The sequence below is a fragment of the Diadema antillarum genome, unplaced genomic scaffold, assembly GCF_040938485.1.
Source record: "Diadema antillarum isolate AM-2024a unplaced genomic scaffold, OU_Dant_1.0 seq00000300_RagTag, whole genome shotgun sequence".
NCBI lineage: Eukaryota > Metazoa > Echinodermata > Echinoidea > Diadematoida > Diadematidae > Diadema > Diadema antillarum.
The window spans coordinates 237,682-309,770 of record NW_027271323.1 but is presented as its reverse complement, the minus strand read 5'-3'; the positions used below and the strand labels follow the sequence as shown (position 1 = coordinate 309,770).

The window sequence follows — 72,089 nt, the reverse complement described above, 5'->3', positions numbered from 1 at the left end:
GAAACTTCAAAAATTCATAACTTTTGAACGGATTGTCCGATTTTCCTCAAACTCTCATTGATGTGTTCTACTAATATTGCTGCATTCACTCAACCCACATGTCTATGAAGGTGAACTTGTCCTTTAAGGAAATTGATTGGTTGAGACAAAATGGGAAAATAGTTGTCATGAATATGGCCTTTGTACGGTGTAGTTTGAAGTAAAATATGGTAGCCCATATTGTTTTTTAGCATTTCATTGTTTATTACTTTTTTTTCACCTTGTAGATGCTATTATAAGACAGGATTATAATGGATCTATGATGGATCAAGAAGATACCCCCCACCACCAATTCTAGTACTAATTATGGGTGTCTAACAACCTGCTTTTCTGTATTACAGGCTCTGAATGCTATAAGGCAGACCTATCAGCGGAAGCTTCAGCAGCATTTTGAGCAGGGCTTCCCGTACTCCAGTCACCCGGCTGCGCCCGCTGCCAAGCACGCCAAGAAGGGCCTGCCCGCTTCCCGTTCGGCCACGCCCACCAACCTGGCGGCGTGCAACCTCCTCCTGAGCGCACTGCCCACCAGTGGTAACCGCTCGAGGCACTGGATGAGGAGAGTGAGGGGGTTTGTGGTGGACGTTCTGCAGGGCAGCGGCGAGGAGAGGGAGAGGCTGAGTAGGGCAGAACTCCTGCTGCTCATCAGGGTGGTGAAGCAAACGGTGGAGAGTGCAGACAGTTACGAGGGTAAGACTGGAAACTCTGTTTGAAAAGCGAGCAACGCATTTCTGTCCTGTTCGTCCCTTATCGTGTATCAATACACTGAAAATTAATCTTTGTGACATTAAAGAGCACCTTGGAGATACTCTGAATGACCAAGGCATTACACACACACACGCATACTACACATTGTATACGCATACGGTGGATTATGCGGGGTGCTTGAGTGACCAGAGAAAAAATGATCAAACAAAAATATCAATTCTGTGTGACTGGCACCTATCGATAGCCTGTCAACTAATCTAACATTTAGATGCATACACTTTTTAGTGCAGTTTGGAACATTCTTATCGCTTCTTCTTGTAAAGAGTTTCACACTTGTATATTTTCAGAAGACATTATTAGAAGACTGCTCTTCCATGTCAGAAAGTGATTTTCAGGGTATTCATGCACTATAGAAGTGAAAATTGTCCTTATTTTTCAAACCCATTCATCCTTGAAAAGATAGATAGAGAGTAATCCTTGATTGTGATTAAAGTTGTAAAAACCACTCCCAGCAGGTGCAAGTTTTCTGATGTCCAGCATTTTGTCATTTCTTATTTCTCATATGCCAACAGAGAGGAACTTTCTCATCGACGTTCTCTTTGGCTACTACCAGGACGCCTTTCCGCTCTCACAGCAAAAGCTTGTCTCATTGGGGTGCATCTGTGAGCTCTGTGTCGACACAGCCACACCTGATGAGGCGAACCGGTGAGTCATGTTAGTGTAGTATGCTAAGGACTATGGCAGTACAAAGTTTGGGCAGTTCCCCCACTCCTCTCCACCACCTTCCTAAATGAAATAAAACATGTTTAGGCAGTCCACCTCCCCCTTTCCCTTCTGAAAATAAAACTGCAGCAATGTGCATATGAGTGTAAAGAGAAATTTAAATTTGCAAGTTCCATGTGCAAAACTGTGCCAAGGATATGTTAGTATAAAGTGCTACTGTGCCCAGAAATAGCTCCAGTGTTTTGCTGATTCTAGTTTCAATTTTATTAGGCCAGCGGAACAACCAATAATATCAAATGTGTGAACCATCGAATGAAATGTGCACTTTAAGACAATTAGCTGATTATGCCCCTACTATGAGGTCACAATAAGGTGATCAGTTTTTAATCAAAACTGGCTCAAACATCTCACCAACATTTTTATGAGCATTTTTATGCCTCCGCCAACGAAGTGGCCGGAGGCATTATGTTTTCGGGTCGTCCGTCCGTCCGTACGTCCGTACGTAGGTAGGTCCGTTCCGTTTTGTTTTTGTCGATATCTCAAGAACCGTGAGGTGGTTTTGCATCAAACTTGGTATGAGGGTATATCCTGGGGGGATGATACTTTGTTTGGATTTTAGGGTCACAGGGTCAAAGGTCAAAGGTCACAGATTATTTTGTGGGAAAAAAGGTTGAAATTTCATGTTTTTCTCCATATCTCGCAAATGGTTCAAGGTATCTTCATGGAACTTAGTATATATGCATGTACCGATGGGCAGTGATTATCTAGGGAAGTTAGGGGTCACGGGTCAAAGGTCAGGGGTCAAAGCTCAAGGTCAACTCCTCAAAATATCACTACTTTCCTTATATTTATGCAATGCCTGAAGGATTTTTTTTAACTCGATGTATGCATGTATAAACCCAATATATACTCTGTGGGAAGTTTCTTGCCAAAAGGTAAAAGGTCAAAGGTCAAGTGAAAGTGCTAAATTGCACTTCTTCCTCCATATCTCTAAAGTAAGTCAAGGTATTATCATGAAACTTACATATTTATGCATGTTCTACCTAACAGTGATTCTCTTTGGAACTGTGAGGTCAAAGGTCAAAGGCCAGGTTTAGATAATACTATTTTACCATTTGATACTGAAATTGTACTTTTTCTCAATACCTTGAAAATTACTCAATGCATAAACTTATAAAGGGGTCAAAAGTCAAGTAAAAATCATCAGTTCCCCCAAATACCTGCACTCTGACGTTTTAATCATTCATCCAATTGAACCTAGTTCTAGAAAAGTGAACATTCAGCACATTTGTGGCAAACCTGTCATTTTAATATTTTGCCAATTGTGTGAAATTGTCATCACACATTGTCAAGACATTGTACTGTAGACCTATTAGGAGAATCATGCATTATGGCGGAGGCATACACCAGTCGCTGTGCGACATTTCTAGTTCATATTGTCATCTTTTCTATTCCAAACACTGTGGCAATTTAAATTCTTTCTGTTGACCGCTAGAAACATCTATCTATGATTTAAACTGTGTCATCTCTTTGTTAGCGCTATGAAACTGATCGCATTCCACGTGGCAAGCAGGCCATTGTAAAAAAAAAAAAAAAGAATAGAATTGAAATAATGATTTTAAGAAAAGTGATGAACATTGCTTGTTACAAGGACTGTTCTCTTCATCTCTGCCTTGAAAGATCTGACAAGCTAAGAGAATTCTTCCAGAGTGTCGGACGCCTTGTCTGTGAGGCAAGAGATGGGAATATCGGGATCGCCCTCGAGGCCCTGGGCACCCTCTTGAAGGCGGCCTCCAGGGGTTTCTACGATGCCCTGGATTGCATTCAGGAAAACATCGTGGGCTGGATGGGTTAGTCCTTTCTTGTTTGATCCTACCCCCTCTACCAGAGCAGAGTGCTGATGAGTGCCATTATGACATCATCGATCACCCCATCTACATTTCAAAAGTGGTTGTAACATACTTTGTACATAGTATATTTCACCTGTGTTTTTATTTTTATGAATTTTGCAAGTCAACTGATATTCACAGAATGAACAATGCGCAAAATCACTTTTCTCTTGAAAAGGTGAAAATACTTCTTTCTCATTCCATCGATGTAACTTTGTCTTACGAGTCCCGATTCGCAAAACATCATACTAGCTTAAAATATGGTGTATACAGTACAGCTTTGAAATCCCAGCATTTTTGTTTTCTTATTTCAAATTTTGCAGAAACATCTACATTTCTGTTTGTTTGATATACACGTATATCATTCTACTGGTGCAAAATTCCATATAAAGAAGAATTGATTTACAACCTGTCTGTGGTGCTCAGAAAACCTTGCCTTCAAGAAGGGAGAGAATAAAGGTGCTGACATGAAGATTCGCACAATCATTTACCATCAGACAAAATGACATAAAGACATGTAGGAGTTGTACATTGGAGAGTAGAACTGTTGTGTATTATGTTAGGCTTTGGGTAGCTGTATAATTATGTGTGTGAATGTGTTGGTACTTGTGTGCTTTGTAGTGCAGGTGTTGTGGTGCCACCAGATTGTGCAGGAACATGCACTAACAAGCCATGGAGCAATTACTAACATCCTCGCTAGACTGTTAACTTGCAGACTGCAGACTTAGGTGTAGCAGTATCTCTTGAGAAAATGATTGATGCTAGTATCCAAGTGACAAAACAGAGATAACAGACAAACAGACATTAACTGGGCGCCATCCTAAGTGAAATTGCATTAGAAGTATGTGTCTGTGTGTTTGTCTGTCTGTCTGGTTATGAAGTTCTGTGGCAAGAGAATTTACCTGTGGCTTTTTTGTTTTAATGGCCAATTGGTATGCACTGTTTGCAGATCACAAAGATGCCACAGATTCTCCCCAAGCAGCAGACTTTCAGCGGAGGGTCATAGAGTGCCTCTTTTACCTCCCGAGTTTCGACAACCGCCTGCTTGCGAGCCTGACGAATCACTGCTGTAGACCAGATGTCGACGTCAAGGTTCCCATCTACATACTAGTAAACAGGTTGGTTTCACGTTTGCATTCCTTCCAAGATTCCATGCTATGGTAGGATAGTGGTCAGGTAGCTGGGCTTCTTGGTCAGAGGGTCATCAGTTCAAATCCCATAAGATACTTTAGGTATCTTTATTTTTGCATTCTACATAGAAGTTGTGTTGAAACCCGAGAGGGACTGATGTGAAATTATTCGCAACATATACCTGAAAATGGCACAGAATTCTTGCCCATGAGTGAAAATTTGGTACTTTACAGCAGTGAAAATATTAGTTTTTAATGTAAATTAATATTATTCATTCATTTGTTTACTCATTCATTCATTTATTTACATGTTACGTAGCCACTTACATATGTAATAGTAACTTACCTGTTAGTTAGATATTTAGTCTACTACTTTCTTATTCATCCATGCTTACATTTGTTTATCAACAAGTGCGTATGTGATTGATGCCTATTTTTTTTTCTGTATGTCCATAATTTCACACTACATTTTATAATTGCATCATAGTTGATGAAAAGAGAACACCAAATACAGATACCAAGCTTAAAGGCGCATAGTCCCGGTAGTGTAGAGGGTGCTGTTGATGATATTACCAATCACCGTTAGCATTGATACGAAGATTGCCGAAGTTGAGCTGTCATCAAGAGTAAAGCGCGTAGGTGTTGCTAAGTAACGTTGCCTTCGTTGTCTTCTCTGCGCATCACGCAGTACAGTCTGTAGTAATGCCAGGGTGCGTGCATATATGCTTCTTATTATGACATGACAAAAGAAGTTTGCTAAAGCTGTCATCCCCCTCAGCCGAATCATGAGCCGAACTGTGATCGGACCACTGACTATAGTGGATTGGACTTCTTCAGACTCGGGGAAATGGGTCACAGCGTAAGCGCTAAAAAGGAGTCGATTGCGTAGGTCTCTATAGGAAACTTGCGCCGTGCGCCCACATACGCATTTGACTAAACCATTGAGACCATGTGCCTTTAAATACTTCATATGTTTTGATGTAACGTGCAGATATATTGCAGCATGAATGTGAAAATGTGTCAAATACAAGTTGATTAGGAATACAGTAACTTTCAGAAAATCACCTTTTTTTAACAATTGAAGTAAAATCCTCTACATTGCTAATGTCTGTCAAATTTTCCCCATTTGGCAGGTGCTTTGAGAATGTGCTTGGTGCACCGAGACCGCTGCTTTCTCATGCAGATTTGATGGAGCTGCTGTTGTCCGTGTCAATAGGTATGAAATATTAAAGAGTGTTCACTGTTCCATGACTTGTTCCATGACTAGCTTTCTGGTGCTGATACTACTTGGTATTGATTGCTGGTCAAGTGGAGTTATTTGCAAGGTGTTTTGCAAATGGAATGACAAGTACTGGGCAACTAGGCATGCAATACAGCATGGACACTATCAACGGTAGCACTGCAAAGCAGATAATTATATCATAATATTATATCATAAGCAACATGAAATAAAACTTTAAATGAGACGTGACAGTAAAGTATGTGTATGATCAACAACCTGTCAAAAATAAACACTCTTTTCATAATTATGATGGGTACTATTCAAGTTCTGCTTTAAAAAAAAAAAAAAATGAAACTGCGTTAGTAGTTTGGTGAATTGACTATGGGAGATAATTATGTTTTATTAATGGGGAAATGTTAAATTATATTTTTCTTCGGTAATATGATTAAATTTATCTTCGATGTCCTCCCTTCCCCCACTCCCAATGAACTAGGGCATTCACAGGAATCACTAGCTACACTCCAGGCCCAAATGCAGTCGGACCAACCCATCCCCACCCTGGGGAGCTCTTCCAATCTGGGAACTGTCCAACCATCGTATCACGTCGTACTTGATGCTAACAAAGTGGAAGACATGCAGCGTTTTGCAAAGATCAATAAGGTAATGTAACATCAGCCACATACTCTTTCTTAAGTATAACTTTTATTGCACAACTTGTTAAGTGATTGAACGCTATTGTGCAAGATAGTAAATGTTGTACTTACAGGGTGGACACCTATATCTTGTTATACCTTGCATGCTTCAGCAGACTAGCAGTGTAATTCTTTCTTGTCAAAGCTTCCAGAACCACTTACAGTCTACCACAAACTTTTGCTTTAATTTCATTGCTCCTTTGGCTTTGAATTGCTTTCAAGTCGTCATTAACAGCTTGATAGGAATAACAGATCACAAGTTTGGTTTAGGGATGTGCTCCTGAATTCAACGAGAAACTGACGGCATCAAAATTTTGTAATTTATCCCAATAAGCAAGAACACTAGGTAATCATTATCTGTAATGTGATTTTAAATAACTGTTCAATTTAATGTTTATGTTGCATGGCCAAAGTGTTGAAGTACAGTTTGTATCTATATACATGTATGCAGAGCATAACAGTATTTTCACAGCTCTTGATAAGCAAGCCAAGATCTTGTTCTATCAGGGATGCATTAAGCCGTGGGACGTAAGTGCCAGAGTGTAGATATTAAAAGGTTCTTCAGTTACATGATTACCTTAACATACTGTACCGTTTGCAGATGAAACAAAAACCCTGCATTAGGGCTTCAAAATAGTTCTAGAATGTGAGTTAGGGATAGAAGCAACCAATGTAAAAATTTGAATCAGTATAATCGATGTTAATCATTGTTAAATATTCAAAATGTGAACAATAGTTACACTAAAAGTGTTTCCAGACTAAACTGTCTACAGTTATGGTTTAATTATTGAGAAAAATGGTGATATCTCCTTTAATATATTCTAGGCTTTATTGCAAACATTTTATATTGTAAGATGTTTTGTGATACAATTGACCTACACATATGCATCAAATGTGATATCTTGAATGTTTTTTAAATCACTGCTCCCGAAGGTAAACAGGACCTTTAAATTCTCTACCTTCTCTCTCTCTCTCTCTCTCTCTCTCTCTCTCTCTCTCTCTCTCGCGGTCATACAGACCATCATGGCTGTTTACTGGCACTTTCCGAGGCAAGGTTTCGTGTCTGCTGCAGTGACTTCAAGAATAAGTGAAATACTGGTCAGTCTGATGAACACTTAACAAGTCATCATAGTTCAGTTCCACACCATAGACCCAAAATATTGTGTGAAGTAATGACGTCATTGGTTAATCTACATGTGTAACCTACATCGCCACATATTAGATTTTAAAATGTCACAACTTTCTTACTGTATGTCTGATGGATGTAGATGAAACTCTCCCATTCTCTTGATGTGATTTGATGGATAAAGTTTACTGGAATATAGCGTCATATTCCGCTCTGAATGTCTGTTTTAGTTCTGTGAATAGAATCTCTGTTAGCTGTGACTTGGAGAGAGAATGATGATGGTTCAAGTAGAAGAGCAATTTCTTTGTCAAACTGTCTGTGTCAGATTCTTTGCTCTTTGCTTAAAAACTTAGCTTCAAATTGGTGATTCTTAGGTCAAGTTGTTTTATTGCTTTCGATTGTCAAATTACCCTTCATCGACCTAGATATGATCCACCAGTTATTTAGTGTTTAGAGTATTGATTTAGCCATGATGAAATATTTTGCCAAACTTCCCCCCCTCCACCCCCCCCCCCCCCCATGTATGTCCACAATTGCTTGTCACGGTTATTACTGTAAACACTGAATTATTGGTGCTTATTTTGATGTTGATGAAGGGCTATTTGTCAATCAATTGTAATAAAATCTGAATGGTTACATTGAACATTTTGGGGGTTTGTTTGTGCTCTTCGTCAGAGGACCTACTCCTATCTGCCTGTTCAAGCCGTTTGCTCCATCCTGGCGCATGCAGTAATCGCAACGGATACGCAGAGATTACCACCAGTGCAGACATCATCACACACCCCTCCACCACTGGCCAAGAGTGCGGTAGACAGCCTGTTGGGTGGTCTCCTGTTTGTGGCGCTGTGCCGGACGGCGCTGGGCAGGAAGTCGGAGTGCGAGCATGGGGAGGAGACTTTGGAAGGCCATATGTGGCAGCTTGCTGTTGGTACAGTGACCGTTATTGGTGACAGTGTGGTTGATACGTTGCTGCAACAAGCCCACGATGCTTGTAAAGGTGAGCACAATTTAAAGGAAATGCAACTGGCAAATTTTGAATTGTTCCTTTGAGGCCAGATCTGTTACTATGCTGATATTATTTTTTTTTTAAATTCATTCAGCTATAATGCATATCGTTGCTAGGGCAACAAGACCTCGTATCTGAAATTTTGGTGAAAATGACTTTTTGGGATTGATGGTCAGATACTCACTGAAGTGATGTCCTGTCCAAATCATAGCTTTTTTACCCAAAAAAATGAAGCCACCGCGGCATGTCATGGAAAGGCTCTCCCATTTGATATAGTGCTTTGGCTGCCATGTTTTTTTGCTCTCCTGAACATTTGACATTTTGTAGATATGAGGTCTTGTCGCAGCGACGATATGAGCAAGCTGCATGTACTGCACTTTATATCCTCTCAGCTGCACTAAGCAATAAGGACAAAGTGTCTTGCGTAGGGGCATAACCACCAATGCCACCAAGGGAATTGAACCAAAAACATTGCAATTGAGAGTCTGTAGTCCTATCCTCTAAGCTCTTTGCAATTTTAGGTTTATACAAGCATAAACCCAATTTTTCTCCTGCCTTTCTCAAACAATCTTGTGCTCCGTCCTGCTCCTGTCCAAAGTGAATTGCTCAGGGACACTTTTCAGTTTCTTTCATAATGCAATTCAGTGTACTGCTCTATTTTATGCGACGATGATTGTCCTTACAACTGGCCATTCCCTCTGTCTGCCAGATGGCCTACCAGAAGAAGTTGGAGCTTTCCTTGTGGGTCTACTACAGACCGATGGAACCAGGGCAAGGTTACATCACCATGGCAACAGACTGCATACCTTGATACAATCCTTGGAGGTGAGCAGACAGTATGGTGACTGCTGCCTTTACCGTAAAGACTGTTTGTATTCTGTGTCCGCTTGTATTTCATGTTGAATTGCCAAATAAATAATAATGATAATAATAATAATAATAATAATAATAATAATAATAATAATAATAATAATGATAATGATAATGATAATAATAATAATGATAATGATAATGATGATGATAATAATAATAATAATAATAATGATAATGATAATAATAATGATAATAATAATAATAATGATAATAATAATAATAATAATAATGATAATGATAATGATAATAATAATAATAATAATAATAATAATGATAATGATAATAATAATAATAATAATAATAATAATAATAATAATGATAATGATAATAATAATAATAATAATAATAATAATAATGATAATGATAATAATAATAATAATAATAATAATAATAATAATAATGATAATGATAATAATAATAATAGTAATAATAATAATAATAATAATAATGATAATGATAATAATGATAATAATAATAATAATAATAATGATAATGATAATGATGATAATAATAATAATCACATTCTTGCCAGTCTATTTTGCCAGGCTTTTATCTTAATCTCTCGAAATACCAAATTGATTATCAATGATGATTTTTTTTTTTTTTTGTTTCATAAATGTCTTCTGACTCTTTGACATACACATTGTGCATTGTTTAGCTGCCTGTCAGGGGACTTTGATTCCCAGGGAAGAATGGGAGGGCATGCATACATAGATATTTGGAGTGCATAGCTCCTGCTAGGTCTGAATTGTGAAAATGTATCATGGTCTCTAGGAGGCATACAATCCAATGGGTTTTTCTGTAAAAGGATAGCATGTTCCTGATAAAATGTACTTTAAAGTTAATCAAAACTCTCCTATATATTTCATTTCATATGATTACAACAATACATACCAGTAAGTTTATGATTAAAGTGATATGTAAATACCGACACTGGATTTTCTTTCAGTACTCTTTGTGAGTGCAACTTCTGGGGCTATTGTCACAGGAATTATTTCTATGATGTCAGAACAGTGCTAAGTCAAGGAGCAGGAAAATGATAGCAATAATGAAAATATTTGTGAATCTTGCATCTTCTTTTTTGACAAATATTAGCCACTGGGCAGACTTGTGACTGTAGAGTGATGATTCCACTTCATTTCTTTTAATGTTGGTATCATCATTTCAGGAGCAGAGTAGTCCCACTTTGGCCACCCGCCGATTTGCCGAGCTGAAGTACGAAGTCAGTCTCCTGTCCAGGGGAGAACAGACAGTCAAGTGAACGTGGGAATCACATAGTTATAATTATTACCTGAGCATGACAGTGAAGCAAAACAAGAAGCTTTGCAAACTTGCCGCACTGAAGCGCTTCCCGAACAGTAACTCTACATCGGCCATCTGCCATAGCAGCTTGGCTGCCATGTAAGAGGTTATGCAGTACTTAAGTAGTATTGACTGGATTTGATGGGGACACCGGAATGTTTTGCTGAAGCCTGTGAACATATTCCAGTGAGACAATATAAGAGTGCAATATTGTCATGATGAAAGCATCTTAATTTTCTTTTTATTCCCCCTCCCCCCCCCCCCCCCCCCCCAAAAAAAAAAAAAAAAATGGTCAGTTAATATTGCTGGCATTTGGGAGAAATATACCTCAAAATACTTGTTGCACATCATTTGGCTGCTGGAGGCTGTAGTGATGTTAGTAGCAAAATATCCAAACAGTGTGGCAGTGTATTATATGCATGATAGTGTTCTTCATAATTATTATGTGTCACTCCTTGGATTTTCCAGGGAAGTCAATCTAATATTCCGAGCAGTCGTCCAACAGGTGTAAAGTGCTAATTATGATAATTTGATTGCTTGTGTGACTATGACTCAAAATTAGATGATTAGAATTACGTTCACAGCCACTCCACACAGGCATGATATTTTGTAGATTTAAATCTGATTTCCGTCTCTTTTTTCTTCTCAAGTCTTTTCACAGTTTGCTTTTTCCATGTACATTTTACTAAAATCACCAGAAAATATTGATTCCCATTTTTTTTTAAAACTTCAATATCATCCTCATCAACAGTGCCATATTTTAACCCATGGAGGGCGGGCTGATTTTGCTACAACACACATTTCCCATAGACACCTGCCAAAGTATACTCTGGACTTAATTAAGACAAATATTCAAGAAGGAAGGGTAATGCAGCATGGCATGGCCTCTACTTTTGCTACCCAATTAGAGAAGATTGGTAAGCAGATTAGGCATTTGTTTTTCCCTGCTGTATGATGCCTCCTACAAAATTATGTCAATAATTGCAAGCATCAATTAAGCTTTTCTACCTGTAAGTGCTTTGGGGTGTTGTTAACACCATAGTGGATAGCTGGTGCGTTCAGATTTCGACTGTGAACTGCTTATTTGTTGATCTAGAGGCATAAATACGGTGTGGAGAGAGAGAAGGTGGGAGATTACTTGTATGTTCTACTACCGTATACAACATATATTTTGTGAGGTTTTTATTTTTGCAAATTTTGCAAGTCTGGTGCTGTTCTAGTGCTATGCTAATGAAATCCCCTGAAGTGTTTCCAATATTGGCAACTACTGTATACGCCGAATATTTCGTGAGGTTTTCATTTCAGCGAATTTCGCGAGTCAGGTGCTATTCTCGAAATTAAAGACACGCGGAAATATTGACTCTGATCCCAATGTGGGTGTGACATACGCATGTACATTTCTTTTTTCAGTACAGGACTCCACGATCGCAAATTTAACCACTCGCGAAGTCGTCGGGAATTCTCGATACGCAAAAATTTAGACTCCCAAAATATATGGCGTATACAGTAACTTATGTGAATTCTGTTAGCAACGTTCAAGTTTATAAAAACCTACACTAGAGAGAACCTTGTATAAGAACTTTTATAGTAGCAGTGCTTTTATTATTTTTTTAATCTTGTTAGCGTATACCACAACAGACACTCCTTTCCGATAAAAAAGAAAAAATCATTGTCTACCTGAGATTTATCCATTTTAATGTGGAGAAGTCAAATATATGTCAGTTTTATGCAGTAACCTGTATTTTTCAAAGATTCTTTTAGTATTAATTTCCAGCATTGGCATTGGAAAAATCTGCCTTGGTCCAAGACGTCAGTCGCATGCCTCTTCTCTCATCAATTGTGTGTTGATTGTGTGGTAATACACTAAATATGACACAATTTTATTTTAAGTACCTCAATGGTATAGACACACTTCCAAATCTCACAGACAAATAACAGCTGCAAAAGAACTTTGCAAATTGTTATGAATAATTTCTTGTAGTTGTAGATCATGATGTAACTTCGTTATGCAAGTATCATGAGTGAAATTTGGGATTATTTTTTTTTAAGAGTTTGGTAATTGTGGGTCAACAAATTCACATCAATAATTGATCCTTGTTTGACGAATATTATTTGGTGGAAGTAAGAGAATCCAGTTGAATCTTCCAAATTTGCAAAGTGAGAATTGAAAGTAAAGTTTATTTTATACAGAGTATTAAACAAGTGTGTTGATTTGATAAATTTTAGTACTTTTGTTTGACTGTGCAGTTGTTGTTAAACAGGGCATGTACAGTGTGTGAATAATGCATATGTGTGTGTAGTGTCTGTCTGTCTGTTGGAGTGTGTATGATTTACTTCCAGTGTATTTAGGAGGGTAATGAATGTCATTTGCGAATGATAACATGCGAAAAACAAATCGTGTCCTGTGTCTTCGTATGACTTCAATATGACAATTATTATTATTATTAATTTTTTTTGTTTTGCTGAAGCCATATGTGACCCTGCACCTCAAAACAAACAAAAAGTCGCCAGACATGAATTTTTAGTTAAGACCATATTCTCAAAGAGCAGACTTTAAGCTTTAAAATGATATATAACTCAATTCAAATGGACTCTCCTAACCTATCTAGATATTGGAAAGAAAGCACAAACTCAGGAAAAGTGTGAACTGAGAAAAGAGGCTCTGAAGTACAGTGTCTATTCATTAAGCGCTTAATCTTTACCAAACCGTGCTGGCTGTGCGATGAATGGGACAAAAATCAGGAAGTAAACCACCAGAGTAACAACAATGAAGAGATTATCAGATTAAACTGAAATTAAGCATGTCTCATTAACACATTCTGTCCCTAATTAATGCCAACTTTCCAAGCAGTAGCACTATCCTTTCAAAAGTTATTAGAGTTGAAAGTGAAGAGTGTGGACAAGGTTTTTCAGAAATGAAAAAGGGATTATAAAGACACACCTAATCACACTATTCTACCAAAAATGTTCGAGATAATCTGCTAAAAAACCACACTTTCCTGCCCGTTTTATGATACCAAATTTTAGCATAATGTAAAAGAAGACCCGCTCTTTCAGAAAATATGAAAAAGTCAAGTTCGGCTAGGTTGACCCATTTCACTTATTTTCAGTCCTCACGCAAAATCAGTGTGTGCGACTTTGTTCGTTTTGAGGTGCACGGTCACATATCAAACATAATCCTAGCCAATGAATGTACAACTGTATGACCTGTTCCCACATTACCCGAAAGAGTCATGGACATGAAAGGGATGGTACAGTATTGGTTGAGGTGAGAATTCAGCTTCTAACTTTTTGCAAGATACTTAGAAACAACTTCATAAAATGTTACAGAGCATACAATTCCAAGAGGAATTCAAAGTTTATTTGATGAGAATCGGTTTTGAAATAGCTGAGATGTTTAAAAAAAATATAGTAAAACAAAGCAATCCTATTAAAATGTTGGTCCCACCTTTAATTAGGATTGCTTTGTTTTGGATATCTCGGCCACTTCAAAACCACTTTTCATCCAATGAACTTTCAGTTCTTCTTAGAATTATATGCTCTTTCATAATTTCAAGAGGTTTCTCATCATCTCAAGAAACCATCATCAAAAATTGTTGGAAACCTGAAGCCCCATCTCAACCAAAACTGTATACCTTCCCTTTAAAGCTGAGAAAACTGCAAAGTTAGGTGATTTGGCTGCCAATTAAATATTTAATTTTTGCTTTGACTTCTCAACATTTTGAAAATGTATTGTCTTCCTGACCAAATTTTGGGGTCTGATAATGTTATGAACTTTGAATCTGTGCAGTCTTAATGAAGCATCATGTTATGTTTTTGAGAACTATCAACCTTTTAAGTTTGATTACCTCCCCTTCTACATGCTTTGACTCCATCAACACTTTTCCGGTGATTTTGTTTTTGTTTTTGCTTTTTCAGAAAGCGGTGTCGATGTTGTTACAAGCTTTCTCATAAAATCAGAAAAATGTTAGAATAGCAATGTTATAAAATTTATATCCGGAAACTACAATGAGCTTGCACTGTAAAGAGATTGCATATCAGCATTGATTACACATATTCTGATTGTCTCAAAATTCTTCAACAGCCTTTCTTCAAAGTACAGTGCACTCGCATTATAAACAACACAGTTATCACAAAACTTCTGTTGAAATGAAGAAAAAACAAATCAGGTCCCAAAATCATATATTATATATATATATATATATATATATATATATATATATATATATATATATATATATATATATATAATATATATATTGTTATTTGGCTACAACAAAATTTTGATATTATGAAAGCAAACTGCAGGTCCCAAGAACTTTGTCAAAGTGGAAGTCACCATGTACTACTGATTTAAGCATTCTGTGGCTACTAAAGATGAAAAAGAGGAATAATTTGAGATCACTGCAACAATGTAGATTTTAATGGTTTTCAGATTACCTGAAATTTATTTACATCAATCAGACATGCAAAATACCTGGTACATTATTCTTTTTTTTCTATTTTGCAAGAAAATACATACATGTATGACACTTCTTACATTATTTACACAACAGAGTAAATAAAGCCCGTTTTGATGTGAACTTTACAAGCCAGACATAAATCATGGAATCCGCTTCCTACAGGTTATGTCTGTATGTTGTATTAAATACATGTACTAAATTTTAAACATAATTTATAACACAGTGGCCCACTGCATTAGACAGTAGTACATAAAGTGTCACTTAGAGGACCATAGAGGGGAAAAAAATGAAATGAATAGTTTATATAGCGGTAAGTGCAAACCTCCATTTCCAACATAAAGATGAGAACTGTGTAAATGGTGAATTATGTGTGACATTTTCCAATTACCACCAGTTTTGTCAAGTAATATTAAAAAAAAAACCCACAATTCGTTTTTCAAAATCCACATGCAAAGAGAGGATAATACATAACACTGTTCCTCCTGAATTCACAATACAGTACGCAAGTTTGCTTAACAGTGAGCAGCTGTGTATCCACTGTCGTAGAGAACACCAATTTTCCCATTCCAATGTATTTTTAATTGGTATACTGCAGACACGATGTGGTTCAACACACTATGGTTTGTTAATACAGATACTGCTACCACATCCATGGCACATGTGCGTTTGCGGCAGTGCCATTGTGTATATCCACTCGTGATGATTTGTTTCCATACCTAAGGTAGAGTGCTGATGACAGTGTAGGGGGTTGATGATCATTATTCTGAACATTTACTTACTAGTATCCAAAAACGAAAAGAAGGTGCGAACCAACAAACCTTCAAAATTCCGAACCTTCTTTCATTTTCCGATGAACAATTCTTTCCTAATTTTTGGATTGATAAACTCTAGGATTAACGAACCCTATTTCATCTTCAGATTTAAGAGCCTTTGGAATATCAAACTGTAATCCAATGCAGGCATGATTAAATACCATAATATGTAGCTAAACATTTATGGTACTGTAAAAGTGGATATTTTCGCGCGACTAATTTTTCGCGCTTGGCTGGGTGAGAAGAGTTTCGTGTGTTTTTAATTCCGCGGAATCAAGACAGCAACCACTGGAACATGTGGCATGCAAAAATATTTGCGTGCTTTTATTTTCGCGCTAGTTTCTGGTTGCGCGAAATGCGCGAAAATTGCAACATCGCGAAAATTTCCACTTTTACAGTATATTGTAAAGCCCCCGTTCCACTATGCCGTTCTTGCTACGATTTGACAATTTTCTCAGATCGGGAAGGATCGGGTAAAGCCTGAGCCGATCTGGACACAGTACGATGTTAGAACGCTCTAAGTACGCTGCAGTTACGACTACCACATGCTTTCTACGCTCTTACTACGATGATCGGGAATGAGGCATTACGATCTCTGCCACTGCAGCTACGCTTTAGAATGATGTAGCTACGCTGTCAGTGCCATGTTCCCGATGTTATCCGATTGATGCACGCTGTATCTACGCTCTGAACGATCTATACGATCTTATCACGCTGTCACCCCATTCAGAGAGCTGAAAAGTGCCCGATGTGCCCCGATGTACCCCGATTCGACTGTCGATCTGCAGTCAGTCAACTTATTACCATGCAGAATCGAAGAATTATACTGTGGACCTCGAAGAGGCTCCTTAACTCACGGTTCTTTTGCAGCAATGCATTGTTATAAACAAAGACGTGCTGATTTTTCCAAGGCTTTTTCTTAATGTCCTTGCTTTTATAGTCCGTCTTCCTCCAGTTGTAGATGATTTCATATTCTTCAAAATTCTGCTATATCCTCTCCCTCCTCTTTAAGCATCACGTGCAGTCTCTCTTTCTTCGCCTTTTGGGTAGCTGCTTTGCTACTTTCTTCTCTTCTTTTTCTTCATCTCTTCTCCTTCTTCGAAAATTTGAGCTCCATCTTCTTCTTCTTCTTCTTCTTCTTCATGTTCTGCCCTGACAGGTGTAGCGAAAATGCCCTCCTCCTCCTCAACAGTTCTTCCTCTCGATCTTCTTCTGGCAGATATTTTTGTGTAAGTTTTCGTCCCGTTCTTGTGCCGATGTTACTACGCTCAGAAAGACCGTGTTATGCTCATCCCGCTGCGTTTACGCTGTCACTACACTCTCCCCGCTTGCCGTACGATTAAAAATAGGTCAATTTTGATCGGGGAGATCGAAAAGAAATTTTGAACAGGTTCAAAATTTCTTCCCGATCTGAAAAAATGCCCGCTCCAACCCCGACCTCCACACGCTGCTGCTACGATGCTTCCGATCCCGTACGCTTTTGCCGCTCTCTCCCGATCTGCTAGATCGGGACAGATCGGGGTCCAGATCGTGATAGTGGAAAGGGGGCTTAACTTCCTTTTTCCCTAGCTCTCTCTCTCCTTTGCACACAACAGAACACATACAAACTCTTAAGTAGATTAATGGTGGGAAGGATCTCAGTCGTGATTTCTTTTCCACCAGTGTGCACATGAAAACTTTGACTTTCTAGCTTGCATTCTTGTCAATTACGTAATGGCGCCACTTATATTTTCAGGTCTCTAACAATTTAACCTGAATGATATAATTTCTTTTTGAATTCATTTTTTTTAAGGGAAACTTGACTATTTGTGCATGAGCCATTGGAACAATTATAATAAAATTACCTGACCTAATCTAATTTATAATGGGATTTTGACCAATAGTGCTATTTTGTCAAAACATGAAACAGTACAAATTCCATAAATTTTAAAAAAAAAAGTCTAGACTGGTTTGAGTCATTTGTGAAGCATTCTTCGTGTGCCTGGGTGCATGTGAATGGTAGGATCGCAATGGTCTGTGATGAAAAGTGTAAACATGATTTGTGTGCGCTGAGTTGGAGGCAATACTAAATACTCCAGCAGCTAGCAGCACCACATAAAACAGAAACCCCAAATCACTACAGTATTGTTACAAAATTGCAATGACTCCGTTGCATACATATAACATAGTAGTCTAATCTGGGATAAAGTGATGAACAAGAAGAGTGACATTCTAGAACCCAAACTTGCATCCCTAAACTCTTATTTTTCATAATGCAGTAGTCCTACCAATAAATGTAAAAGAGTGTAGGTTTGTTTAGTTGTGTGCCTGGTGTATCAGCACAAACAAACAAGGGAAGGCTGTAATAGTAATTCAGAAAAATGACTCATCATAGCATGTTACACACAACTCGGCAGTTAAGATATTCCTAAAATCATTACGCTATATCTGTACAACCGGCACAACGTTCTTATCCTGACTGACTGGTTGTTTGTTGTGATTCTTGTCCCATGGGCTACCAAATGAGGTTTGTAAAACCAAGCCCCAAGATTTTGCTAACACAGTAGAATCATTAACAGTGCAGTGAGAATCAGGAGTTTCCCTTTGATCAATTTTCCACTCTTTCCCTCCTACCTATGGTATTTCTTCATTGTCACTGCACAGCACACCATCACAGAGCCAGACCACCATCTTGCACATCTTATTCAAATCTTAATGGTAAAAGGTATTTTGGAAGGTTCTCAAAGTAATTATGGTGTGCCCTTTTCCACTCTGAAAAAAAAAAAATATATATATATATATTATATCCATGTATGTTTTGACCAAAATTGTGAAGTCTGGTTCTGGGTTGCCAGTTACAGAAAGTAAAGTGTTATCTGGATTATGGCTTTAAGGCAAAGAGGACACAAGAATGTTTTTACATCTGCTTATCAAGTTTGCACTGGACATTCATGTTAGAATAGCAAATCAGGACTGGTTGTGGGAACCATTATATATGACGAGAGGCAGTTGATGTTTGATTCCATTTGAGGTACACTGATATGCAAAGTGCAAACACTGAAAACGGTCAAAATATCCATGTTGAGACAGGAAACATCTGGAGACCCTCAGTTGAGTTCCTACAGAAATAAGCGTGAAGAAAGATTGACTACAATAACTATATAGCTTTTTTTTTTTTCAAACTGAAAATAGATGAAATGTATGTAGCAAAGTTGATCAAACACTTAATTGTTTCTAGGCAAATCAAAGCAGGTTAGCCTTATACGAGGGTGTAAGCTGTCAAACAACTGGTCAAACTCTCGTTGTGTTTGCAAACTTTCCCATGATGCGGTGGCATTTATAACACCAAAATAATGTACTCAAACCAAAAAGTAATGTATGTGTGATAATATACTACCATTACAAGAATGAGAATGAAGTGGGTAATTAAGCGAGCAATTTCACACCAGTCATGATGCCAACCCACGCTTATGTATCCCACCGACTCTTGCGTTTGGGCTTTGGTTGCCCATCTGTCGCAGCTGCTCCACTGCCGCTGCTACTGCTTACAGAGCTGCTACTAACATCACCGCCATGGAGGACTGCGCTACCACTGCTGCCGCTCCCGGCTTCAAAGTTCACCCCCCTGAGTGTCCAGCTGGAAGTCTTGCTGGCGTTGTCGATATCGTCCTGGGTCAGCTCTTCCTGCGGGCTCTCCGTCTGACCTTCGGCCGTCGCGCTGTCCACCTCCAGATTCCCGTCGCTGTCCCACCTGTTGGTACGGTGCCCGCCCCGCTTGTCCCCATGGGCGCCACCGCCGCGGTTCATTGTGATCCCTCGCATGTGCCCAAAGCTGACGTTGGCGCTGCGTGTGCCAGAACCGCTCTCACCGCCATGCGAGGTCGAGGATGATGACAACGATGAGGAGGGAGAGGTTGCAGAAGATACCGCCGCAGCCGATGACGATGATGACAACGACGATGATGATGACGACATTGACAACTGTGACGGCACATAGGATCTGACGGTAGGTGCCAGGGAAGAGTACCCTCCGGTGCTGCTACTAACCTGACTGCTGCTGATGGAACCCCGGTGGTGGGTCTGCGGGCGGGACTGGAACGATGGGGGAGGGGGCACGGCGGACATGGAACCACCCCTCGAGGATTCAAACTCCGAGTTGTAGACATTTGAGGCATTGGCGGGAGTGGAGCTGGAAGCCACAAAGTGAGACTTGTACTGGGCCTGCAGGAAAAAGCGTGATTCAGGAGAAAAACATTAGTGTAAATGCTCTTCACTTCAGTGTGAAAACGGAATACGGAATAGTATAACATATTATTACCCACGCCGATGAAAATCGGCAGGGGGTTATGTAAAGGGTTCCGTATGTTTGTTTCTTTGTTTGTTTGTTTGTTTTTTGTTTGTTTGTTTGTTTGTTTGTTTGTTTGTGTGTGTGTGTGTTTGTTTGTTTGTTTGTTTGTGTACAAGATAACAAGAGAACGGGTAAACGGATTTGCACGAAATGTTCAGGGGATGTCTGGATAATGACAGGAAAGAATCGATTAGATTTTGGTGATAATCGGTTGACCCTTGCAAATTCTGTGCGACCTTTAAGTTTTGACCCCATGGTATAGTGACCACTCCGAAAATTTCCCGTTTCTCACTTTGCGATTTTCCGCTACCATACGAAAACATAAACTCCCAAACGATCGGACTTCGCTGCTCAAATGTTCGTAAGAATTCCGAAATTTACGTTTAGGCCTATTTGAAGGACTATGTCCTTCTGGATTTATGAAAGTTCGTTCTCCGTCGTCACAAACTGGCCCGTATTTTGATGATTTTTCAAATTAAAATTGATTGTTTTTTTCGTTGGAGGAGCATTTGCTCGGTCGCAGTCACACTGCACGATATGCGCGCTCAATGTCAATGCGTGTGCAAGGCCGCTGAAAATGCATCGTGCTCTACCCTGTTGGTGCAAAATAGCATCGGGGACGTTGCGGCGCTCGTTGGTGACCGAATACTGGTGCAGTAGACATTTGCATTTAACCCTTGCATTGAATAATTCCCGTAGACACTAATCATGGGGTAATTGCCTAGGGGGTACGTAAATTTTGTTTTTCTTTTGCGCTTTTGTGGATACCATCAAAGATCGTACACTCATACGACCTTTGATATCAACACACTCTCGGCTTGCTATAAGCAAAATATCCCGCAAGAAAACAGCGTATTTCTCGATTTTTAGCGCTTTTTCCGCGACCCGTCGCGTAGACAATACTCTTAAAACTGGACTTAATTCGCGCGCGCTTGGAAAAGTTCCGAATCTGCACTTTTGACGGTGGAATTTGGGATTTTCGATGGATTTTTGGAGGAGACTAAAGGACTTTCCTGTGGTGAATGAGTGTTACCGTATGTGAAATGATGTGATTTGCGTGTGATGTGACTGTAGAACCAAAGATCGTACACTTCAGTGTACGATCTTTGGTAGAACGCACTGGCTGGTGACAAAGGACACTGGCAATTAAGTGACCGAATTCTGGTAGATGACCGAATGCACAGTATGTTTACCCCGACTTTGTACAAGGCGTGGGTCTGCCGCCTTTGACGGCCCCTCTCTAGTTACCTATGCGAGGTAGCTTTGCGGGGCAATTATAGTTGGTATTTTGATCGGTCGTAAAGGTCAGCGGGCGATATTAGTGCGTATCACCCTCCATCTGGGTCTCGCCATTCACTTTACATGTAAACATTCCTGTCAATCACAAAGAGGAGACATTCACAAATCTGGGACACATGCATTGCAGAAGAATGCTAACAATCAACTCATACAAGGTTGACCTCTTCCAGCAGCACTACGCGTCAAACAATGATGAGTCCATTTGTGCTGAATAACTGCACAGTGACCATCATTTATGACAACTCTCCAAATTGAAACAGAAGCAAATGCAAACCGTAAATAGTTCAGAGGTTTGAAGTTCGCCTGTTATAACTACCTATTAGTATCTTGGAAGTTGGAGTTGAATGATGTACATTGATGAACAATTTTGCAACTATTCAACATGTTGGTGATGATCTACAGGTAAGTAAAATGTGGCTTGATCGATTTCATAGTGTATAGCCATATTCACATATTTTCCTAATCTACCTAGGAGATAGGTAATAATTATGACAGGCCTCGAAATAGGATTTTGGAGGGGCAAGGCCATTTAGAAAAGGGCACTTTTTCCAAGAGGCCAGGGCACTTAGGTCAGTCAGAGGGGCACCAAGGCCACATTGGAAAGGGCATGTTGGGTGTTTATGAAAAAAGAAAGAGGAAAAAAAACCCGAGAAAAACAAACAAACACACACACACACACACACACACACACACAAAGTGCAACACACAACAAAAACCTCTTCCCTACAGCTGTAACACATTCCCGATTTCCGCGTTTCTATCAGGTGAAACGACATTTTTTAAAACAGGAATAAAACAACTAGGTATTGATTGAAACTCGACACCCTTTCAGGCCAGCCAGGCCAGGCTGCCATGTAACTTCAAAGCAAATTCCGACAGCTGGCTGGCAAAACCACATGGCAAAGGAATTTTTTGCGCGCGCGTGTGAATTGCTCGATGGAGGACCTGGGAGCATGGGTGATTAGTCTGTGAGCTATCAAAAGCAGACCTTTTGAATAACTGCAAACGTCATGATACTATTTTGTCTTCCTTTTGGCCTCAAAGAAAAACATCAAAAAGACGAGTTGAGTATCACAAGTTTGTACATCGCCATACAAATAGATTACTACACTCACGTCATGACACGAAATGAATAAATATTCCAAGACAAAAACAAAGCAGCCTCGGGTATCTATAGACGGTGACATCGAGACACCATGCATTCACCATGCACGTTGGGGAGCAACGTGTTGGAGTTGGCAGGGAGGGGTGATCCAGAAATTTGTGAGAACTTCCCGAGTTACAATCTCAAAGCAAAGCTCAAGCTTCTTGTGGTCTCACGCCCAGCAAATCTGCGTGCTAGTTCTCAATTCCAAGGAAGTTTATCTCTGTATCTGTTGAGTTATTTTTGCTGAATCACAGGAGCTTATCATGCCTGAAGTTCAAATGGAAGGTTGCCAAAAATTTCATATTCACAAAGCTTCAGAATTTTCTGACACATTGCCTATTATATTCATTTGAAATGGCAAATTTAGAGGGTACAAATCAATGTGGATGATGATCATCCACATCCGATGATTATCCACATACATGTATTTGCATCCTCAAAATTTGACATTTCAAATGCATTAAAAATCTTCGAGTAATTTATTTTAGGCTGTTGATGCAGCAGTAAAGGCGTCAGAAATTTCATATGAACTTGAATATTAGTCAGGATAAAGAAAAAAAAATCTGCACAAAAAATACAATTCTTTCTTTGTCACTGGTAGTCAAATTTCCGTTTTCACGAAAAATTTGACACTCTACTAACACCTCAAAATCGCAGGAGAGTGATAAGAAATAAAGAATCATTACGTTTGTAATCCTGGGTCTTTGCCCTGGGGCTTCGACTTGAGCTATCTTTGATAATTAAACATTCTTTCCCTGTTCATCTCCAAGACCCCAGACAGTTCATGACCTCCAAGAATGCGCCAGTACGCGCGGTTTCTTCTGTTGATTGGTTTCTCTCTCTCCACCCCTCCCCATTTCCCAGTCTGGCACCTTGGCATCGTGGGATTTTTTTTTTTTCTTGGTGAACTTGATGTTCACTCTTTACTACTCTATCTGAATATATGCGCTGCCTAGCTAGTAACTCTATGGCCGCTGCGCTGCGGAGGCAGTCGGGATGGTAAAAGCCGGTCGGGCGTACATGTACGTACACGTCGTCTCGTATCTCGGAAAGATACTTTGAGTTTGAATCAGATATATTGGGACGCGAGTGAAGGTATGATATTTGAGATCAGGAAAGTTGTTCAAGCTTATTAAAGTGTAGACTTTGAGAAAGGGCATATTATACGTCATAAATAATAACTTTCATTCTAAAAGGGCACCACGGCCACAAGAAAAAGGGCACATTTTTGGGGGGGCCGTAACTTTGATTAAAAAAAAAAAGGCATTGCGGCCAACGAGAGGGGCACCGACGGCCATGGCCGTCGGTGGCGGTCGGTTAATTAGAGGCCTGTTATGATATTGACTGGCACTGAAAGAATATTGCCCTCATCTTTGACTCGGGCAATATTCTTTCAGTTGGGGCAATATTTTCTGGTATCTCCCTCAAGGCCAGTAAATATTATGTAATATATGCGATATATATTACATAAATCCTATCACTTTCACTGAACACATTACACAAAATCTTTCAGCTACTGTTAAACTGGAAATCTTTGTGAGTTTTGTGTGACTAAAGGTAAGTGCGAAAAATGAAAGTGAACAATTTTTTTCTCGTTATATACATTATCATTATACAGCTTTGATTCTGCAGAATTAAAATGACATGAAATTCATCTTACCCAGCCAAGCTGGGTAAAATTTCTACTTTAACAGTACAGTGGGGCATGTAACCATGCACATGTTAAACATTTAGCTGTGCAGAATAGCTTCCACAGAATTCAAATTTCATAAAGAGAATTCAAATTTCATGAAGAGAATGAAGAAATATCACAACCAATCACAGAAAGAGACATAATGGCAGGTATTTCTTTAAAGGGATAGTACAGTATTGGTGGAGATGAGAATTGGGCTTTTAACTTTTTGCGAGATACCAAGAAAACACTTATGATATAGCAAAGAGCATACCATTTTAAGAGGAATTCAAAGTTTATTTGATGAAAATCAGGTTTGGAATGACTGAAACATCCAAAAACAAAGTAAAACAAAGCGATCGTAATAAAGTGTGGGTCCCACACTTTATTAGAATAGCTCTTTTTTAGATATCTCAGCCATTTCAAAACCAATTTTCATCAAATAAACGTTGAATTCCTCATAAAATTACATGCTCTTTCATATTTCATAAGAGATTTCTCATTTTCTCACCAAAAAGTGTTAGAAACCTGAAATTAGGTCTCAACCAAAACTGTACGATCCCTTTAAAGCTGAACGCTGGTACAAGCTACTCTGATGCCAAATACACTTACGAAAAACAAACAAACAAACAAACAAAATCTACTATCAGGATAACTATAACTATCTGTAATACAGTCCATTTTAGAATGACGGAATATAAATTCAGTAAAAGTCTTCCCTGGATGCAAAACCTATTCACGTCAAAGGTGCATATGAGAAAGATGTTGCCGTTTTCTAAGCGAGCTTTGTCATGGAAATACACTGGACTTACAGAAAATGCATTCCTGACAGCATTCAGTCTGCTGGTGTACAGGCCTCCAACACCTTTATCGCCGTCTTGGGAGCCGAGGAACTCTGTCATCGATCCCTCTCCCTTTGCTCCTCCTCCCGATCCAAAGCTCGGTCGCTCACGGTAACCGAGCCCGCCGCCGCCGATGTTCAGCCGCTTGCCCTTCTCGGCGCGATAACGAGATTTCTTGAAGAAGGGGTTCTGCCAGAATGGGTACATTTAAGTGGAAAGGCAAATAAGCAAAATGTTGGGTTACGAAATGTGCATGATAAATGAATACCACAATTGAGCACACTAGGCAAACCTATACTGCAGAGATGAATACAGGCCAACCTCCCTTATCCAGCTTTGTCGGGACCGGCGCCCATCTAGATAAGCGAATTGGCCAGATATGGGTGAAACAATCTTTATTTACATGTACATGAAGCTGAGTACCAAGTGGTAGCTACTGTAGTTAAAAGGGCATTGTACCGGTTTTTTATTTTTTTATATGTTGTTCTTTTAATTCTAAAACACCCAGCGGTGCAAACAGATTCAAAATTTCATAACGATTTAGTCCGTAATTTCATTTTGAAAATGGAAATTTTTGGGCGAGAATTATGCTAATGAGCTGACGAGCTCGGATGTCGTGATGTCACAGGTGCCAAATATATCACTGATTACAAGCCCTCGCATACGCGTGCGTTAAATCGTGCCGAGTAGCAGACGACGCTTAGGCCCAATTTAGCTAGCAGGCGGCACTTGTGTACTGTCCTATCCATGCAGCTGTCTCAAATTTCGCTGAACCAAATCGCACCAAAATTACAGGATATACGTCAAAGCATATTTCAAAATAATGTATTATGTTTGAACGAAATCGGTAATCGAGAAGTATCAATATTGACGCCGATTTTCAAGTTGTCACTAAAAAAAAACTCACTCTTCGCGAGAGATCTTGGTAAACGCGACATGCACAATCTAGAACTGAAGTTAGCCGACTAGTCCTGTGCGAACGGGGAATTTGCGCGGGAACTAAACTAAAAAATGTCATGATTTTGGCAATTTGTGTGATTTACGAACTATATTTTTCATTCAACTTAACTCAAATAATTTTTAAATTGATTCTTTGCTCCCGATTACTTGAAAGATTTGTCTCATGATATTAGATGGCTAACTTCAGTCTGTGCGTGCGCAGGCAAGTAGGGCTACTACGCCGCGATAACTCTTGTTTAGTCGTACAGTCTCTACAGAGCAGATTGTTTTTAGCGACGACAGGAAAGTCGACAACTTCACTTACGCTTCCCGACTTGCTATTTGGTTCCAATTAGCGTGAGCAAGTGGACATGAGTCATAAAATATTTCTTGTGATTTTGGTGCAATTTGGTTAAGTGAATTTTGAGATATCTACATGGATACGGAAGTACTCTAGCACTATGCCTACACCAGCGCTTGGATCGCGAAGCGGCGGCACTGTTTGTTTCTACGTGGTCAGGCCACTCTTCCGAGGTATGGGCCATGGGTCGTACTAAAACTAGATCTAAGTTAGTCCTTGGTGTTAATACGACCACAATGAGATTTATCTCGACTACAAAAACATTGAAAATCCATAAAGCAGATACCTTACCTGCAAAATTCAGCACAGAAACAACAGGGCCTGCAGCACAAGGGCCTAGATCTAGCGGCAACGCTAGACCTTGGAGTCTGGACTTTCGTCTGGACTTTCTTCAAGTTCTGGCAGCAAGGGTAAGTATTGCATACTAAACCGTTTACTAGTACACTGTGCCTATTATATAGCGCTGTGCACGTACAGCTGTCGACGGGCGGGCGAGTAGAATCTTCTCGGTCCTTGACTGCTCACTAGTCCTAACGTTAGTCCTAGTTCTAGTCTAGCGTCTCTACTGAGTGCCGTTTTCTTCTAACTAGGCGTAAACCGTGATTGCCGTTGACTATTTTTTGGATTTAGATTTTAAGAATCACTCAGTCCTCATCTTCGTTAGATAGTTTGAACTGTGATGTCGAACCATTATCGCTCATCATCAATGCATACTAGTTAGTGCAACGTTACTTACACACAGTTTTCTATGGGCAGCACGTTCGGACATGATGCCAATTTCATTTTGCATATCTGGAATATTCCCCACAAATTTGATCTAAATAAAAAGCTTTTGAAGGGATTCCTTTTAAAAATTAATGAATATTGTTTAGCATGTTTATTTCAGCTCCATATTGCAATTTTACTAAATAACAGTTTTTGCAGTACTTCGTGTGAGATTTCATCAGTAAATTGACATGTGTAGTTCGTTTTGCTAAAGTTGGAGGTTGGCACCTGTGACGTATGCCAAATTGTGTGGATCGTTCCTTGGCTTGCTCGTTTTCATTTTTTTCAAAAAATCATTACAGGCTTATCCTGGGTTGTAGAATCCTCTCTTTCCAGTTGTAGGCGTCAAAAAATGTAGATTAGAATTATCAGACAAGTAGAAAATGTCAGTACAGGTTTCTTTTAAAGGGAACGTACACATCAACAGTGGTGTAATCTATGCTAACCTTTCAAACGTAACGTCCGTTTTTATGGAAATTGAAATATTTTCATGCAAAATTCCCAACATGTTTCTGTTGGGAATATTCTAGGAAAATCGGGTGAGTTTGGTAGAAGTTTTATTTGAGTTGAAAAATCACTTTTCTTTACTCGACTTCACTGTGTGAACATGTCCGGATAAGAGAGAAGTCCGGATAAGAGATGGCCGGATAATTGAGGTCAAACTGTATATACATCTTTACCACCACAACATTCTAAGTACATTTACTAGCCTCATGAACAAAACGGGTGGGTCTAACAAATAAGAACACTAAACAGGATTTTAAAAAATGAATGGGGGAAAAAAAAAGAACACTCACCTGCATGGCAAGATCTAGCAGAGACTTTGGCACAGCTTGATCGGCGCCCTCTAGGTTCCGCACCAAGTCGCCTGCAAACTGTGACTCCTTCTTCAAGATGAGAGTGTATGCGGTGCCCTTCTCACCTGAAGTGAAAATACAGAAAGGACAGAAATACAGTACTTTGATAGAAAATATCCTGATCAGCTCTCTAAATGCATTAATTGACTCATCATCTGGGGACTTTGAGAATGGACAAGCAAAGACATCCTATGCTCTTGACTTTGTTTTGTTCTGTTTTTACTGCAAAAGTGAGGGAGTATCGCCCATTTCTCTGTGCTCACTTCATTTGAACTACCTTTGAGTGTCTACCACTAGGAATCAAACCAGTAGCTGCACACAGGATATACATGTTCAGCAGTTTGTTTTGCTCACAGTGCCTATAAAAACACTGTGATTTTAACCTTCTGTTTTTATGAATGATACTGAGATTTTGAACTTTCAACAGAGCTGTTAGATTATGCTTTGTTCTAGTTCTGTCAATCAAAATTTGGGAATGTTCCCAAAAACCCAAGCCTGGTAGTATCTTATGCTGACGCTAAAAATTTTCAATATACTGCCTGTAGCTGCATACATGTCACTGTATTCCAGTGTAATCTACATGTTTCTGATTTTATGATAACTGTAATATACCTTCTACCACTCAGTCGGATTATAGTCTTTTTAAAAGGGAATGGAACCAAAATGGCTGCACCAAAACTTTTAAAAATCCATTACTTTTGAACAGATGGTCTGATTTTCCTCAAACTTCAATGAAGTGTTCTGCTAATATTGCTGCATTCCCTCAATCCACATGTATATTTGGGCTTCATTACCCTATAACACAGAGCAGAAACCCCCAGTGGCTAACGCATGAGTGACTGGTCACTAGGCCAGTCTGTAAATCCACAGACGAAACCAGCACAGCCTCCCACACTCACTAATGGCTCACTCACTCACCTGCTCTGCCTGTCCGTCCTATCCGGTGGGTGTGGGTGTCGATGTCTCGGGCCACATCGTAGTTGACAACGTTCTTGATGGATGGGATGTCCAGACCCCTTGCTGTACGCAAGCATGAGGCAAAACACATGACATGCAGCTCTGCAATATCATTTCTGGCACAAACACAGCCATGATTTCTATATCTGAATTCTGATTAGACTGCAAAATATACGCATGACAGAACCTCTCTTTTGTAATTCTCTCTATTCCACAAATTTAGTCTACCTGATATTAACGAAAGATTAATATGCATCTGACTTTGTGCAACAAAACAACAGCAAAACATCACTTGAAGTCTGCCTTTCACAACTTGAAAATCAGTTAAAGAAGTTAAAGACGCCATCAAATAGCTGTACATAAGCCACAGAATATGATTGCTCATCTATTTGAGTGGTTGGCCCTGACTAGGTACTTCTTATCAAGCTTCGTCTTTTCATACCTGCCACATCTGTAGCCACCAGTATTGGGATAGCACGCCTCTTGAAGGCCGTAATGATCTCATTTCTCTCCAGCTGGTTCATGTCTCCATGCAGCAGACCCACTGAAAGCAGAACAAGGAATATGGGGTCACCACTCTCTTACGCACATAATCCAGTCCATCATGACATCGATTCACACACACAAACACACAAATACAGCACGCACTCTTACTGATCAATTGAGACCGAGACATTATATCTGAAACAAGGTGTATATGAGATTCATTTCTGGCCATTTCTTCAAGATATATCTGTAGCTGAACATACAGAAATATTCTCACTGCATTTGGTTTTCTTACTTTTGACTTCTACTTGCTTGGCCTATTCAGGCAGTCTTGCTAAATTCTATATCTCACTTTCATTATGTAATCATGTGCAAAAATTATACTCTATGCACATGTTAATTACTAGAGCGGACTCTGACAGATATGTAGGATTCGAACAATGATATCAGATCAAAATGCACTTTGGAAGTATCTCAGAGATCAATGAGCTGCAAAAGTGCTCTGATTAAATCTAACCAATGGCACAGTACACTGGAACCCCCTCACCCTATTCCCCCTGGGGGGGGGGGGGGCATTTTGGATTAAATTGAATTGAGTTGAATTGAGTTGAATTGAATTGAAATAAATTGAACTGAAATGAATTGAAATGAATTGAATTGAACTGAATTGAATTGAAGTGAAGTGAAGTGAAGTAAATTGAATTGAGTGGAATAATTGAGTTGAGTTGAATTGAATTGAATTGAATTGAATTGAATTGAATTGAATTGAATTGAATTGAATTGAATTGAATTGAATTGAATTTTCTCATACCCTGGAAGTCCTTCTGCTTCAGGTTATTGGCCAGCTCCTCAGCATTGACCTTCTTTGTGACGAAGATGAGCACGCTGCCCTCGGTGGTGAATCTCACTAGCCGTGCCCGGAGCCAGGGAAACTTCTGGGCCTGGTCTGTAAAGATCTCTACCACCTGCATGACATCCTGGTTAGCCTGCGGGATGGAATGTGGAGCAAAATATTTTTTTCTGCTATTGTTTTGTAAGTCTTTTAGTCCCATTTCCCAATTCCACACTCATCACTTCAATATCTCTGCTTGAAGTTTAAACATAGTTCTCAGAATTGCTCAAATTCATCTTCCACCTTTTGGAATGTGCTCACAATATATTGAAAGGCGCTACTTGTCTTACTGACGGAATTGGCCAGGATGAATACTCGTTTCGGAGTATCTTTCAATTAAACATTTTTCGAGATATTGGGATGAAATGCTGATGGTGAATATTGCTGAAATGAGACATCTTAATATAAACAATTAGGACTCATAATTGGCATTTTCTGAGCACTTTATAAGTGAAAGCCTTGTTAAACTGACACACACACACACACACACACACACACACACACACACACACTCCTAACAGGATCAAATCCACACTAAGGTCCTTGTGCCAGCCAAATGACCATCGAAAACTACTTTGCAGAGACATTTCCATTTGCAATCTCATGCCATCTGGACATCTCACCTCTCCGATGTCTCCCTGGATGACCCGTATGGGGTCCATCAGAATGTCCCTCGCGAGCCGCTCAACCTTCTTCCTGAACGTGGCACTGAACAGCAGCGCTGTCAGAGGGGCACAAATCAAGGGACAAGGACATTATTTTATCACATATAATCTCCTCCACAACAATACAACTTAATTACATACATTGTAGACCCTATATAACAATATAATTAATCACATCAGGAACAAGTTGTGCCAGTGGTATGTTTGCTGTGTTCACAAGAAGTTGTCCTCAATGAGACAAGAATGTATGCCCTCTACATTGTAACCAAGGGAGACAACATAATTTGGCGTTGCATCAAACACAAGACAGTAATGTCATCATAAAATCCAGAACCAAGATGTTTGAAACAGACCCATTCATTGACTAAAACTTGAGACTTTCTGGAAAAATTGAGGCTATATGGCAAATTTTGTGCATTACTGTGGAACAAAACGAAGTATAAAACAACTTGCAAATCACCTCAGAATCAATTCATACATAAAATTGCCACATCTATTCATACATGACATTTTGCAATTTGTTCCTAAATTGCCAAAAAAGGAGGACGGCAAGGAAACATTAACACACATCCAAAGACATATTGTTATATGATTAGACAAATGATCTGTAATTGAGGATATTTGTAAGGCTCTCCAAGTATTGAACAGTAATACAGCATTTGCAGGGGATCCAGAAATTTCATAAAGAAGGGGCGCATTTACAAAATTAAAAGGGGGCGCATAATAAAGGGGGGGGGGGGGCAAGTGCCCGGTGCGCCCTCTCCTGGATCCGCCACTGATTTGTGACTCAAACTGGCAATAACTATGCAGCTGCTTCATCAGTCATACAAGGTTTGCATACTGGTAGATAGTTCTTTCCCACAACACACACACACAAACACATTAAATAATCTGTACTTTGGACAGTTCAGCTGTAATAAGCATTAAGCTTACTCTGTCTGTCTGGCCTCACATGGTTAGCGATGGAACGCACCTGAGGTTCTAGGTATCAAAAGAAAAAGATAATAGACAAACATTAATTAAATGCTTCAAAACAATATGTTTGTCTGGAACTCATGTAACATCTGTACTTGTGTGAAGGAAGCAAACCATTTGACATAATGTATGCTAACTTATATCAAGACACACCTGCAGTCTTTCTGAGATGTCTACATTCATTATGTACTGTTGGCATTTAACCCATCTCCTCCTAGATTCCAAAATCTTCATAGAATCTGTGCAGGACGTGCTAGACTCCTGTTGACAATGGCTTAAAGGGATGGCATAGTATTGGTTGAGGTGCTGATTCCGCTTTTAACTTTTCGCAAGATACTTAGAAACCACTTTATGAAATTTCAAACAACATACAATTCTAGAAGGAATTTAAAGTTTATTCTATGAAAATCAGTCTTGAACCAGCTGAGATATCCCAACACAAATAAAAACAAAGTGACCCTAATAAAAGGTGGGTCCCACTTGTTATTAGGACCACTTTGTTTTGGATATATTAGCTATTTCAAAACCAATTTTCATCTAATAAATGTTGAATTCCTCTTAGAATTAGAATTACATACTCTTTCATAAGATGTTTCTCATTATTAAAAAAAACAAACAAAAAAAAACCTGAAGCCCATCTCAACCAAAACTGTACTACCCCTTTAATATCGCACTACATGTCTACAAACTGTTGGCAACGTGAAGCTACAATGCAGACGTCTTGAAGATTGTATTAAAAAATGGAAAAAAAACAACAAACAACAACAACCACAACCACAAAACCTTCTGTGCACTGCATCAGTCCTACACGTCACCTGCATGTTACAGTCCAACCGAGATAAAGTTTGAAAATGAGATATTTAAAACTTTGGTAACAAAACTTGCTCGGAGTTTGATATTGTTAGCTCTCTTCTAGAACTGAAACATGAATCTGTCTTGGCTATTAACGGTGATCTAACTCTGTAGATATAATCACAGGGATCACTTCTAAGAATCAAGTGAAAATAAGTTATTTGACAGTAAATAAGCAGCCTCTCTCCCATTTCATACAAGATGTTAAAAGCTACAGTACAACTCCCATGTCAATGTGGAGTCACAAACTCACCAAAGCCCATGTCAAACATGCGGTCAGCCTCGTCAAAGACCAGGTATGTGACTCTCCTCAAGTTAGTGGCCTTCTTTTTCACCAGGTCAATCAGGCGACCCTACACAAGCAGAACATAAGACTTTTGAACTATGACCTGTCCTCATGTTGTCTCTCAATACAACCTATCTCTCACGAATGACCACTGTTTGCGTTTAATCACACTCTTGCACTACAATCTATTTCATTGCAATACCTTCCAGTACAGTTTTATACAAGCAATATAACAAATTGTAATTTTATAGTGTTTTGCAGTCTTCTGAGCTGTATCCTGTGCATCTAAACTCCAAAGTAATGAACAAATAATGAGAAATACTACAAACTGTGTATCAGGTGATTTACATTGTAACAACAAATGGAGCAAAGTACCTCCAGGTTGGTATGATTGAGAATTATCAAATGACCACAGGTCACATCAAGCAGAGACAAAGAAAATTTGTTTGCCACGCTTTATTTTTTCAGTCAGACATTGTTTTAACTGGTCTTCCACAACAAATTGCTATATGTAAGCCTTGAAGGTCAACAAAATGGGTCAAATTCAAGTGAAATTGGCCAAAATTTCCAATCTACATCAACATAAACACATTTGAGACAGCTTCTTCTTCCCTGAAGGAGAAGGAATATTCCCTTGACATAGGAACAGCTGGCAGGTATGATGTTTTAGGTACGATGCTTCTTGTTACTAAACCCCTACAACTCTTCAACTTCATACTTTTTGTAAGCTAAGGATGGTAATTCCAGCTATAGAATGGTGGATGTAGCTGTGTGCCAGCACATACACAAGCTATTACTGTTTGTGAACTTACTGGAGTTGCTACAATGACTTCAGGACCCTCCTCACACGCCCTCTGCTGTTCATGCATGTTGCCACCACCGTAGGCACACACGCAGTGGATGTTGTAGGCCTTGCCAAACTTCTTCACCTCAAGGTAGATCTGAGAAATGCAGAGAAAACATAGTTCTAGGATTCTATGTCAAATCTAATTATAATCATGATATTTTCTACAATTTAATCACTACAATTCGTTTTCAATATGTCTCCTCTTGTGTCAACATCCATGAAGGTGCGTGGAGACAAATTTATCTCTGCCATTTAGAATCCCTCGCGAAGACTGACCAATATGAATACATCTTGCTGTTTCCAGGGAAAGAAAGGAATCTATGACAATAGCTTTGTCAAACTGTACAGGCGTTTGGGTCTTTTAGTTCAAAATCTGTACACTTATCCCTGCTGACGAAATTTTCAAACATTCCTAAGGTATGCCAATGAGAGCTACAAAACAGACTATTTCTCCTTTCTTTCAGAATCTGTGCAATGAATATTATGCTGAAACATTTCTGCACATCAATGCCACCTCCACAACAATCTCTATTTGAGAGGTGCTTATCCGGACACTTCCACCACATATTAGACAAAGTTAATATTAAGCAGCTGAGTATATAGGAGTATGTTGCTATGACAACACATTACCTGCTGTGCCAACTCCCTGGTGGGTGCACAAATGAGTCCTATTGGACCATCTCCCTTCTTGATCTCTTTCTGTGTAAAAACGAGAGTGAGAAGAATCATAATAGATCTCTTACAAGGAATGTGAATGTTGTCCGTTCCCTTCAAATGCATTGTATCATTAGACATACCTGGGTAGTGAACACACAAGTTGCATTCCTTTTTAAATACTGAACAAGCACAAGGATAAAGGAGATGTGTACATCAACATAACACAAATGCACTCAGATTTCACGAAGAGAGAAACCTCTTGAAATGCACATACATGTAGATAGATATAAACAATAAAGATCTAGTCATTACACCTCCTTGAGAAGTGAATACTCATACATATTCAAATTTTAATTGTTCCTAACACATTGGTAAGAGTAGATGTGGTATGTGGACTAATACAATGAACACATGTATTACAGATGAACATCTGATCATTGATCTGAACACTATGCCCATACATGTTTTTAAATCTTCTGCTAATCTCATAGTCTGCTTTCAAACATTAGGAACTCATCTGAGTGTGACCCAAACTCACCTGATCCATGATATGAACCAGCATTGGCCAGACAAAGGCCGCCGTCTTGCCACTCCCAGTCTTGGCTATGCCAATGAGGTCGCGACCTCCCATCGCAATGGGCACACCCTGGAAAGGGAGATGGTAACACTCTTTGACATTTCTTGCAGGAGAAGGTAGCAAAAAGTGAGAGGTAGCAGAACAATGGTATGAATAGAAGTAGGTGTTAAAGAAAGGTAGTTCAACTTTGCATTCTAGGATGTGCAATACAGGTGTAACAAGGTATCGTAGAATTCTAGTACACTCAAAATGATGACAAAGATCATCTCATGATCTACAAGAAAGGTATGGACGAAAAGCCTCATTATCCAATGTTATCGAAATCATCACAGTATTAGCCATTGTCCACGTACCTTCCCTATTATCATCACCATCATCATCATCACTTGTATCATTATAATCATCAATAGCACATGCACAAAAGTAACACTTATTACCTCTGCCAAGGGAGGAGATTATGTTTTCATTACCATTTGTTTGTCCATGTGCAAAATAACTCAAAAAGTTGTCCAGGGATTTGGATGAAATTTACAGGAAAGATTGAAAATGACACAAGCAACAGATGATTAAATTTTGGTAGTGATCCATGAATTTTTGTGGATTTTATGAAGGATTTTCAATATTTTGGCAGGTAGGGTCAATGAACTTGGCAGTTCAAGCTGAACATTTTTGAGGTTTTCATATGCGCACTAAAGTGTGTGCTCTAGTTTCTGCTAGGGAGAGGTGCACCGCGCAGCTGAGGGTTTATGACATAAAAAAGGCTTCTATATTGGGAAATCGGGCGATTTTTTTTCAGCATGCATACGTATAGGCCTAATGGTTGGAAATCACAGATCTCCAAGGAAGAGCAAGATCATTGGTGGAAATTAGCTGCTTGGCGGAGGTCTGCACTCTCAGAGTGCTTCTCTAGTTCCCATTAGCATCATCATCAACACAAAAAACACTCAACATCATCCTCTCGACCATTGGCTTTATCAGTATCATCACCATCACCACCACTGGTGTCACACCCACTTTTTCTCTCGTGATCATCGCAATCATCAACATCACCATGAAAATCGTCATCAACAGTGTATCATCAGTTACCATCACTCTTCCGTCTTATCATTCCATACTGTTGTATCTCACCTGAGCCTGGATCGGTGTGGGGCTGGAAAAATCTGACTTCCTGATGTAGTGCATCAGCTGCTCGTCAAACCCAAAATGGGCAAAGCTGGACACTGGCTTGGGTGAATCTGCACCCGAGACCTGCCAGGAACGACAAAGACGCAGCAGCAAATAACAGTGTATCTGTCAACATCAATCCTATCAGAAATATTATAGTGTGTAGAGAAATTCACTCCAAACAACAATACAACATAGATGTAACAAGTCAAGTGGTATATTACATACATTACCTATTGATGTACAACTCTGCATTTGGTTGAGATATTCCATATTTAGTCATCTCCCAAAATACACTGTTTTTACATGTCACCACTTTTTGCCCTTGCTCATTTAATTTTTCATAACCTAAATTCAGTTCTATAAACCTATTCTGTGAAATCACAGCACTCTCAAATGTTGATAAATAACAGACAATGTTATGCTAATTACTTCATCTTTACAAAACGTAATATATATATGACCTTAAAAAGAACCAGCCAAAAGAACAAAAATAAATTGATAACATAAAAGCATGACTGAAGGGCTCCATGCACATCTCCAACTCACCCGGATACCAAGTTTCTTGCGAAGATCAATGACTTCTGAGTAGTTGAGACCTTTGATTGCATCGTGCTCTTCATAAAAGTTCTTGGTGAATGGATCATAGTCAACCTGTGGATCGAAAGACAATGGAATAATAGAATAATGTTATTTCAATGTATGCATGATATCACCATCATAAATTTCAGGGGATGTTGTCACAACATTGTGGGAATTAGCTTGCGTCTCTTACCTAGATACTCTCTATGAATATTTCAGTGTGAATAATTATCTCTAAAAAGACACCTTCCTGAAAAGTATACAAAATCAATTCACAACACGAGATACCGCAGAAAGCATAATTTTGTCATAGTTACAAGAGACTGGTTGTAAAGAAAAGCTGTTGCAACATGAAAAATGCCATTAGTCGTCAATGCAGGGCAGCACAGAACTTAACTGTGAATAAATCAGCACTGAATTGAGGAATTCATGAAAATATTTTGAACAGGTCATTATTTATCCTTTTGAACTGTCTCATGTCATCACATGTTATGCATCTTTCTACTGTAGTATGTATTGTCACAGGACTGTGCGCTGGAGTGTGCACTGGAGTGTGTACTGTACTGTAGGCATAGGTCATGTGTTAAAGTACACAGGTCATGAGTGTGTGTGCCTGACCCAGTGTCAGGTCAGTATAAAGTTTAGTGCAAGTGCACTAAATTGATAATTAATTTATAGGGAAATATAGATATTATATAGTCTGGCAAAAATAGTCAAAATTATGACTGATTGCCATTAAACCTAAAACAACAACAACAACAACTTGTCTTCAGAGTGTGCCTGGGGATTGTCATGGGGTAAAGGCTGATTTTTGCCACGGTGCTGTTTTGGATGCTGCTCATGCAATGCTGTTTACTGTACTTCTCAAGTCTCTCGCTCTGTACTTGAATCGACATACACTGCAGCTGTATTGGAGCTGATCCTCCTTGATTAAACACATTGGAACGGTATGTACCCTGACTGTAGACTCATTTTATGATGTCTTGACCTAAATAATAAGTGCATGTAGTGGGTGCTCATTGTTGGTGGTTGATCTGATGAGCGAGGGTATGAGGTGACCATGAGTGAGTGAGCAATAAGCTGAGGTGCCTGCCAGCCATATACTTTGGCGAGTATCCCGATTTGAGTTGATGAAAATACTCAGTAATAACAAAGAGGCAAATTTGTTACAGTATCAAGGGAAGAAATGGACAATCAGACAAAACAGCATCTGTTTCATCCAACAGCTAGTCTAAATTGCGATGTGCTTCATTGGTGATATATACTTGAGAATACTTATAATCTGACAGGCTTAAGAATAAACCTGTTCTCTTTAAACTTGTAGTTGACATGGTTTACTAAAAAGCAAACCCCCATCCCACCCCAAAATGAACAAATGAAATACAGTACTCTCCGCGTAATTGGGTATCGCTTAAGCGGGTGCTCCGTTTAATTGGGCAGTGCTGTCAGAGTCAGTTCCAATGCACATTAAAATTACCTGATAATCGGGTTGCCTCTCCACATAAACGGGTAAAAAATTTTCTTCTAATCTAATTTCTACCCACATTTTATCGCAGATATAGCACTTTAAGAAATCATGCATGTCAAATTTTTCACGGCTAATCACATTTTCTGCTTAATCTGCGAAGAAGACCGATCATTTTGGGAGTGATTACACATGCAAACACTTGTACACATACCGACTTGCCACACGAAAACGAACATTACAAATGTAGCTGGCACTCACAACTGCATAGACAGACAGGAGTTGAACACACTTGCGCTCTTGCCTTGCTCCGCAATAACGTTCACAATACGAGAAGTTTGCAACGAAAATCAGGCCATGCATCATCTGGCCAGCTCCATATAATTTGGCTTTTCCCCATGCAGTCACTTCTCAAAAAGTAGCGCGACGTTCTACGTGACTTGTGCACGCAAAGAGACGTATTCATTTCGGAAAACGTCTGCGTGTTAGCGAAGAGTCTATAGTCAAACGACAAAGTGTTCTGAAAACATATTTGTCCATAAAACAAAGCGTGTAAATTATATTGCTCGCGACTGAGCAAGTGTTAGGTGCATGTATTTATATTGTGCCATGCAAGCACGGGTGCTATGCATACAGTGTAGGTGTTTGCTGCAGTATACAATGCATGTAAATACACATTGTGTGTGTCAATTGTGAATGAGACGTTGTTCTCCTGTTGATCGGGTACTCCGCTTAATCGGGTAAGAAACGCTCTGCCCGAGCCTACCCGATTATGCGGAGAGTACTGTACATGCATAAAACCAATTAGACAAAAGGAAAAAGCATTTCACATACCATTGAATGATCCACCGGAGGAAGTGGATCAATTATCTTTGACCTCTCTGGTATGATGGGATTGCCATCAGCATCGTAGTCTATAGGATCGTCTTCATCGTTGACGGGCAGTGTGTTGAGGCCGGCCTCTGGATTTTCCTCCATGTACTTCATGTAGGCTTCCTGGAGGCATAGAAGACAAACAAACAAACAATGTCACTACAATCATTTTCTCACCACGCTTAGGGGAGGCCTCCTGGAGATACAGAGTAAAAAAAAAAACAAAACAAAACAAATAACAAGAATTAACTGTCATCATTATTCCTCTGTGAACTACAAACTGGCTTCATGAAGGCAAAGAAAAACAAGAAAAAAAATCATTCAAAACGTATGTCTCAATTGAGTTCATATGGGTGTCCAATACTTGTAAAGAAGCAACACGCAATCATGACAATTACCATGTGTTTCGATCAACTTCATTCTGAAGCTCCCAGAAGGCGCAAGGAGCAAAAACTCAAGAAGAGGGTGATTACAGTCCTATTTCCGTTAGTGAGCTCCATCTCAAACATTGCTTACATTGCTAAACATTCAAATTCGTGAAATTCTTCTGTCGAGATGTTTTCTCATTGCAACTGACTGACAACTTGTCAATCAGTTGCAATTGCTAAACATGTTCAATGCACTTTTCAGCAAATAAATCTCAGGTTTAATTTGCCACAGTGCTATTCTTCATATATGTCTGGCAGCTTAATCTTGAACAATTCTGACATTTGCAGAACTAACTAATTTTCAAGTGGTGCTTAACCCTTTATGCGCCAACACTCTAAGCTTTAACTCTTTATGTGCCATGGTGGAAACCCCCTGTGTGCCACGTTATTCTGAGACACGAAAGTAGCCATGCTTTGAGAAAGAATTCTGCTTTTCCAATTCGCATAACTTCTACAAATTTCTGTTAAGGTGGACATAATAGCCAGCAAAGTTACAGAGGAATGCCAAACTTTGCTTCGATATAAATTGTATGACAAATATATTTTCAGTTTGTCTTTTGAATGACGAGTTGCTATATTACTGTAAAGTCATGACTTTTGCACATAAAATCATGACAGAAACTTACAATATACACGCAAATCTAGTCGGGAACACTGCTTGATAGTCAATCACCACATAGAATGCAAGCCGTATGTGAGAGGAACAAAAGCGCAAGAAACGCTCTCATTGTACCGCGGGATTAGGGGATTTATCGATCGGTTTTGGTGGCTTTGTTTGTTGAGCAGAATATGCGAAGTTGGCACGGTGTCGACCGAGTCGGACGTGCGAACGTGGCACATAAAGAGTTAATATCTTGCCAATCATTGTCATCAGCATTCATTAATCCATCCAAACTTGGCATAGCTGTAAAGTCAGCAAGCTCACTCAGGTGTTTTTCACTAGCACTATGCACCATCACTTTTATTGTACATTAGTGACATTTAAAATCATCCTGTTCACCATGTCACCTCTCACTGACGCACGACACTTCTACCATCGCGGGATAGTTTCAAGGAACTGCTGAAAGGGATTACTACTTCAGGGTTCAAGGTTCAAGGTGTAGCGATGTGCCTCTCAGTCCAACAATAAGGCCAAGGTGATACAAGAGGGATTTAGGGGATTAGGTAATCTCTACTCACTGACAATCACTTTCCAGATATCTTTGCCAATTGGGGAACAGAGCACAGTAAGTGTTGATCTGAACAGTTAGTTGGGGTGAAAGCAGATTGAATATTTGTGTGCTTTTATTTTCGCGCTGGTTTCTGGTAGTGTGGAATGCGTGAAAATTTCAACACCGCGAAAATTTCCACTTTTGCAGTAGATGCCTAGTGGAGTGACTTGTAAGATATTGGCTATCAGTATTTGTTTCTTGTTGACAAAAACTCACCATCTCATCCAGCTCTTCAATGTCTTGCCTCATCGGTTTCTGAGATTTCTTCTCCTGCTTGACCTGCTGCTCTTTCTCTTCCTTTGCCAAATCGTCCTTCAAATGTGTGACACATCAAATCATCATCATCAGAAATGTGCCTTGTTGCTGTACAACCGTGCTCAAATTGTAAGCCTGGCTTGCAGACAAAGTTGTGCAATGGTAACAATAACATCAAACTTAAAAAAAAAAAAAAAAAGAGAACAAAAAAGTGGATGAACATTTGTCCTGAATGGCAGACTACACAAATCCCCATACATCCAGCCAATAAATACATCGCATCTGTAGACTAGAAACATTTGTGAAAAACTATGTGTACTTGCTGAAGCTAATGCATACAAAAAAGTACCCACACAGCTTCATTGACATATTTGAGCACACAGGCACCTTTGTGCAGCAGAACTACTGTTCATGTTTAACTTGCAACTTTGGGGTTTATAACAAGTTTCTTGTCTCTGCCTTACTAGTCAACACCCAGAATACTGTATCCTTTTAAATTATTGTGATGAGAGAAACAAGTAAAAATTCAATTATGGAGTAACTTTCCATCTTTTTGTGAGAACAGATACAAAATATGCTAAAAAGGCAATTTCCTTGTACTGCTTTCATATCTACTTTGCACTGACTTAGTTCACAGCAGCACAGCATAACTAGTTTCTTGAACCAAACTTTCCAACTCATGCAAAAGAGTGAGTCAAGTCCTGTTGTTGGACACCAGTAAAATATGTCTACTCAAGAGGACAGCACAGTAAACACTATTCATCAAATGCCCTCTGCATGAACTCCACCAAAAAGACCAAACCTGAATTCCAGCCATGAATGCATCCAGAGGATCCTCCTCATCGCTACTCTCCTCCTTTTTCTCCTCCTCATCTGCGAAGCGGTCCCGGAACCTGTCGCCATAGGGATCTGGTCTCTTAGGAGCAGGTCCACTACTCTCTTCGTCACTGTCAGCATCAAAGTACCTATCAAGAGATCAAGACACGATTTGCATTCAGTTGAGCATGCTTTCAAAGTATGTGGGAGAATAAAGTCTAAAAAGATTGTGGCATGCTGGATCTGTGGATAGAGTTTCTGATTTTGGCCAGCAAGATCCTCCAGTCAAAATCCTAGGACAATGTTGGTAAAATTTGTACCTCAGTAAACTTTCTTCCTACATCAATCACTGCAATCTTCATCATCATACAGTGCACTCCCATCTTAACAAACATGGTTTTAACTAAATTACATGTTGTATGGATACAACACATAAAAATTTGAGTCCCAAAATTATTGTTTATATCTTCTTATATACTTAAAATGTTTGGCTAACACAAACACCAACAGAGTTCAAAGTGTCAGTGTTTCTTCTCCAGAGGAAAAAAGAAAAACATAACAAAAGAGAAAATAAAAGAAGCCATCTTTACTCTTGCTCAGTGCGGTGCCTTTTCTTGATCTTTTCCAAGTCCGGCTCATCAAATCCCATGATAGCATTGCTGTATATGGATTTCTTCTCCCTGCCGCGACTGGCCGGCACAAAGCGGTTGTAAACACTTCCTCCTCCACGATACATGGTTGCAAAATGCTTTCCTTTTAAACCTTTAAAAAACAAGCAAACAAACACACAGACAAAATATAATCAATTATTAAACTGAAGACAAATCAACAGTAGAAAGATTGCAATTTCTTAAGTATGAAGCACAAATGCAAATGACAAGAAATCATCCAGAATTTAAATGTGTACTGCACTCACTATCAAACATCTTGGTATAGTAGTGATCTATTTGCTAAAAGAACATAATAACAATTTTAATATCAAACAATATTAAATCCCTTCCTCCAATGGCAATGCAATTCAACTGCTCCCCCTCCCCCTCCAGAAGACTTTAAAGGTTTTAAAGAGGTATGATTTTTGTGCACTCTCCTGCTAACTCTGCATTCGCTACCCCTGAGAATGATTCCCGTTAAGAATGTATTTTGAAGAAAATGATGACCTAGGGTTAGCAAGTAAGCAACGTTGGCCTACACACTCCTGGAATTGTCATGAAAACCGTTTCTTTTTCCTAGGATTTGTCATTTGGCATACATTGTCACAGAAGTGGTCCCCTTGATCCCCGGTCTTGATCTGCAGAGGATATCGATGGCCATATTAAACGGCCTTGGATCTATGGTGCATTAAATTAGAACATTTAGAGTCTAACTGGCTTTTGACATGACGTATAGTCCGGTATCCTATTACCGAACGGTATCCTATTACCGAACGCGTACTTTGTCAATGGAGCGCGTACAACAGCTCGAATACGCATTTATTGCACTACGCGCTGTTATCTCACAGGGGAAGCCAGTGCCGAAAATTGCTAAGCTGCAGCAAAACACAAAACAAAACGTAATTTACCTCAAATTTACGTAATAATTGCTAAAATTTCGATGTTCATTGTCCTGCGTTAATAAACATTGACCGAAAATACAACGTACGAATTTCCCCATACAGAGGGCGCACGTTCGGTAAATACAATACGATTTGCGTCGGTAAAAAGAGACAACTTTTGTGGAAGGGTTATTTGAAATACGGATTTTTTCTAGAAGTTGGCTTATTTTTCAAGTATTTTCGTTACAGCTAAAGTCATCAGCATTTCAATTATCTATAAGGATATTTTTGGCTGAATTATTGCATAATGTTGTCCGTTTGGAGCAATAAAACAAAAATCGTTCGGTAATAGGATACACCTCCATACACACATGACTGGAACGAAATTTTACTGGCATGCAATTAAACATCGACACAAAATGCAAGGTATGGGACTGACACTGCAGTTCTCACCGAGAATTTACTCTGGCACTAGGCTAAAACGGCGAAGGTTTCGGCTTCCCATGTACTTCAGATATGTGTAATAAACGGTATCAATGTTTAAAATAATATAGCAAAACAACAACTTACAGTATTTTGGTGGCAAAGATGAATGTTTTGACGTCGCATTAGTGTGTTCGACGCCAATACTCTAGATGCCACGCATGCGCACAAATTCAGCACAAGAAAGATAAATCGCCGCTGCTGCCACACACAACCGGCGGCGCCGTGGATTAGCATCGGTGATAAGTGCGTGGGCGCAGAATACAGTATACTAGTAACACAATGGCAAAAGCAAAAAACAAACAAACAAAAACAAAAACAAAGTTTAAAAAAAAAATCTACGGAAAATGTACATGTATGATCCAAAAATGACAAGTATATAGCCTTCAATGAGGCCCCCATCCATTTCAAGCTTAAAGGGGAAGGCTAGTAACTGATCAGTGGGAATCAGTGGAAATGCTGGGAGATGATTGTTCCAATCCTTATGGGATTCATTCAAGAGTTCATTGTATATCTATTGTTGTGTGAAAATGATTTGCTTCAGAATGGTCTCATATTCAAGTAATGTACAGTTTAATGCTTCCAGGTTAGCGTCCCTGGTCAGTGACTGATTCCCACTGATCAGTTACTAGCCTTCCCCTTTCATCGCTTACGATGGTGGTCTCCTGCGTTCATTATCTCTGTCATTTACTGAAAAATAGTGTATATTTTACTTTAGAAATTTGTATTCAATTTGTATCTGTTTGAATGCAGAAGTAAATCAAATCAAATCAAAATCAAATTCAATTCAATTCAATTCAATTCAATTCAATTCAATTCAATTCAATTCAGTTCAATTCAATTCCATTCAATTCAATTCAATTCAATTCAATTCAATTCAATTCAATTCAAATGCATCCATTCCAGTCAGATCGCAAATACACAGAGGTGAATATTTACATGGAACATGACATGCATCTAGAGTCTATAATTTCTACCACTAGTAGTTGTAGGCCTATACACTGATCAAAGCAGGATATATAGGCCTATGAGAAGTTAATACAAACAGGTAATTTGTGTTGGGACAGCTGGGTGCCCTGGGCCCCGTTTCATAAAACTTGTTATCAGTCAAGTTGTCATATACATAGTTGTTATAAGCTATACTGAAATCCTTGCATCTGATTGGCTAAGAGCTAATTTGTCATAGAAATGTGGCAGTTGTCACTGATAATTCAATAAGCTTTATGAAACGAGACCCTGATTAAACAGTGCGAATAAAATTGATACAAGAATACGTATAGGCATTAGCATACATCAATTTTGGACACACCAGGGAGGTCACCTCCATGGACACACACACACTTAGGCCTACACAAAATGGGCCGGCGGAACAAACAACTTTTATTGCACCATACAAAGGAATGCATAAGGTGTCATCACTTTGCGCCCCCCCCCCCCCCCCCCCCCCCTCCCCTCCCACTTTTTTTTCTTTCTTTTTTTTTCTTTTTTTTTTTACCCCGGACATGCCGGAAGTGCGTAAGTGGCACTAGAAAGAGAGAGATAGGAAACATTGAAGTGTGAGAGCGCGGTAAGAAGTTGGGTTTTTTGTTGTTGTTGTTGTTGTTGTTGTTGTTGTTTTGTTTTGTTTTTGTTTTTGTTTTTTTTTTTTTGACAACATTTATGAAGGCTGTTCCGTCCCCATGAAGTATTCCCGGCTGCGAACCCCCTCCCGAACAATATTCGCTGTAGTTTTGTGTGAATTCACTCGCGCAGATGCCAGAATCCATTGTCTGCTGCTAAGTCGGGAAAGCTGAATGTTTTGTTTTGTTTTGTTGGGGGGGGGGGGGTTCCGAATATTCCTTCAAATAGATAAAAATATAATATGTTTCAAGCAGCTTTTCTCGAGCATGCGTCATTCATATTTTACCCATAAAGGTCTCATAAATATGAAAGAAGAAAATATTATGGATGTTTAGATCATGAACATTTCATAAACGTCCACAAAAACTCACTCAAAATCGCATTTTGCTCGTGCAAATGAAAATTTGGTAGAACCACTGTCCATTGTTCTATAACTCAGTCGACTATGCATGAATTATGAACATTGAGTTGTGTATCACAATTATGAAAGAGAAGCGTATTTTTTCCATTCATGCATGTGCATCTCATTAAACAATTTATGATTATGTTCACAAAAAGTTGCAATGATATTCGGTTTCGTTGATTCTTGGACGCACTGTATACCTAACTTCTCATGTTTTGACGTTATTCAGCCAGGAAAAATATTTTTAATGTTTTGCATTTGCGTAGCAGAAATTCGAATTTTCGTAAACATTTTTTTTTTCAAAACTTAACAATTTTGTATTAAGCGATTTTTGTTCAATTTGTACTTCAGTTGTGAGAGTTGTGATGAAGAGATTGCATTTATTTGAAAAGTGATAAAGCATCTAAAACGGAAACTAACAATCGCTTTTATATTTCACATAAATATAACATCTTTTTTTCCAAAAAGTTCTGCGAATCTACAGATGTAGTCACTTTAAAGCTAGTTAAGTCAACTGAATCATTATGAAGTGGTCCTGCAAGGTTTCCGAAAACTGGTTGGGAGTATGACATTATGAAAGCTAGCAGATCGAACAGTGACGAAAACCGAGCAAAATATTCGCTATATTATGTGCCGCCTTCTCTATATGGGAAACTTTACAACAAGTTTAGACGTCAAGTGTAGAAATAAAGAATGAATTTTACAAACATTCATTCTTCTAGGACGCTGACATTGTGCATAACCCGTTCTCTCTGGAATTCGCAAAGACCAGTCATTTTTATTATATTACATCGGAGTTACTGGTAGTAGAGGAAAGTGTTATGAAAACACATGCATTATGGGTTCAGCACTCGTAAAATATCAAGGAGAAATAACTTGTCTCACCTCCCTGGATGATTAGTGTCATGAAACACGTAGAAGGGGGGGTGTGATTGAAAATGGACTGTCCATCCAAAAGTGATTAATTCTTAATTGTTTGCGTCTAATTAATCTCCTTCATAAAGAAGAAAGAATAAAGAAGGAGAAAATGAAAAAAGAAGAGTGCGAAGTTCATAAAGAAATTAATGAAAAGATGTGTGCAGAAGAAGCAAAGAAACTTACCACCAAACTATCACTAGGTGGCGCTATTTTCTTTTACTTGGCCGAAAAAGTTGTAACTTCTTGACAACAAAATGGCGAGTGACAACAACGTAGGACGACCTTCTCGATCAACTTCTCAAGATATGACTGCAGTAGAGATGGAGGACGATTCCAGATTGTATCACCTCACTGAGCCGAGGCTTGACATTGATGAAATTAAGTGAGTGTAATTAGAGCTACTTTCATGCAGATTTAATGTCAGTATACTCCTGGAAAAAGTTCGTTTTTGTCGGTCGCGATCGCGATCGCGTCTGCCAAGAGACTTGGCTTGGGCTGCGGCTGGCAGAGTGAAAAACGCGAAGGTCTAACCAAAAGCAGGGAGGTGCTTCCCACCTCCCTGCCAAAAGTGAATAAATTTTATATGAATGCACCACGCACTGCACTGCACGACTTGTACGAGTAAACCCATTGCATCGTTGCATTGGCATTTCATTTTCAGCTTTGTCTGCATCATAAGAATTTAGACCGAAAGATTAGTATGCAGTATCTATTCATTCATCGTCGGGAATAATGTTCCGCTGACACTAAATTTTTGTGTCTGTTTTCTAAACCTGTCTGCATGTTCTGGGGCATAAAGTTTACGTCATGATAGCTGATAGCCAGGGCAGGTCCCATATCAGTTTTGTTTAAGGGTTGCCTTTCTCGAATTTACGAAATCAGCTGCGACCATCATTTGGCATTACCGCATTTAGCAATGCAAAATTAAATTCACTTTCATTTCAGACTCAACAGAATAAGAAAAGGTCTATTGCCATGTTGGGGCCTATTTATTAGGATCTAGTCTACTGTCAAAAGAAGAATCGTTAATGGTGTATTGATATGTAATATGGTACTGTGACTGTAACTTAGTGTAAGGTTGTTTTTTTTTTTACATTAAAATTTATGATGAGGGGCTAGTGCCAGAAAGAGAAGCCTCAGCGGCACGCTCACTTTTGTTTTGCAAATGCTGTTGCAGGGGCGGATCCAGGAATTCCGTAAAGAGGGGGCGTGTTTACAAAATTAAAGGGGGGGGGCGCACGCACCTCTCCCCCCATTTTTTTCTTTTTATTTCTTTTGTTTCAACAAAAAATGGGGGGGGGCGTGCGCCGGTTGCGGTCCTCCCTGGATCTGCCCCTGCTGTTGGATGTTCTATCCACTGATGTTGTTTGGGTAACCATGATATAGAAATGCAACCCACCCACCATACATTTTGTTGTTTGTCAATCAAATTCAAAGTTTGCACAACTGTTGAAGATGCTTAAAGTTAAATGAACCATTAACATAGTTTTTGTGGAATTTGGAAGTCAAAAAGACAACAACAAAAAAGAAAAAGAGAAATCAGAGTTGGGAAGTACAATATGTAAGTGATGAGCTGTCTCGGCATAATTGCATTGGCCAATGCATTATTTGGGTTATAGCAGCTGTACGACACAGATTAATGATCGATTATGATTGTTATATGTACATGACATCCATGCTACATCATGCTACAAGTATGCCAACAGCCAGCGATCAACATACTTCTGAGTAGGAATTACAATGTGTATTTACCTGTGATGTACTTTTCTTCAATAATTACTTGTGAAATTCTATGAAACTGTCAGATATGATTCATCATATAAATTATGTTCTGACAGCCACAAGAATTTTTATTGATAAATTATCTGAGGGACTGGTTGGTGTGCATTTCTAGTTTAATGATAGCTGTTTAGTTTTGTTTTGTTTTTAGCTTTTCTACTGCCTTAAATGGACAGTATCATCTTCTTTGAAGAATGTGAGGAACCTTACTCTCTGAACCATTGATTGGGATGAAAGATAATATTAGCTCGGCAGCTGTACGGCAGTAAACATTCTTTTTTTCAGACTTTACCTGTAGAAAATACTTCTACACATTCTATTAAAGTTCTGCTGTCTGCAATAGTTCTACATTATAATGTACAGTAGTTGGTGGGCTTGGCATAAAGATGTGAGAGCTGTTGCAGTTCAGGTTGTTGCATCAAGGGTCTTTCTTATCCCTGTACACCTGACTAGCTTTTTCTTATACATGTACCTCACAAAAGAAGGAAAGACTTGCATATTCCCCCACCCTGAATAATTTTGACATACCATTCTATACTACCTTACCCTTGTTCATGTTAGCTTCTGAGCATTGTTGCATGCACACAGGCATATTTGGCAATGGTGAGGTCAGCATCCATCCATGCATAAGCTATCAAGAGTACGGTAAAGTGTACAAGAGTGGTATGGCAAAATAAGTGGGGGTATTAGGAAGGCTTCCGCACCCCCTTTTCAGAAGTAGCGTCATACTACAAGTATTGTTCAACAGATCCAACATCTACAAGTTTGTATTATATTTTAATCTGGTTTTGTCTTGAGCTACCTGAACATCTATTTTAGATTAGAGCTGACTTAATAATTCACATTGTGTCCCCAATGTCAATTACGCTTGATAAGCTCACTGCTGACCAATGAAGTATCATTTGTTATCTTTCAAATATGTGTGGTGTCCAGGGGGGCATTTCATGAAGCGTTGTGTCAGATATTTCGTCTGACAAACTGTTAAAAGCTGCTGAAAACCTTGCATCTGATTGGCTGAGAGCAAATTTGTCCGACAAGTTGTCAGACAAAATGCTTCGTGAAGTGCCTCCCAGTTCTCAACTTATCAGTACATATTCTCTTCTTACTTCAGGCCATCCATCGCAGACCAACAGAAAGTTGGTTTCTTCCGGCAAGACAGAGCTGCTCAGACGGTGGAGTCAGAGATTCTGGAGCTGAAGCAGATGACTGTTGTCTTACAAACCCTGCTCAAGGTATGAGTTACATATAATGGATATGCTTACAAGTAATGGCATTCCCTTGCTGCATCTTCTTCTGGCACAAACAGTTTTCTTCATCGAGCATTTGCAGTGTAGGATAATGTAGGATAAAATCAGGGTACTGACATTGTTGATAATGATGTGTATTACTAGAATGACCTAAATTCCCCCATGCATTTATAAGGTGAGAATGGCACTTTCCTCATTATTTTTTTCCCCCACTTTGTTACCTCTGCCAAGGAAGGAGGTTATGTTTTTATTGCCATTGGTTTGTTTGTTTGTTTGTTTGTTGTCTGTGTGCAAAATAAAGTTGTGGGCGGATTTGGGTGAAACTTGCAGGAAAATTTGATAATGACACAAGAAACAGATGACAGGGTCAATGAACCTGGGAGTTCAAGGTTTAGGTTATTGGAGATTTGAATACACGCTGTAAAGTGTGTGCTCTGCTTGGGCAAGGCACTGAGCAACTAGATGCTGATGACGTAAACAAAAGGCTTTTATACTGGGAAATGGGATGATTTTTAGCATGTGTGTATGGGTGCAGGGAATAATTTTCCTGATATCGCATTGCAATTTGCTATGCATTTTTACACCACTGCTACACAAACTAACTTTTGTGTAGCAGTTTTCTACATAGAAGTGTACAAGATATCATTGAAGATATTTTTCATCAGCTGAAATTGCTAATCAAATTTGAGTTTGAAAATTATTCCCTGGGGTGCAAATTAGCTGCTTGGTGGAGGTCTGCGCTCTTGGAGTGCTTTTCTACATTGTAGTTTATCATGCAAAAGTATCTTGAAGTGCAAAGCAATACCAAACATTGTAGAGGGACTCTGTATAAACTATGATATCTCTTGGTCCTGGGATTTTATAGAGTGGTAGCAGGCAAGTTGCAGAGGAGGATGGTTCACACAACACATTGACATGAAATCAATCCAGAGATGTGAATTTAAAGACTTAAAAGCTGCAGCTGCATAAATGGATAGGGGTAATTAGTAAAGTCAATCATTAATCATTAAGGTTGTAGGTATGATTCACTTATTACTTCTTTTCTCATTTTTGTCTGGAATGAAATAACTAGGAATCTAAAGAGCTGAAGAGAGAGCTGGCTGTAGCAAAGCAGGTGATGCGGGCGGACTATGAGAACAAGTTGCAGGAGAAGGCCCTAGACATGTACTGCAGGATCAACGAACATGTGGAGATCTTGGAGAAAGCCCACAGGGAGGTACTAGCAAACTTTGATACTCAATTGACAACATCACAATGGTGCGAAGGAGATGAGAAGAGAAGGGGAAAGCAGAACTCTTTTCGGAAAGTAAAATAAACAGAATGCAAAAGAAACGGAACCACTATGACAATTACTTTGTCGCATTTTATTGTTTCACTGCCAGGTTATGTTATTTTCTTTCCATTCAGACTTGTTTGTCTCTTCAGTTTCCTCAATTTCTTCTTTTATGGGATAGGGAGCCAATGAGCCATTATATTAATTAGTGATCATCCCAAACTCGCTTGGGTGTAGCCTTTCATGAAGATAGTAATTCAGCATACAGATGAATCATCAAATCCATTTGCTTCTTGTATACTCTGTTTGTTCCTGTTTCTGAAAGCTTAACATTTGTCCCACAAAAGTCCTATCAAGTTTCCTTACCACATTGTTGATACGGTATGGTACCTTTATTCATTCTCACCATGATTTTCTTCCTCTCCTTCAGAGGGTGGAGATCGTGAGGAGAAGTTTCCGACAGCAGCTCGCCAATGCTATTTCAAAGATTGCTCATGAATGGAAGGTGAGTATCTTTCCCTGATTTCTTGCAGTTTATCTGTCAACATGTGTCCATGTAGACAGAAGTAGATGAGATGTAATACACAGAGGTCCTATTCCAAATATAACATTTTCAGTTTTCTTGACCATTTTTTTTTGTTTTTGTGTGTTTTCCTTTTTTTGTTGGTTGGTTTTTTCTCCACCAAGAATCAAACTTTTGCCCTTAAAATGTGATCCCATAAGAATTTAGACTTTATTTCCAAAGAGTCCATTCTGTCAACGGGATTAGAGAAAGCCCCACTTATATTGTTTACAAAATTGACAATCATTGAACATCCGGTGTTTGAGCAACCAATTCCAGCATTGAAACATTCTGTGAGAGAAAGAATCATATTCACAGATTTATTATTTGCTATGATAAGAAGCCGTCAAGAAGGGCACACTGTTTGTGCAATGGATTTGCCACCGTAATTGTCAGTTTTTCAATCTGGCAGATTCACACAACCTTCTTGACTTCTGTACACACCTACATCATGGTAATCTTTGGTTCTTTTGTCCTATCAGTGTTTGTTCCATCTTACTAATAATATGTGTGCATAAATGTTTATTATTTTTTAAAGAATCGACATGATCCACTCTTAAACTTCCCATTCTGTAGAACCACGCCAGCAAGAAGATGAATGCGGAGTTGAAGAAGCAGTCGGGACAGAACGCGGCCCTCTTGGAGGACTACAAGGCTCTCCAGAACCAGGTGGCATCCCAGGAAGGCATCATCGACATGCTGAGGATGCAGCTGGAGCAGCAAGCCAATGTGAGAACCTCCTCGGAGACGAAATAATGATACTCTCTCTCCCTCGTTGTTGCAATGTAGTGATGCTGAGTGAAATTTGTGTGTGCATTTCTGCATGAGTTTTCACCGTCGTCTAAGAAACTATGTTAAGTCAATCAATCTATGAGCCATTCATTCCTGCTTACATTCGGTACCATAGTTTTGCAAACGCACCTACTGAAAAGATTGTGACACTGGTAACACGGATGTGTATGAAATGTATATTCGCGGCTTATGTAAGAGCGCTATATTCATGTTAATGAAAAGATTTTTAAAATGTGGGTTAGTTTCATCCTCTAATCTAGCTTTCTCCGCTCTTTCTGTCAAGCTACATTGACAACTCACTGCCAAAACCCCCAGTCAGACCACACAAAGCTATGCATGGTTAACTTCCTGATAACTTCCCATAATTTCACCGTGCAATTACACTGCAAACAAAATTACCCCTAGTTTGAGTGATGCAAAACTACCCATAGATTTTTGGTCAGTCACATACATGCTCCACACAGGTAAACAGTGGATATTGTGTGTAAATAATATAAAATGGATCTAATCACTTGACAGACTTCTCAAAATTTCAGCCTTGCCTGGCCACATGACACACAACTGCTCATAGATTCACCAGAAGTGAGATGCTTCCCATGTACCTGCCGATAGTTTTGCGGGACATTTCGGCATAAGCTAATGAGAAATTTGCTGCTAGACTGCCCGAACTACGTTGTATGTGAAGCAAAATAGTGGATGGTGAAACTACGTGTAGTTTCAAGTAGTCAGACTGGGGCTAATGTTACATCATCCAGGCATTAACTGCAAACATGTGAAAATTGTCCATGTATCAGGCACCAAGAAGTGAAGCGTCCACTCCCAGTGCATAAGTTCATGAGAAATTTACTGTGAGACTGCCCAAACTACGTGAAGCAAAATACCGGACGGTGATACTACATGTAGTGTCAAATAGTCAGACTGGGGCTAATGTTACATCATCCAGGTATTAACTGCAAACATGTGAAACTTCTTCTTTATGTGTCAGGCACCAAGAAGTGAAGCGTCCACTCCCAGTGCTGTCTATGAGCTGGAAGGACTGAAGGATGAGATGACTGTCATGAAGAGGAAGATCGATGGCTTAGAGTCAGCACTGGATGGAAAGGATGAATTGATCGAAGAACTCAGTAAGCTCCCATCACTCTTACCATCTTGCTGTCGTCTTCCTTCCTCTTGCCCAGGTCCACTTCGCTATTTCTCTTTTAGTGACTCTCATTTCATCACATTTACTGCAACTCTTGACCTCTTCCTTGCCTGCTTCCCAGGCCCAGTTTTGATTCTTTAACCGCATGTTTCATGATACTAGCTTTGTTGGATGCTTTCCCTATTAGACAAATAAACTTTGTGGATACCCGTCTTCGATATTCATTGGACACTAGCCCACTTTACCTTCTGGACAGCATTCATGTAGAAAATAATGATGGTACACCCAGCTGCACACTGTTTAATCTGTGTGACTGTTGATATGGGCTTTCATGTAGATTTAATTTTGTTTGAATATTTCTTCATCTTTTCAGGGGGGGGGGGGGGAGGGGATGAGGGAAAGGGAACTGGTTTTTATAGCATATGTTGATGTTGCAGAACTGTCAACTATTATGTTTCTACAGCATTTAGTATGAGTTTTGTTTTTCTCCATCAAACACAAAATCATATGTTTTTTAATCATCTTAATTCAGCATGCTTGATATGTGCAGTTTACCCATTTTCAAACTAAAATATGATTATGCCTTCAAATTAATTTGTCTAAGTGTGCATCAGTACCTTTGCCCTTGAGTCTTTTCAATTCCTGTATCAAAGGTTTGAACGTTTCTTCAGTGGATGCAAATGATGATGTGCCCACATCATATGCTAGAAATCATGATAAGCAGCTAGGTAATAGATGTGTCAAATGGAATCAGAACCATATATTCTGAGAGGGTGCTTTGACTTGGAGACTGTAATTGAGCTTCCTGTGTTAATTGTTGTGAATGGAGATGTGAGGGCATTATAGAAGTCCATGTTTCACATCATTTTTTATTTTTTCAGATCGAGACATGGAGAGACTGAACAAAGATCTTGAGAGAGAGAGGATTCACATAAAACAGGTGAGTTGAGAATACGATATAGAGCAGGAAAACAATAGTTTACCATTCCTGGTTATCTGCATTGTCACCCTCCTGCTTCATAGTAATGACAAAAGTATTGTCAAGAGTAGAGTTTCTTGGTTTTCTATTTGTTCAAGCATGTGAGCACAATTTTTTTTTCTTGCAACTGTGATAATTTGAAAGTTTTATACATTTGAAAATTGTATACTGGTGGTTTTGAATAGGGTCATGAGTATATCAGAGTTACAGCTTGACTGTTGAATTGTATACTTTTCATGTAGAGCAGTCTTTATTTTATTGAAACTAATAATGGATCACTGCAAAGTTTGAACAGTTTTTCTGTGAATGCTTTGCCAAACCCAAAATTATACCATGGCTTTAAAGCAAATTTATTTTACAGGCTTGTCTGACCATGCAATTTTTATAACTGTGCCATTTGAAAGTACAAGGGTAGTTTAGATATATATTCTTCTCTCTCTCTCTCTTTCTCTCTTCTGAACAGCTTCTAAAGGAGTTGGAAGAAGCCAAGGCGACAGCTGTGCAAGAAATGGCATCACTGAAAAGACAGGTGAGATCAGAAAGCAGTCTGGCTGACCTTTTTCTTGGCCCTTACTCTTACTGTGCTTTATGCACTGATTAGCACACAACATTGGCCTGCCTTCTTCGCCAATTGGCACATGTGTCTGGATATCAAGATGTTAATGAAGGGGATTGCCTAATCCCCCTAATCCATATCTTGTCACCATGGCCTTCCTTTTGGAAGCTCCACCTGCTGTTGTGAGACATATTGCTACACCATCTGGGTGGGCTTGCCATTGTTAAGGCTGCTTGGCAGAGTTTTAATGGATTACTTACTGAATGCTGGTGAAGAAACTTGGCAAATTATAATGATGCACATGTCACATAGAAAGTTGAAGGGATCATATAGTTTTGGTGGAGACCTAATTTCAGGTTTCTAACACTTCTTGGTGAGATAATGAGAAACCTCTTATAGAATATGAAAGAACATGTAATTCCATGAGGAATTCAACTTTTATTTGATGAAAATTGGTTTTGAAATTGCCAAGATATCCAAAACAGAGCAATTCTAATAAAGTGTGGGACCTACCTTTTATTACGATCACCTTGTTTTACTTTGTTTTTGGATGTTTCAGTCATTCCATACTCGATTTTCATCAATAAACTATTTCATAAGTGTTTTCTTGGTATCATGCAAAAAGTTAAAAGCCCAATTCTCATCTCCACCAATACTATTATGCAATCTTGCTTTCTCTATGGAAAGCTTTGGGAAGAATGAGAGCAAAAGTATCCCGATTGCAGCCCAAAGTAACACATACATGAAGTCAACTACAAATTTGATGGTATTCAGATGATGACCAAATTGTGTAGCAGTGTCATGTTATTAATAAGTGCCAGCTTCAGCATTGACCTGGAAACCTTGGAAGATTTTTATTTTGGAATTATGCCTTCTTCTTTTTTCATAACTATCAAAGAGGACAGTAGAAAATAGCCTAAATTGAACTAGAGGTGAGAGTGATAGAGAAAGAGCTGGAGATACAGAAAAGATGAGTGAAAGAAGACATCGGTACTTCGTCAGTCATAATGATTTGATTTCGGTTTGGGTTTTGTTTTCATTGTTGTCTTCTGTCAGGCGGAGAAGCAGCGGCTGTCGATGGAGAAGGAGATGCAGGATAAGATGAAGAAATCAAGAGATGAAGTGAGTTTTGTCCCCTTCTTTTTCCATTTTATGTTTTCTATTGGGGAGAGGACAGCAATCATTTATGAAAAGTGACCTTGCTCTTCCGTGAGAAAAGATGAGAACAGAGCAAATGTGAAGAAAAACAAAAAGTTAATGTACTTCACCATTATTTACAATTTGGCGTGCCAGTTTTCAACCAAGAATTTTTCATTACTTCTGATTAAACTTGCTTCCAAAGCCTTTAGAATGTCAAGATCCATGGCACTTTTGAATTAGCTTTTCCTCCGTTTGTTGTTTTGCTTGCTTGTTTTTTCCTACTTTTCAACCATTGTTAAAAGATGTATCTTGTTATGTAATCCTGATGTTGTTGTCATACTTGTTGTTGCTTTCTCTCTTTTTTTTTACTTTATGGATGTGTTTCTCAGTTTCAAGTAGTATATCTTTTATATCAGATTGTAGAAAGAAATAAAACAAATGAAATGAAATATACCATTCTCCATTCTTGCAATATCGAAATTGGGGGTCATGAATTTTACCCACTACATCTGCCATTGAGATTCTCCTTTAGGATATGTCACATTAGTGGAAAGTTTACATTAACTCTCAAGGCAAGAGGATTGTGAAGAGGTGTGTTGTCTTGTTCCTTCCAGATGCTAAACCTTGCCAAGCAGCATGCAGCAGAGTCCCAGAAGGCGGAGGAAGAAAAGCTAAAGTTGCTGAGAGAGAAGGAAAAGCAGGCCAAAGCCATCCAGGAGCAGGTATGGTTCCATTCCTCATCATACTGTTGATTTCTTTTATGTTTTCTTCTTCTTTCTTTCCATTCATTTACTCACTATCATATTACCTGACACAGTCCTTGCTGGTTGGTTTCTGTATCAGGATTTTGCAAATCAAACACCAGGTACTCCATGGGACCATGTGCATCTGAAATCACTTGCACCTGTTCAGATTTACTTTTGTTTATTGTTTCCTCATGGGCCTTTTCAAGTCTCTACTTTGAACTCCACAGAAATAGTCCATTGTTTTTAGGTGACCACTCCTAGTGCTGTCTTCTTGTATGCTATCTTTTTACCATAGTCGGGACTCAACATAAGCAATGCCCCGGAGCCACTAAAAATTTATGTCGGGCCACTAATTTTGCAAAAATGCTATCCTTTAAATGGATTTTTACTTCTTCTTTTTTTGTTGGCCACTACATTTCTTTCATACAGGCCACCAAAATGTTGAATTCAGTGATTTAAGTGACCCAAACGAGCCACCAGAGAAAAGAGTTAGTGCCGAGCCCTTATAGTTACTTTGAGTTGTCTTCATCCAAATGAAGAAAGTATGGTTTGGAAGTGCCAGATAGGTTGGAGGTATTTTGTGTTGTCAGAGCCTTTTGAAAAAGTGCAAAACATATTTACATCTCAGACACCAAATGTGAGATATTATACCATGAATCAGCGCACTAAATTTAAATGTTGATAGAAACAAAGTAAGGATTCATCTCGTATTTATCCCCAAGAAGACATTGCATGATATATGATTATATTGAGGTAATGTTTGACAAAACTTGTAAGAACCGTTTTTTTTTTTTCTGATTAATAATTAGAAAAGTTGGACTCAGAAAGCTCTGATATGTAAGGTATATTATCTCTCACAAATGTTTATTTCATAATCAATGTCCTATTTCGTATTCACGGCTTTGTGAGTACATGATCTTCAGCATGTTTTTACGGCTCATTCAGTTCATCCATGGAACTGCATGAGATGATACAGCTTTAAGCATCATATCTTATTAGTGTTCATTTATAGGAAGGTCTGGATCATTTCAAACTGTTTGACACTGCATGCATCATCTACGTTATATCTTGAGGGAAAAATGCTGAAATGTTTGTTGATGGGCAAATTATATGTTTTTCTGCGAAGAAAAGATAAACAAAGAATAAAAGTAGCAAAACACTGGAACAGAGACAGGAGAACCGCTTTGTAATTTGAGATGCAAACTTTTTTTGACCTTTGACCTGGACTGACCCTATCAGGAAGAAGCCACCAAGACAAAAGAGGCGGAGTCAGGGGAGGAGATCTCCAAGCTGGGCAGACTGGAGAAGCACCTCCGATCAGAGATTGCCCGGCTGAAGAAGGAGCTGGCTAGGAGCACAAAGCTATGGGAGAAGAAATTCACCGTGCTACAGAGGAGGTGAGCTGTCTTTTGTGTCCCATTATATCTGCAGTCATATTTTCATCATTGGTGCAACTGTTGCAATGTCATTTTAAAAGCTTTGCCCTACAACATGCCATACAATGAAATTTTTATATTGCTTGATATTTGCTGTATCATCTTCTTCAGACTTTCAGCTAGTTTCTGCATTTTTCTACTGAATTGATTCTTTTCTTCTCTTTCAGTGTACACCCCTCAACTGACTCTGATATACACATTTCATAACCTGCAAAATTCTGATTTGAAGAGTCAATTGACTTGTTGGTGATATGCTTATACAGTTGAACCTCTCGTATCCGGACAAGTCGGGACCGGGGCTCATCCGGATAAGGGATTTGGCCGGATACGGGAGACTTGCTTTATACATGTACATATACATACACATGTACTGATGTAGCCCATTGTAGTACCACAATGTAGTAATGTGTATCCTGCAACCTTTTCATTGTTACATTTGGGGATGTTTGGGGATGTTGAAATGTCTGAAGGTAAGCAATTTGGAAGGAAATTTGATGTAATGTATGTTAATCATGTTGGAAGTAATATGTAATTCATGCGTGTTTGGGTAGGAGTTGTCAAGGAGTTGGGAATCCTCCTTTCCTCCCGTAATTATGAAAAAAAAAAATCACGACGAGATTGCGTCCGTATAATAGAGAGATCCAGATAAAGGGAGGCCGGATAAGAGAGGTTCAATTGTAGTTTTGTTTTATTGTTGTTGTTGTTTTTTTCCTTGCCTATTGTGATAACTTTTCTTTCTGTTTGGACCTAAAAGTTTAAGCTATTTATACAGATTGCGCTTGTCCAGGCTACAAGTCAAAATGGGAATCATGAAGTGGGTTTGTTTGTTTTTTTGGTGGGTGGGATTTCGTTGATTTACATTTATTTTCATTGAAGTATATCATTGGGAGAGGAAAACTCATGTGATTATCTTGGTATATCTTGCAGTATGTATGCACTGAAAGACGAGAGCTACCTGAGGCAAACGTTACAGAAGCAGGCTGCTACCCTCCATCATGCCACTGTCATGTATGCTGTAAGTACCTCTGTGTGAAATGTGCTTCATGGCGCTCAGTATACATGATAAATATATTTTCATGTTTTCACAAATATATTGTAATGTCCTTGGCAAATGCCCTTGACCTTCGAAGGACTATACCCTAAATTTCATTAGTCCTTTGTGGAATAAGTATGGGGTTTTTCGTTTCCGTGTCCCACTTAAGACCCGTTAACACAACATTAACCTGTTGAGGACGAGTCACAAGTATACTCGAGCAGGTGTCTCTGGAAAATACGTCTTGTAGCAAAATCAGTCCATCCTCAACGGGTTAAGATGACTTACCATCAGAAATTGGGAAATCCCCAGCTGTAGCAGTTTTTTAATAAAAACTTGAAACATTTTTTTTTTTCATCTAACTGTTCATTATTGTTGAGCATATCAGGAGCTCTTGTAGTGCAGAAGAATGTATATATGTAGGTTCTGTGCTTTAAAAAGCGATATCATTATCATATTTAGATTTATAAACAGTTTCGACAATGTCGAGAACAGAGAAAATAAATGACAAAAATTATCTTGATGAATTGCACCAGAATTGTACATGTGTGTGAAAATTGTCACTGGGTGCCTGACCTTTGTCCCACCTTGTACATGAATAGTGCATGAGCTGAGAGTACTAGTATGCTAGCCCCTGAATCCTTTCCTTTCTCCCCCACAGAGTGATGAACCAGGCAGTTTGACCAAGAGCGTAGCCATTCAGCCCCAACCCACCCTACCTGCACCCACCAAACACAAAGGACCACACCCACCCCTGGTATGTAATGAACTCTCCATGAAATATCAGAAATTGTCAAGACATGTCATCCCATTACATGTGTGCAATCAATGACCAATCCAGAAAACAACTACCAGTACTTGTGTTTTAACTTTGAACCCAAGTTGTTTGTTTGCATGTAGCCAGACATACTGAATAGCAGCAGTTGAATACATATGTACATTCTCTTTCACTCTGGGAATATGGACAACCATATGATAGTGCGATAGAAAAATTGATTAGTTGAGAATGAGAAGGGTGTTAAGTTGCCTCGAGCACTAAGGGTATAGCGGAAACTTAACACCCTTCTCATTCTCACCGGATGTATTCATCCGTATGATGAGCGTATAGCCTGACTGAATATGATTAAGATGGTCTCAGAATGTTCAAATGTCAACATTTCTGTTTCTAGAATAATTGATCTAGAAATCAGTGTCATGGTCAGTGGCTTATATGACAATGCTGGAAGGATAAACAGTAATCAGATAAATAAGTTGTAATCATGGACTTCTTTGAAGGTCAGAGTATGTGGCCTTCTACTTTTAAAAGTCCCAAATGTATATTAGACATCAAATGATTGACCATTTCAAATGGACCTTCAATCAGATTTGTGAGGGCAAACTACTGTATACGCCAAATATTTCGTGAGTTTTTTATTTTCGCGAATTTTGCAAGACAGGTGCTATTCGAGAAATTAAAGACATGCGAAAATATTGACTCTGATCTCTATGTGGATGTGAGGAACACGTGTACATTTCTCCGTTCAGTGCAGGACTCCACGATCGCGAATTTAACCACTCGCGAAATCGTCGGGAATTCCCGATTCGCGGAAAATTTAGACTTGCGAAATATATGGCGTCTACAGTAATGCCCCAAATTACTGCATGATTTGGCCTGTATTGGCTTTCTTTCATTTCATTTTCATTTCATTTATTTCCACTTTCATAATTGATTTACAAACTTTGCATAAAAAAACAAACAGACAGACAAACAAACAAACAAAAATACATAGTGTCAAATATGATAGTGGCGGAATCATGAGAAGCACAAAGTAGGCTTATTGAAAATGATCCCTTAAGAAATATTGTGATGTAAATATATGTAATCATTTATAATCATTGGTTTGTAACTGAGTTGAAACAAACATGAATGCAAAATACGATAAGATTTACAACTTGAATCAATAAAAAAACGGATACGTGTAGATATGAAAGTAGAGAAGAAAAGAAGAAAACTCCATATTTAACTATTCCTCAACTTGTAACTTAATTGCATCAAAAAGATGTTGTTTATACAATCTTTTAAATTGTCTTACGGTCTTACTGATCCTGAAAACTATATTTAAATTATTCCATAAAATAGTACCTTTGTAAAATATTGATGACTGCGTACAAGATGTGCGATTTAATGGGGGATGAATACTTTGAGCGTTTCTGGTATTATAATCATGAATTGAACTATTGAGAGTAAAATAATCAGAGAATACATCAGGGAGAAAACTATTATTAAGTTTAAACATGAATATTGCAGACTCTAATGAAATTAAATCTTGAATGGGTAATATTTGAGTTTCTAAAAACAGAGGTAAACTGGGGGAAGCATATGTTGAATTGGTTATTAAACGCACTCCCCGTTTTTGTAATTTATGTATTCGATCAATATTCTTATTAAAAGTGAATCCCCACACAATATTGCAGTAATTAATATGTGGTGAAATCAAAGCATAATACAACATTTTAAGGACATTTCTAGGAAGATACTGTAATTTATACAAAACCCCTATGTTTCTTGATATAATACTGGCTATGTAATCAATATGATAATTCCAAGATAATCTTTCATCTATAATTACTCCTAAAAATTTTGTGCTTACAACTTTATCTATTTTCATATTCTTAAAATACAATTGCAAATTGTGGTCTGTTATAATTCGCATACCAAATAAAATATAATGAGTTTTATCTATATTCAAAATCAACTTATTGGCTTCCATCCAATCACTAATATTACACAATTGTCTATTAACAATATCAAACAGTTTACATGGATCTGAGCCTTTACAAAATACACTGGTATCATCAGCAAATAAAACATAACTTAAATGTTGAGTTGATAAAGGTAGATCATTTATATATATAAGAAAAAGAAGAGGACCTAAAATCGATCCTTGTGGAACACCACAATTAATTGTTCTGATATCAGATTCAATTTCATTAACTACAGTCAACTGTTGACGATCTTTAAGGTAACTACTTAAAAGTTTGAATGGGGGGCCACGTATACCATAATAATATAATTTTTGTAATAAAATGAAATGATCTATAACATCAAAAGCCTTAGTAAGGTCAAGAAATACTGTTACAGCATATTCTTTATTATCAATAGCATCATTTATTTTTTTCACAAGATCTAATATTGCTGTGGCTGTTGTATGACCCCTTCTAAATCCCAACTGACTTTTTATCAAAATACTTTGTTTATCTATAAACTCAATTAATCTATTAAATATACATTTCTCTAATATCTTTGAAAATATAGTTAACACCGATATTGGTCTGTAATTATTAATATCATTACGGTTACCCTTTTTATGAATAGGTGTTACACGTGCAATTTTCATTTTTGATGGAAAAAAACCAACAGACATACAGTCATTGAAAAGAAAACTTAATGGTTCACATATAACAGAAATTACAAACTTTATAACTTTTATATCTATACCATCTACACCTGAACTTACATTACTTTTCATTTCCTCTACAATCGTTATTATTTCTTTTTTTGATATTGGCTTACAAAATATACTATTTCTGTTAGGAGATTTCAAATATTTATATGAATTTTCATTTCTGTTATCATTACAGATCTGCAGTTTCTCCCCAATACTAACAAAAAAATCATTAAAACAATCAGCTATATTTTTATTATTAGTTATTTTTTCATTCCCAATCTCAAGACTTTCTATTAAACTACTTTTGGTATTTCTTGTACCTTTTAAAAGATCATTGATAATTTTCCATGTTGATTTAATATCATTTTTCACTTGATAAAATTTTTCATTGAAATATTTCTTTTTTGCTTGTCTTAATCGAAGTGTAACATAATTTCGAAATTTATTATACACCTCTTTTCTATAAAGGGTTGGTTTCTTAACATATTTTTTATACATACTTAATTTTTTACGACAAAGCTTAATCAAATCCTTAGTCAACCATGGATTCTTATTCTTCTTCTTCTTAAAATCATATGATTTATAAGGAAAACATTCATCATAAATATGTTTGAATACTTGCAAAAAACTATTATACTTGAAATCAACACTTCCTACACCAATGTAATTTTCCCATTCAACATTTTTCAATGTGTTAAAAAAAGCAATCATATTTGACTGAGTAATATTACGTTTTACATAAATGGGAGGTGATTTGTTTGTACAATGGGCAATGGATGAAGACATACAAAAAATTGGCAGGTGATCACTTACATCACTAATCAAAATTCCTGAGTGAGTACAAATATTGACATTTGTAAATATATTGTCCAACAAAGTGGCAGAGGTTGCAGTTATCCGAGTGGGACTGCTAATCAAAGGTTCCAAATAAAATCCATACAAAATATCCATAAATAAATCAATTTTGGAATTTAAACCTATTTTCACTAAATCTAAATTCAAATCACCCATTATGAAACAATTATATACACGCGGATTTACCTTATGTAAAAAATGTGCAAATTCATTCAAAAAAGTATCAATATTACAATTTGGGGGACGATATACCACACCAACAATTGTTTTTTTACATTTAGTGTCGTTATTTACTAACTCAACAAAAATACTTTCAAATGACTCAGATATAACTGTCAACTCTTGTCTAATAAATACATGTAAGGAATTATGAACATATACACCTGTTCCACCACCTCGTTTGTTAATTCTATTATTACAAAGTAAATTATATTCATCTAAATTATAAGCTTCAACTGAAGAAGATTCATTTAACCAAGTTTCAGTAAGTCCTATTACCTTAAAATGATGATCAATAGTGCTTATATACATATTCAAATTATCGAAATTTTTCGACAAACTTCTACAATTAAAGTGAACTAACGAAAATAAATCAGAAAACTTGGTATCTTTATATTTTGAGTTAAAGGCGGGCACATCAAAATAAGATTCAGGTAAGTTTTGTTCGTCATGGATCGTATCATACATATACATATTTTTCATATAAGAATATACAACAGAAAGACAAAATATTCACATTATTGAACACAAGCAATTTGACATAGCTGTTGGAGTTTCGAGAAGCAGGAATAGAACAGAAGATATTGGAGACAAGGTAATGAATAGTAAAATACTGGTACATCGTGAAGTACATGACATGTAATAATGAACACAATTTATGACATACAAATTCTATAATCTTGATTGCAGTGAAATGATAAGAAGAATAACATAAATCGGAGTAGAGGATTGTATTTGACATGCATACTTTATATAGACAGTAGTAAACAGGTAAGTATACATCGTATTTAAGTAATCAAAAGTATATCATTGTAAGAGTGATTAAGTGTTACTATGAAGCAGCTTCATTCAACTATTATTGTCAATGTAATTTCTTGATGTCTTCTTCGCAGGTGATCAGTTTTGTGGCTGTCTTGCCACCTGAGGCACTGATGAGGGCAATTATCCGTCCATCAGAGGACCAGGCAGCTGTGATGTTCTTTGAAGCACGAGCCAGTGACAGCAGTCTTTGATTTCTTTTTGTCAGGTCTTCTGCGATGACAATCCCTGATCCCTTGAGCTTTCTACGATTGGTGATGATTTCTTTTCTCTTTCTGTAGCTGTTTAACTTCACGATGATCGGTCGAGGACGGGCTTTCTGTGAGGATGAGCGACTAGACTGTGAGGCAGACTCGCGAGTGCCTCCAGTGCTACCATCTCTGTGACTAAATCCATAATGTGTGTGTGTACATACGCTGTTTTGCAGGTCCTTGTCTTGTCTCTGTCATTTCTTCTATGCTATCCTTGTTCACCTTCATTCTTTCCTCAGCCTGGAATTGGCCAGATCAACACAGCCAGGGACCGAAAGATGGAGGTCATGTCAGCCTACACAGTGTCACCTCCACCAGGAAGGGGTGTAGATCTCTTCTCTGTTGCTGGTAAGGGCATGTTCCTATAGTTCTGTCTTCTGTACTTGGCAACCGGCTCGCCAAAGAAAAACAAAGCAAAACAACAACAAACAAACAAAGGAGTAAAAAACGACAACTTTTCAAGAGTGAACCTTGTATAACATAATATGTTTTAAACCAAACCAATTCATCATCATTTTGTGATCTTATTTTTATGCCTCCGCCACAAAGTGGTGCCAGAGGCATTATGTTTTCGGGTTGTCCGACCGTCCGTCCGTACGTACGTCTGTCCGCTTTCGTTTACGCGATAACTTGAGTAATATTGACTGGAATTTTACCAGACTTGGTCCAAGTATAAAGTATGATGGGGCAATTACTTGATTAGATTTTGGGTGAAATTGGCCAAAGGCAAAAGGTGAAAGGTCAAGGTCAAATCATGAAATTGTATCCGTTTATGCGATAACTCAAGACTGGATCGAGCAAATTTCAGCAAACTTTGTTGGAGGATGATGTATGTATGATAGGACAATTACTTGATTAGTTTTTTAGTGAAATCAGACAGAGGTCAAAGGTCAAAGATCAAGGTCAAATCCTAAAATTTATCTGTTTAGGTGATAACTCAAAACTGGATGAAGCAGCTTTCACCAAACTTGGTCCAAGGATGATGTATGATGGGGCACTTAGTTGAGTAGATTTTAGTGACATTGGCAAGAGGTCAAAGGTCAAAGGGTGAAGGTCAAATGCTAAAAATGTTGCTATTTCCCCCATATCTATGCAATGCCCGAAGGTATTTTCTTGAAACTTAGTGTAGACATGTACTACTGCGTAAAGATTCTCCAGAGAGAGTTTCATGTCATAAGGTCAAAGGTCAAAAGGTCAAAGGTTAGGTGAAAATGTTGCAATATCACTTTTGTCGCAAGTGGTTCAATGTATCTTCATGGAACTTGGTACATATGCATGTACTGACTGGCAGGGATTATCTAGGGAATTTAGGGGTCATGGGTCAATAGTCAGGGGGTCAAAGGTCAAGGTCAACTCCTCAAAATTTTACTATTTCCCTCATATACTTTATGCAATGCTTGCATTATTAGTTTTAAAACTTAATATATACATGCATTACCTAATGGAGATTCTCTTGGAATTTTCCAGCCAGAAGGTCAAAGGTTAAGGGTCAAAGGCCAGGTTTCAATGCCTCCCCCCAAAAAACAAAAAAACAAAAAAAAATCTATTTTGTTCTGTAGTTACACTCTTTCTTCATACCTTAGAAATTACTCAATGCATAAACTTATAAAAGGGTCGGTCAGAAGTCGAGTAAAAATTCTCAATTCCCCAAATATGTGTACCTCCACTCTTAGACAATTATAGCAAACCCAGTTCAAGGAAAGTGAACATTCAAGATATTTCTGACAAACCTGTCATTTCAATATTTTGCCAGTTATGTGAAACTGTCATCACACATTGTGAAGACATTGTACTATACACCTATTGGGAGAATCATGCATTATGGCGGAGGCATCAGTCGCCATAGCGACATTTCTAGTTTTTTCTACTCCAAAACTAGTTGTACTTTGTGAATGTTTTACAAGTGTGTGTGGATGTTGAAGGAATCTTTGCTGTCGCTTAACCAAGCAGGAGATTATTGTTGACCAGTAATTAGCGGAAAAGTTCTCTTTTAGTTTTCTTTCCAGTTTTTAAAACGCTTTTCATCATGTAGGAAAGATTTGCAGTGGACATACTTGAAAATCGTTTGCCTATCACGTTATTCCTATGGTCATACTCTAACATATTACCGTTTTATATTCATGCAGCAATCATATTTTTCTCATCATTGTCATTAAAAATATCACGTACATCAATCTTTCTTAATTTGGATGAAGACAAATGTCTGTGTTATGGAGACTTTCATTAATGATTGAAATCCACTGATACCATGAGAGAGTAAACTTTTATCTATGTTAATTACTCCAATCTCTACACAGAATCCCAGATTGTTGGTCCCAACGAGGACCCTGAGGTCGATGCTGATGGAAACTTTGTGCCCCTCCCTACCCCTCCTCCTCCAAGGTGAGAGTGCTAGCCATCCAGAAATTAGTTACTTGCTTTCCAAACAAGCTAAAGTATGCTTTTAGCGATGGAGAACTCAACTCAAGAGATAGGACTATCTTGTAGTGTAGGATTAATGAGTGTTGAGGCTTGTGATTTTATGTGTGGCAGTGTAGCTCACAATTTGCATCCAAAATTAGTGAAAATCTTTCTACATCAGTCATGCCATGTTCTTTTCATCCGATGGGATAACTTAGAGTTTTGTCCTGCCTAGCGATTAAAGTGTCTAATGCTACTGTGTGTGAACAATTTCTATTCAATAGATTTATGACCCTGATGCTTTTAACACATGTAATTCTGTAACATCTAGGAGATCGTATGCTTGGATTTCAGTGGTATTGATTTAATTCCTTTTTTTTGTATGTCTTTTGGAAATTTGTATTACCCTGATATTCTTTCTTTGGTGATCTAGATTAAAGTACAGTAGTCATATATACAGTGTATATTTGATTAGAATCTAAAATTAAACCTCAGAGACAGAGTTAAGACATTTTAGAGATCATATTTCTCCTGAAAAAGAAGGTGAAAAAAATGCCAGAGGTCTCGGAGAAATGAAAACAAAACAAACTAAACATGACCATGTGAGTATCACAGTCATAAAATGACAAATAAATGTATATAAACAAAACAAAAACAGTTGTCTCTGCACTGTGACTGCTATGTTCTGTTGTATAGCACTTGCTATCACTTTCAAAAAGCACCAATTTCTCCATGACTTTGTTGAAGAGATACCAAGAATATCATGTTTCCTTTGCATCTTTACTTTAAGAGCAGAGAAAGTTCACCCCTACTCAGACACATGAAGAAAAGAATCACTTTCTTGGTATTCTTGTGTGCGACACCAATGAATGATACTGAGCTAGCAACATCTCAATGACATAGCTGAGATGAGATTACCTATAGCGCCTATTTTATGACTTAATAACATGCAAGTAGTGTATATTTGAAAAATGGTAGCTGTAAAGCCAGAAATTTTTGCATACAATTTAATTTTTTGAATTTCATGTGAACCAAAATTTGTGAAATTAGAATACATGTGAAATTTCTTGTCTGCATGTTATGCACTGAAGAATGCCAGTAGCAATTCTCAAAAATTTCATGCTGCAAAAAAAAAAGCAAAAAAAAAAGCAGTCTGCTCCAAATCACACAAAAAAATTCATGCTGCAAAAATGTCTTGCTTTACAGTATTACCTCGTTTCTATCGTGCACAATTATTGTATGATTACTGGGGTGGTATTCTGAGGTCGTAATTAAGTCTGTAATTAACTTCGTAATTATGTCGAGAAGTTAATAGGCCCTTAATCATGGGCAAAATCGGTATTCTGAGGACGTAATTAAGGTACGATTAAGTCCCCTATAATTATCTTAGGTTCCTCCCATCTAATTGTTATTCCATCCAATCAGACGCATTGTTAGAAGCCAAAATGATGATCATGCGCGCAAATATGCCCTCAATGCGCGCTCCTCCACACACCCCCTGTAATTACAACGCAAGAGCTCCATACGCACACTGCAGTCTTTGATTACAACCCTTCACCTACGCACGCGAAGAGCTCACATAAAATGACAAAATTCCCCGAAGATTGCCTATATTTATTTTTTCTCTGAATTCTACGGATACCATGACAACAAGACTCAACCGCTCCTCGGTTACCTCGGTTACCATATCGTAAGCATTGTTGTGGCCGAGAAAAAACTCTGTAATGCGTGATATTGGAGTAGTTAATGACACTCTTTGGTATCATTAAGTTTTCCATTAACTTTCATACTTAATTACACGCTCAGAATACCGATTTGTAATTAACTCTGTGATTAAGTCCTCTCAGAGGTGTACGCGCATTGATACGCGCAAGAGCGTAAGACTTTCCCGCCAAAACGCTTGTTGTCATGGTAGTTAATAAACCCCCTACTTAATTAAGCTCTCAGAATACCGATTTGCTAATAAAATGCTAATCAGACACTTAATAAGCCCTCAGAATACGGCCCCTGATTTTTCATATACCACATATCACTTCCTTTTTCCTTTTTTTTTTCTTCTAAGTACTGTCTCATAAATAGATTTTCAATTGTTGTGAGAAATATACATGTGTATAAGTGGATCTATCAGTACAGTAGAGGAATGCATACTAATACACCTGTTCAGTCATTATGTGTCAGCTTCTCTGCTAAAAATAAACCACTGTCAGCTTTTACCATGTAAATGTGTCTGCATGTTGCACCATGTCACCTCAACTAATTCATTCCATTGAAGTCTGTTGATCTGTCATGTAATATTCTGTGTGATATAGTGTAACTCATGGATGTTATGTAACCTGACTTGTGATGTATCAGCAATAAATGGCATTATCTGTGTCTCCTTCATTCTTCACATTGCTTACCTGTGTGTGTCTGCTTGTATCATTCATATCTGCAAAGCTTTACTAATACACTGCACCTATTCTTTGCCAGTTTTCAAAGCACATCATCTCTTTGTTTGTTTATTTCTTTTTTAAGCCTGGCTACTCTCTTGCCACTGGTCACTTTTATCACTGGTCAATCTTTCTGTCCTCTATCGCTGTCCTCGAATCTATTTTTTGACATTCATGCTCTGAAATTGCAGTGGAAGATTGTTACAGCAAGGGCTTGGATCCATGATAATTACCTTATATCAGGATTGTGGCATCAGAGTTTTAAAAAAAACAACAACACAAAAACAAAACAGAGCTGGGACCAGCAAAATGACTTTTTTCGTGTCAGAATAAGGTCCTGCTACATCCTTCCTCTTCATAATGGGGTACCACTGAAACTTGGTATATCTGAGTAAACAATAGTTGCCATCTTTAATATCGTCTGTTGAGAAAAGTAAGGGCGTTAAGTTGCCACAAAACCCATAGTGTTCGAGACCACTTAACGCCCTTCTCATTCTCAACAGACGATATGTTCAGTGAACTGGGACCCTTACATCTTTTTTTCCCCCTCCAGTTTTTTATGCTACGGTGTACCCTCTACTCTGTCCAACCTAATGAGTGAATGTGCTGTTATGTGTCTGCTCATCTTCTCCGTCGCAGTTTACCACACTTCCCTTGCCCTGTGTTTCTTTTTGTTACTGGCCTCTACCATCATCTATGAATTCTTTTATTTGCCAATATTTATTTCACACGTTTTCTGTGTGTCATCCTTTAACAGTCATTCTGTCTCAATCTTATCATCTTCTCTCACATGCATCAAAGCCTTGACCCTACCAATCCCTGCTCTCCTTGTGGGACTGTGTGCATACTTCATATTCCCTGAGGTACTGCTTTTCTTCCCTCTGCCTTTCTAACTGTTGGTCTGTCCTATATCCCCTCATTGTTTAATTGTGGACATCCTTGTCTGAAATACTGAGAGTGAAGATCAGCATTTGACAGAGATTGCATCGTCAATATGAAGAAGGTCAACATGATAGCAATAAAAAACAAACAAACCTACAGGCAGACTCTTCAGCTGGCATTGTGACATCTGCTATTCTCTACTTCTTGTCCCATGTTGACCCTTTCTATTCTCACTTTGTCTCTATGTACATCATCTCTTTTGTCCGTCATGCATCTCAGTCTCTTCAGTCATTGGCCGATTGCTGCACGGGTTTGTTTCTTCACTCATGTAGTTCCCTTGTTCTCAAGCATAACATCATTTCTCTCCCATGCACCTGTTAGTGAGTTATGTTGGATCTGTCACTTAACCTCAAATTAAATCATGTTTTTGAAATGCCCCTTTCCCAGCACCAGTACATGCATTTGCAAAGTTGATTACAGTAGCTCTTTCCCTTGATACTCACTTGCACATTCCCCCTCAAGTATTCACAGCCCTGTATCACTCCATTCCTTGTGCACCTAACGTTGTGAGCTGAAACAAACCATGGCATTGAGCCCTATGATCTGACCTGGGCACGAAGGTACTGAATCTGCATTTCCGCCTTCTTGTTTGTTTTACCATTCGCAGGTGGCTAGAAGACAGCAGACCGCCCTCTACCAATCAGCTGATGATAGCATCGTGAGAGTCCTTTTTAATTCACTGACCGCATCCTACATATTATGGGCAGTGTTATGGCGACATCCCCACAATGATGATAGTATTCATGTGCACCGAGGATTTAAGATGCACTCTCTTGACCTTGTAAGATGCTGAAGGCACAATAGGGAATAGATCATATTCATCTGAAACAATAACTCTATCCTTGGTTCAACAGTGATAACTGCACACTCGATCACTGAATACCAGTATTTGCTTTACAAGGCCAATATCTCTTAACCAGCCCTGTGC

At 38.5% G+C, this 72,089-nt stretch overlaps 3 protein-coding genes across 3 annotated transcripts in view; 2 read left to right on the top strand and 1 right to left on the bottom strand.

Moving 5' to 3' along the window:
- Nucleotides 1-10,666, top strand: part of LOC139730268 (testis-expressed protein 10 homolog) — an 18,113-nt gene extending 7,447 nt beyond the window's left edge. The window contains exons 6-14 of the mRNA XM_071641148.1: nt 381-726; nt 1,317-1,449; nt 3,148-3,317; nt 4,306-4,474; nt 5,620-5,702; nt 6,202-6,368; nt 8,202-8,523; nt 9,242-9,357; nt 10,574-10,666. Coding sequence (XP_071497249.1) covers nt 381-726; nt 1,317-1,449; nt 3,148-3,317; nt 4,306-4,474; nt 5,620-5,702; nt 6,202-6,368; nt 8,202-8,523; nt 9,242-9,357; nt 10,574-10,666 — 1,599 coding nt within the window. The remainder of the gene's footprint in view (nt 1-380; nt 727-1,316; nt 1,450-3,147; nt 3,318-4,305; nt 4,475-5,619; nt 5,703-6,201; nt 6,369-8,201; nt 8,524-9,241; nt 9,358-10,573) is intronic.
- Nucleotides 10,667-19,204: 8,538 nt separating this feature from the next.
- Nucleotides 19,205-42,935, bottom strand: LOC139730251 (ATP-dependent RNA helicase DDX42-like). The gene is made up of 18 exons (XM_071641135.1): nt 42,770-42,935; nt 42,166-42,328; nt 41,325-41,420; nt 39,431-39,592; nt 37,099-37,203; nt 36,514-36,633; nt 35,347-35,454; nt 34,782-34,850; nt 34,117-34,245; nt 33,272-33,371; nt 32,125-32,172; nt 31,150-31,247; nt 30,446-30,620; nt 29,591-29,692; nt 29,110-29,211; nt 28,132-28,256; nt 25,240-25,458; nt 19,205-20,182 (listed from the first exon to the last, which is right to left on the bottom strand). The coding sequence occupies exons 1-18, from the start codon at nt 42,913-42,915 to the stop codon at nt 19,430-19,432; spliced, it is 2,820 nt and encodes a 939-aa protein (XP_071497236.1). The 5' UTR covers nt 42,916-42,935; the 3' UTR covers nt 19,205-19,429.
- A 4,453-nt stretch (nt 42,936-47,388) lies between these two features.
- LOC139730267 (uncharacterized) lies at nt 47,389-71,823 on the top strand. Its single transcript, XM_071641147.1, has 16 exons — nt 47,389-47,516; nt 50,025-50,145; nt 51,233-51,376; nt 51,864-51,938; nt 52,572-52,724; nt 53,773-53,911; nt 54,810-54,868; nt 55,371-55,436; nt 56,520-56,585; nt 57,218-57,325; nt 58,589-58,746; nt 59,713-59,800; nt 60,480-60,575; nt 65,630-65,738; nt 67,688-67,772; nt 71,769-71,823. Exons 1-16 carry the CDS (start codon nt 47,389-47,391, stop codon nt 71,821-71,823), a joined length of 1,650 nt encoding a protein of 549 aa, XP_071497248.1.
- The last annotated feature ends 266 nt before the right edge of the window (nt 71,824-72,089 follow it).

Excerpts from the sequence above, each read along its gene's own strand:
- LOC139730251 (XM_071641135.1), bottom strand. The coding sequence starts at position 42,915 with ATGTATCGTGGAGGAGGAAGTGTTTACAACCGCTTTGTGCCGGCCAGT. Across the intron at positions 34,851-35,346 it reads TGGTTCATATCATGGATCAG|AAAGAGATCAAGAAGGGAGA; the intron begins GTGAGTTTGGGT and ends GTTTTTACACAG. Across the intron at positions 25,459-28,131 it reads TGCTAGATCTTGCCATGCAG|AACCCCTTCTTCAAGAAATC; the intron begins GTGAGTGTTCTT and ends CCATTCTGGCAG.
- LOC139730267 (XM_071641147.1), top strand. The coding sequence starts at position 47,389 with ATGGCGAGTGACAACAACGTAGGACGACCTTCTCGATCAACTTCTCAA. Across the intron at positions 65,739-67,687 it reads AGATCTCTTCTCTGTTGCTG|AATCCCAGATTGTTGGTCCC; the intron begins GTAAGGGCATGT and ends ATCTCTACACAG. Across the intron at positions 67,773-71,768 it reads CCTACCCCTCCTCCTCCAAG|GTGGCTAGAAGACAGCAGAC; the intron begins GTGAGAGTGCTA and ends TACCATTCGCAG.